We start from the raw sequence: 72,089 nt of genomic DNA, 5'->3' as shown, positions 1-72,089 counted from the left end.
ATATTCCTAACAAAAAATAAGAATTCTCTTCTTCACCGAATCCTAATCTCGTACAAATAATTTGTTTCTCGTAAAATATTCTTGACAATATCTACGAGCATGACAACACGAATCATTTAAACTTCGGGCTCATTGAATTCTAATCTCGCATAGGTTGAGAAGAAAAATTGTTGTCGAATGCATTCCTTAACAAGGAAGATCAACCCGTGTTTCATAAGTTATTCATTGGATTCTCACGAGAATGACCACACAAATTTTTTTGCGAGAAAAAGTAAATTGTCTTTTACAAATATCATTAAAGTTACATTTGACATACCACTTATTATTAGGGTAGTAAACGTATCAAATCGAGTCGAATGTCGTAATTTTGCATTTGTATTTGAATACTAATTAAATCAAATCGAATATTTGTAACCAAATTCGAATAGAATGTTTGTCGAATACGAATATCAAAATTCAAATATCGAATCAAATACGAATTATTTGATTAGCTTACAATCACAATGACGAGACATGATTTGTGGTGGAAGAATGACTCAAATTTGAAATTCTGGTATTACAAATTGTGAAGCCTCCATCCATCCACGAAGATTAGTTTTATAACTAATTTTGTCCATCCACAAAAATTGTATTGTTTCCTTTGAGGAAACAACCCCTTATATTTTAAACTTCATTCATACTTAATCTATATATATAAATAAAAGCACAATCACTTTCAAAAATAGTAAGTTATCTTTTCCCGCCACAAATCACCTTATTATTTTTTAAAATAATTTTTTGTTTCTAATTTTTTTTATTCATTTCGTCTACTCTAGATTATACAGATAATAATAATAATAATAATAATAATAATAATAATAATAATAATAATAATAATAATAATAATAATAATAATAATAATAATAATAAAATTCATACAAAAACATACTAAAAATTTAATAAATCTAAATCATATTTGACATTCTATTTTAAGATATATATATATATATATATATATATATATATGTATATATATAGGGTTGGGTTCTTGTAGTATCCAAGCTTTGGTAGATCCGTAGGACCAATTCTTGACCACATGATTTGGATAAGAGGTGCATTGAGATTGTGACACGTGGGTAAAATCGAAAAATATTTTCATATATAAAATATATATATATATATATATTTTATATTCTCAAAATATTCATATTTTAGATGCATAAAGGTTCAAACTAAGATATATACAGTTTCATATAAAAATGCATAACATTTCACCCCACCCCAATCCCACCCCACAACACCCCACCCCAGAACCGCCTCCCCCCCTACCCACCCTCCAAAAATATTTTTTTTTAATTTTTTCAAAAACTGATTTTCTGACCACTGACCCACCCCCACCCACCCCCTCCCCCCAATTTTTTTTTGAAAACTGATTTTCTGACCACTGACCCACCCACCCAGCCCCCCAATTTTTTTTTCAAAAACTGAATTTCTGAAATGCATATACTTTCACATAAAAATGCATATACTTTCACACAAAAATGCATTACATTTTTTGAAAAAATTTAATTTTTTTTGGCTGAAAATAATTAACTACAAATAATTATTTTTGCAAATACATTTTTTTAAAACCCTAAACACTAAACCCTAAATACTAAAACACTAAACTCTAAACATCATTAAACCCTAAACACTAAAACCGAAACCCTAAAATAAATACTAAACACTAAAACCTATATACACTAAAACACTACACACGAAAACCTAAAACACTAAAATCTAAACATCATTAAACCCTAAATACTAAAACCCAAACCATAAAATAAATACTAAACACTAAAACCTATACACTAAAACACTACACACTAAACCCTAAAAACTAAACCCGAAACACTAAACATCATTAAACCCTAAACACTAAAACCAAAACCCTAAAATAAATACTAAACACTAAAACCTAAAAACTAAACCCTAAACACTAAAACACTAAAATCTAAACATCATTAAACCCTAAATACTAAAACCCAAACCCTAAAATAAATACTAAAAACTAAACCCTAAACACTAAAACCCTAAAAACTAAACCCTAAACACTAAACCCTAAACCCTATACCCTAAAATAAAATATTATAAAACGTGTGTATACAAAAAAGAAAAATGCATAATCAAGAACAATAAAATGCATATACTGTTAAATATAAATGCATAAATCAGTTTTTGAAAAAAAAAATGGCTTGGGGGGGGGGATGGGTGGGGGTGGGTCAGCAGTCAGAAAATCAGCTTTTGAAAAAAAAAATTGGGGGGTGGGGGCGAAAATACCAGATTTATTAAAATGAAATGCATTTTTTGTATAATTTAATTCATTTTTATGTGAAAACTTTATGCATTTTTGTTTGATTTTATATGCATGTGAAACATGCCTATTTTTGGGGGGTGATAATGGGGAGGGTTGGGGGTGGTGTGGGGTGGGCTGGGGGGTGGTATGGGGTGGGGTGGTGAAAATACCAAAACTGTAAAAATCAAATGCATTTTTCTGTTCACGGTTATGCATTTCATGTGAAAACTTTATGCATCTTCGTGTGAGACTTTATGCATCTAAAATATATCTATTTTGAGAAAATCTAAAAAAAAATATATATTTTTTAATTTTTAATTCTGAAAATTATATTCCAATTTTACCTCTCTCCAGATTTTGCATTGAATGCTTGGAAGCTCTTTGCCACGTGTCACCATCTTGATGCACCACATGTCATAAATATGTGGTCAAGAATTGGTCGTCCTACGGTACTACCATAAGCTTGGATACTACATGATCATATTCCTATATATATATATATATATATATATATGTGTGTGTGTGTGTGTGTGTGTGTGTGTGTATGTATAATATTAATTATTTATCTACAAATTTATATTTTAAGCTAAAGAGTTCTAAAAGGAACAAATATAAGGTTTAATCTTTGTAGTTGCATTAAACTGTTATAAAAAAAATATAAATATAGTACATAATTAAAATATAAAAACAAAATAAAATAAACAAATTTTAAAATGTTATGATCCTTGATCATGACAAATTTTAAAATTAAATTATATATTCATTTAATTCATAAAAAATATTTAAAATATCACGATCCTTGATCATCTACTTTAGGATAATTGTTGCTAGGTTGTATTTGTTATTATTTATCAAGATGCAAATTTTAAAATTAAACTATATATTCATTAAATATAGAAAAGTATATATAGATATAATATATTAACACTCACTCACTCACACACACACACACAATTGTTCTACATAAAATTCGTACATTGAAAATTGTTCTTATTTCTTATTTTAAGAGGTATTCTCGCGGTAGCTCTTCCCTATATATATATATATATATATATATATATATATATATGGATGATCCTGTGAGAACTCTATTTTTTGTGAGAACTAATGATATGTTCATTACTCGTGATGATGTTTAACCTGTGATGTAATGATCGTTGGCAGATTTAAGCAACGTAATATTACTATGAAAGATGGTGCTACTATTTATAGAGATATACAAGGGGGTAAAGAAGTCATTCAACATCTTCGTACAATCACTAGGTTGATTAGAAAGAAAGTCTCGCATATGTAGCCATCGGATGTGTCAGTAACCTGTTGGATTCTGTCTGTTGTGTAGCGCTACCATACTCCCGCACAACTGAGACGCGCAGGGCTGCTCACTTACTTAGCAGAGATACAATTAATAGTTCGCAGATACTTTCGCTGGGTGGCAACTCTTCAGAAAATACTAATTGTGGCGATCCTCTTCTGCTCGACTCCAGCTCTGACCCTCGACCCCACCCTTGCTGCGTTCCAGATGTACGCGTACTTTACTCCTCATCAACTAAGAACTAATTTCAGCCATAGATCATTTCCATCCTACGGTCAATATCTATTAAATTACCCAAGCTTTATTTTCGAGTAAGAGGAGAATTTAGTCAATTTATCATTTTACGTAATCGTGCACAGTGCACTTCCTAAATTAATGCAATAACATATCTTTTATTTATGGAAGTTGGGATTTTAATCAAATCTTTCAATCACCCACTAACTCACGATTCAAAGACTAAACAAAACAATTTCATTTATTGATCTCATAATCAATCAATATTCTCCTGCAACCTATAGGATTTATATTTTTTTTATTCTAATACTATTATTTTTTCTTCTTTGTTAGTTTCATTGTTTGGATACTTTTTTTATATTAAAATACATGATACTTTTGTAAGTTCATGTTTAAGTACTTGAACTTTTTTGGCATAAAAGAAATATTCTCATAACAACTTTATAATCTTAAGATTATAAAATAATAGATACTTTAGTCGTCGAATACCAATGTGAATTGTCAAGTACATACCTCTAATTAAAATAAAATATACAACCTTCATGCAAATTTTAGAAAATTCTCATATGAAATTAACGAATTACATGTGAATTTGTATTGTATTGCTTGAGTTATTGAGAATTACAGCTACTCTTTATAGGGTTGGAGAAAGATGTACAAGGAAAGTAATAAAAGGAAACAATAAATTAAGGATCTTGATTGAAAGATTGATCCTTTAATTTTGCTGTTTTAATTCTTTCCTTCCAACATTCCACAACCAAAATAATAATGGTTGTGAATTGCGCGAATTTTTTCAAGGGTAAGTGTTAAATTTTTATATGCAAGGGGTAAAATGGTAAGTGTGGGTATTTCTTTTAAGTTTTTATTTAATGGGTAATTTTTTTTACTAAAAGAAATAAAATCCACTCTTAAATATTTGGGCTAATACATTTTACTCTCTAATTTAATTCTCCCAAATTCTCATGCTCAAAAGAACTGTGTCTTTATTATTGGGACGGAGGGAGTATTTAGTTTGCATGATTCGTCTTGTGATGGATAACTCGTCACACATTTTAATAATCCAATCGATAATTATTTATCACCCTAAATTTGACTTTGTTATTTAGTATCTTCTAATTATATCTATCTTATCTATCTCATCTATCAAACCAATATTCATTTATCTTAAAGTATGATGAGAGGATGATTAAATAATCAACTCAATTTTAAGGTGATAAATAATTATTCAATTAAATGATTAGAATATAAACCAATTTATTGATTTAAATCAAATCATACAAATCAACATATTTAATTAAATTAACTTAAATTATTTTATTAATCATGCATTATCGCTCGACCAAATAAGTCCGTTATATTCTCTCAAGTTTAATGTTGAAAGCTTTGAAAGTTGAAACCCACCATTCGGCGCTATTAGTTCATGTAATTTTATTTATAACTTTATTGTTTTGAGATTCATATATTGTTAATTGGAACTAGCTGGTAAACTATTTATTTTTCGATAATTCTGTCATGAATTCATGATCCATTATTACTTGAACAAGTTGTACAAGTAACACTTGAGTAGAGTGCGTTAGTTAGAAACAAAATCGATATATATGCCTACTATTTTATATTATCGTTTTATAATTTATTGTTATTCATGAATTAATATATTTATATAATAATTAGGTGATGACTGATGAGTGATATGCGAAATAAATTTGTACAAGAATTAAATGAACTAGTGTATTATTATATTATTATTATTATTATTATTATTATTATTATTATTATATTATTATTATTATTATTATTATTATTATTATTATTATTATTATTCTTCTGTTATTATTATTACTATTATAGTATTATTAATATTGCTTATTCTTCTAATATTAATCTATTTTTTATTTGCAAAATAAATAATAATAATTTTATATTAGTAAAGGATTTTTTTTATTTTTTTTATTTTGGTGCATCGCATGTTCATCTGACAGAGAAGGAATGACTAATTTCATGTTTATGAAAATGGGCATTCCATAAAAAATTGATGATTTTCATTATAAAATAATATCAATCATAAAAATTGGAAATTGATACAAAAATATTGTTTTATTTTCATTTTATTACTGCATGCCAGCTGGTGTTAGGATTTTCAAGAAGTGGAATTCTGTGTTTGAAATTTTACTTTAAAATCTAAATTCATGAAGAAAGATATTGGGGCGTGGAGAAAGACCTATAACGGACTTAAAACAGACTTACTAGAAACTCAACATATCTTATAAATCTAGGATTTCTTGATATTAATGGGTTTTACCTGAAAGAAATAGTTTAAAATGTATAGCTATATACAGTAGGATTTTGTTTTCATATGAAATTATGGAAGATGCCTTAGTACTGTTGATTTTTTTTTTTTCCATTATTGTTTAGCACGTTTGCTTCTTTTTTTTTTTTTTTAATAATAATCTATTTAACAAACCCCTAATTTTTATTGTTAGTACGTGATTTAGTCTCTCTTAACAAACCCCTAATTTTCCCCTAAAAAAAACAAACCCCTAATTTGTTTTCCTCAAAACAAATCTATCAGTAGAAAGGATTTAGGGGGGTGTATTCGTTGTGGATTTCCACAGACTTTAAAAAGTCCATAGAATTTAAATTCCCATGGAATTCACATAGATTCCAGACGATTTTCAAAGAATTTGTGGTTTGATTTTACCCCGATTTTCACTGATTTTTGAAAACTTTACGGGATAATTTTGGAATTGAATTCCATGAAACCAGCGCCCGCTAGAAAAGACCCAGCGAGCGCTGAGTTCCAGCGACCGCTGGGTTTCCAGCGAGCGCTCAAACTTTTGCCAGCAGAGACTTCTCAGACAAGTGTTTCCACAGCGGCTTCGACACCGGATGCTCCACAAACTCGTAGGTTCCGAACCCTTCCATCCCAACCCTCCCTGCTCCGATTGTTGCCTTTCGCCAGAAGCCGCGCCGCGAGCGTCGCCGATGCACCTCTCGCCGGAAGCTCCAGACGCGCAGAATCCACTCCATTTCAGAGTCCAGAGGATCCAGTCTCCAGACGCCGCCGCAGCAGCAGCGCCGGCTCCGGCCTCTTCTCCAGTCGTAGCCTACATCTGTTTGCTGCAAAGAAAAGAGAAAGGGACCTGCGTGCGTCAATTTCCAGCCCAACTTCCCAATTATTACAAAATCTGTAGTGCTAATTTCTTTGTTCGGTATGCATTTCTTTCTAATTTTATCCAGTTCTTGGCTTTCTTTGTTGGATTTCCCGCGAGCCCCCAGCCCAAAATCGCGGGCGAGCACATCCAGATCGTCCATCCGAATAAATCAAACAGCGGCAGATCTAATCTGAAAATCGACCCAGCTAGCAACAAAATTTGGCTGGATTCGGAAAAAATCGAGCGAAATCGGATGTGCGAAATGCTTCAATCAGATGGACTCCTCCTTGATTATGAGTGGATGCTCGTCCGAGTGATGATCGCGGTCACAATTAAGCCTTCGACACAGGAAAATCTAAACCTATACGCACAGAAAATGGTGTATGTATAGGCAGAAATGTGGTGATTAGTGGCAATTCACTGTTGTTACTTGGGAAATGGAAAGAGAGGAATTCAATTCTCTCTCTGGATATAGAAAGACCCAGCGAGTGCAGTAGTGATTATTGAAGAACAAGTTCTCTCTCTCTCTCTATATCCTTGTTCTTCGTCGTCTCTCTACTCTCTCTCCATTGCCAAAACTTGGTGAAATGGAATTCAATTGCGAGTGCAGTAGTGATTATGTGCTTTTGTATCTGAAGCACTGTGATTATTTACGTGATAGAAGGGTATTCTGCTTAGAAGAACTTTTCTTAGTTTGAACGATTGCTGAGTTCCAGCGCTCGCTGGCTTTTGGCCACGGGCGCTGGAACTCAGCGCTCGCTTAAAATTTCATGGATTTCAATTCTCGTGGTTCTTGGCCGGATTTCGTCGTGTGTATTTTTTGGATGAAATCCATGAAAGTCATTCCGGATTTTAAGTTAATGGAATAACGAATACACCTAGATTTGTATGGATTTTAAAAAGTCTTGAACGAATACATCCAGATTTATATGGACTTTTAAAAGTCTTGAACGAATACACCCAGATTTCTGCAGACTTTTAAAAGTCTTGAACGAATACACCCAGACTTTTAAATCCATAGAAATCCATCAAATTCCACAACGAATACACCCCCCTTAATTTAGTATATTAATCTAATTAAGAGAATAAATAATAACAAAAAATTGAATCACTAAATTAAATCTATCTTGACTATATGTATTCAAACTAGTACGTCCATCTTTGCGTTGCACGGCGAACATCGAAATTAAATGACATATTTAAATAAATAAGTATAATATTGAATAGAATTAAAATATAAATAAATGCAAAATATATTTTAAAAATTAAACAATCCACATCAATTACTCAATAAAATCCCGAATTTAAAAACGTAATTTTTCAAGTAATGACAAATGTAGTTATTAAATAATTTTAAATCATTTGATAATGAAATTAACGTTACACATTATTATTATAGAGTATTACACGTCATAATAACTTAATAAATATTTTCATACACAAACATAAATAAAAAGTTGTAAATTTTAACGAAGAGAGAGAAAACAAAATATTTTGAAGTTTTCATAACTTATTCGTTTTAAATTTATTTTTGATTATTTTTTATACCATATTAAATATTTTTATCACGAACTTAAATTTAAGATGCATATTAAATATTTCTTCATTAATCAAATTTGACCGATGTTTAAAAAAGAATTAAATTACAAAAAAATAGAAATAAAATAGTGGAAAGAATTGATGGGGGAAAAGTGAAAAAAAATAGAGGAAAAAAAACTCCTCTTATATATAGATTTTGTCTTATGTTCTGAGCTTGAATTGCAAGAAAATTTTGTTCTAAGTTCTAACATATGACTTTTGTTGGTCTAAAAAGCACATGAATTTTGTTTTCCACTATTTTCATTGGTTAGTAATGGTTGACGTGGTTAGCTTAACGTCACTCAATTTGGTTCAAGCGGAACTCAAAAAGTTGATTACCTTTTTTATTGACCTGATCAAGTATTTGCAAAATACTAATACTAATCTAATTAAAAAATCATTATTGTGCGGAATTTGACAATTCTGTTAGACGATGTCACGAATACGAATGGTGCAATTTGAGAATGGTGGAATGAGAACACTAACTACTTGCATTAAATTACGTTCAACTTTATTTGGGACAAACCATATTAAGTATAAATCAACAACCACGAAATCATCAAGTGCGACATTTTATAATGGTTAGTTGGGCCTATAATTATTATCCGATGGATAAATTTAAATTTTAAACGAATCTGCATTAGTAATTTGTCCATTAATAGTGGATGATATTGTTGAGTTGGCACCATATATATATGAAACTTTTCGAGAATCAGAGTCATGCATGTCACAAGACTCACACTTATTATTATTAACTCATAAATTTCTAGAGTTATACACTTCACTTACGCATACTAAGGGGGTGTATTGGTTATAGAATTTGTAGGATTTTTTTGGACTTTAAAAGTTTGGGAATATTCAATTCAAACTTTTAAAAGTTTTTAAAAGTCTAGAGATATTCAATATGGATTTTAAAAAATCTTAAAAAATTCTTAAGTATTCAAAAGTATGTGGATTTTAAAATTCTATGGATTTTGATGAATTCTCCTTCAAAAATACAAAGAGAGAAATATCATCTCATAGCACGAGATTTCTGTGGATTCTTTCCCCTCTCTTCTGGATAATATGTTTTCTTGGTTACAATTTCTCGAATATCATTCGAAAAGTTCAACAAGAATTTTCGCAGTTTTTTTAGAGAAGGTAATATGCTCATGATTCAACCTTTCATTAAATACAGATTGTCGATTTCAGTTGTGGACCAAATGACTTCAGCTGCTTTATGAAGGAAGAACTCGATAAAATAGGGAAAGAGGGCTCCTTCAAAAATTATGATAACATATAGACGAGGGTAGGCATTCTGATGGTTCTCTACTGACTTCACAACTAAACCTATAAGACTTTATTTGTTTATTTACGTTGTGTGCAATATAATGCATAGCTTGTCAAAATGCAACTGAACACAACCTTTTATTCCTGGGAATATAATTGCCCTTTTTCCAAATATCAAATATAATGTTTGTGTAAAAAACTCAGTACATTAATTTACATAGAAGATAATCAGTAAGAACGCCAATTTGAATTGTGGACCAAATTATATGAATTCTACCACTGCTATTCAATCGTATTTATTTAAGAATTTTGCTAACGCGCTGATCAAATTAACAATAGCTCCAATGGCGGAACATGTTATGGTCTGTGCTCATAGCCTCCGCGAGCATTTGGGAGCTACTCTCCGTTGGGCACCGGTCGACGCTGGGTTACTCTGATTCCAGCGGCAGCTAGGCTCCAGCCGGCGCTGGGTTGCTGTTTTCTTAATTTCTATCAAGTCGATAAAAATCTATGAAAATCAATAGAAAAAGTCAGCCAAACTCGGCATAGAGTCTATAGATTTCCTAAATCTACGAATATACATGAACTTTTTAAAATCCAAAAAAATTCAACAGAATCTCAAACCAATACACCCCATAAATTACGCCAATCACTAATATGTTGACATCTTATCAATTAAATTGTATTTTATCTTTCATTAATTCGGAAAATTAAATTATTTTTTTCTAAGCATCTAATTATGGTCCTCCTCCACCCCCACCAACTAGGGGTGTGCAGACCCAACTCGAACCCGCGGAACTCGCCCGGACCGACGGATTCAGTCCGGATCAGACCGACTCAAGGCCTATGTTCGGTCCGATCCGAGTCAATTTTCTTGGACCGAACTTTTGTCTGGTCGGTCCGGGTCGAAACCCGGTCGAACCCGGACCAATCCATGTATTTATAAATTAATTATTTTTATATATATTTAATATTTAAAATAGTATTAATAAAATTTAAAATTCAGATTTCTAACCCTAAAGATTGAGTTGTGGATTGCAAATGGTGGAACTATGATATTGATATGTGTTGGTATCGTATTTATTATGTTATGTATGAAAACTAAGTGCGAAACAGGAAAAAAAGAATTCCGGCCTCGGTGGGTCGGACCCAGACCGAACATGACCTGTTGCTCAGGTTTGGTCCGGATCGGCCCGCACACATTTTTCGGTCTGGAACTATGATATTGATATGTGTTGGTATCGTATTTATTATGTTATGTATGAAAACTAAGTGCGAAACAGGAAAAAAAGAATTTCGGCCTCGGTGGGTCGGACCCAGACCGAACATGACCTGTTGCTCAGGTTTGGTCCGGATCGGCCCGCACACATTTTTCGGTCTGGGTCAGTCCGTCCTCTCAAAATTTTCGGTCCAGCAGACCCGGCGGGTCAGTCCGGGTCCAACCCGCTGCACATCCCTACCACCAACACCATAAAAAAAATTAATAACAAACAAAGCACACATTTATCTACAAATTATAATTTTATAATCTGTAAAAATCACAAAGGAGTTCCTATTTTTTGTTGGTGTTCATCCCTAAGATGAAAACCAACTTCTTGATGGTTCACTTCTTTAGCCAGATTTGAAAGATCGATCATTTTGTCTAGACCACGTGATTCTAAGCCTCCGAGGACCTTGCATTTCCCTCAATTATTTTTCCTCATTTGATAGGACATATCTTCTCTAATTTCTATTGGTAGATCCACCTTTTCGCAATTTAAAGGAGTTCCTATATTGATTCGTCTCAATTTATTGAGATTCCTCTTAATGGAGTCTTGTTAACACTATTATGATAACTTCTTATGGACATAGGACATCCGTTTAGCAACATTGTCCATAAGATCTACAAGCTTGTAATTGTTAATGAATATCTCCCTCCATGGACTTTGAAATTTAAGGAAAAAAAGCTTTATGGCTATTTTTTTCGTCAACGACTCCCATATGTGAATATGAGGTGTAGAGTCGTAGGAATTGGTCGAGCATCTTTGGTTCCAAAATCATCAGTCTCAAACTATATATATAGTGCTTGGTTATATTTCATCTGTTTCTTTTTGTGTGATCCTTCGAAATATATAGCTGCAAGGAAACAGACTTTGAGACCAGTGGCAATGTCTTATATTATTTCATAATAGCATTCCTTTCTATAATTCATTTCTTCTTTCTACATGGATGTTTTCCCAATATTGTTTTACCATCCCTAAAATCCTTGATTTGACGATTTTGATAAATTCATTCTTATCATAATCGATCGTTACTACTTCAACTTTTGAAGCAGTTGTCCATTCATCTTTACTAAATTCCCAATTTTTAAAGTTGATATTGTTTACCTCAATTTTGGGCGTCTTTTGTGGGTTTATTTGGTGCGCATTCGAGCATGCTCCGTGCATATTAGTGTCATTTTATACTTGCTCGAGTGCTATTTGGTGTATTCACCTTGTTTTTGCAGGATGTTGGGGTATTTTAGATATTTCGCGAAGTCTGGAGCGCGTTTCAAAAAAGAAGATGCAGCCACCGCCGCCTCACGGTGCCCGTTGCAACACGTCGCCTGCCGCATTGCATTTGCGAAGGTGGTAGGCGGCGGCCGCCGCCCTTGGGCATTTTTGGCAGTTACGGATTTCTAGTATAAAACCCTTTTTTAGGGTTTCTCTTCCCTATCTCGACTCTACAGCCTCCTTAGGCGATTTTCTTGCATTTTTACCTTAGTTTGAGAGTGAAGAACATGTTCTAAACACTTTGGATTCCTTGGATCGAAGTTTCAATTAGATTGATTGTAAGATCCTTTTTTTATTTCTATTGCTAGTGACGATGTATCTTATCAACACCTAATTCTAAGTTACGAGTTTTACCTAGTGTTTGAGCGTAAAAGTTGAGAGAAATAGCTGAATTGCAGAGAGAATAACTTTGATGTCGTATTAGTGAAGAGCACGTAGTTTACACAAGGGGAATGATGAGGTATTTATAGAGTACAATAGAAGGGTAAAATAGTAATTTCATCTATGAAAACATGCTCCCCGCGTGGTCAGAGGCATAGTAGTAATTTTACCCGCAGACGGGCGATTCCTCTACTCTGGCGCTTCCCGGGCAAAACGGTCACTCATACCGCTGCCTATCTTGCGTGATAGGTCATTCCTCTGTCTTTGGTGATTCCTCTGACTGAGCCCATTCCTCTGGCGGAATCCATTCCTCTGGCGAAGTCCATTCCTCTGTCCGAGTTCATTCCTCTGCTCTCCATATATTACTCCTCATCAGCTACTCACCTCTCTGGTCTGGCTAGTTGCTGATGAAGTAACAAGTCAAAGTGTTCGCCCGCAATGCTGACGTCACCTGCATTAAATGCCCGCCCTTTCGCAGTATACTTTTCCGCATCTCGAGGTTACTTTTTTGGACATTCCGTCTTTTCGTGTTCCCGTAGAAATCCTCAACCATCGATCCTCTCCCTAGTGCCACGTGTCGTTCATCCCGCTATTCTGTTGTTGCCCGCGTAGGTTATACTTCGTACATTCAAACTTTCATTTTTCATCTTCTTCATTTTCACTTCGAGTTATTCCAATTGTTCTCTTGATTTCCGGCGATCTTCTGTCTTTGGTTCCGGCGTATACCTCGTGATTTTCTCTCTCCAGTCCTTTCCGCATACTTAAAGAGAATTTTACCTAGGTAAATCGTGTATCCCCCTCCCCTGGTACTTATATTCGGTGTAGAAATAGTATATTAAATCTGTTGGTGCTCTGATTGAGCGTGTAAACCCTAGATTTTACCGTCCATAGCTTCCTCCTCCGCCACTCCTCGTGGAGGTTTGTAATTATTTCCGCATTCCTTTTTATCAAGTAGCCCCCTCCGCTCTTCGGAGGTTATTTTGTTTCCACATCCTTTGTAGAGCTCACGGTGTCCAAGACACCAAGAAATTGTTCCTCCAAACCCAATCCCTCAGACTGTAGGGCGGCCCTCTGTACAGTTTTGCCGCCCGCAAAACCTATCCCACCACCTTCCTCAATTCCCTCAACTCCCATGACAAGGGTTTCTTGTCCTTTCACTGTTTTGTGGTGACCTCCGAGGGTACTTGGCGCCAATATGGTGCCCAAGAACTGAGGTGGCATGAAACCCGAACCAAATATAAGCCCCATTCCCTAGGAAACCCCAGTGACTTTGATCTGGGGGTAATAGGTTTCCTCAACTCCCTTAACAACGAGGAGCCCTTCCCTTGTAAAGAGCTTACTACCAGCAGCTCGACCCTAGCGGCCAATGATCTGTTTCCTCTGTTCCCACGCATATCTATAGGTAAAATTAAGCGTTAGTAAATGTATAAATTGTTATTACCTTGATCCTGATGATATGATATTGTTTGTTTGCAGGCATGTCGTGGAGACAAAAATGCCAGGCTACGCTTTTGGCCGACCGTCCCTCTGGCGCTGGGGGACAAGGTTCTGGAGATACCAGCTCCAGGACAGACACGACGGAGCAGCCTGCGGGCTCGGGGATGGACACCTCCCGAACGGTGTCTGACGTTTCCGGGGTGACTACCCCTACTCAGCGCTTCCCCCCAGGCAAGGGGAAAGATATGGAAGTTTTGGGTCTGTTCAGTCCGGACAGCCAGAGGGCTGGCAGTTCGGGCTCTAGTTCTGGCAGGGCAGAGGGTGGGTCCGCCCTTTTTGATGGTATCATCCATGTGGTGGACATCTCTGAGAATGGCCCTGTTCCCGAAGAAGTCCAAGACATCCCTACTCCGGCATTCACCAGGAAGAAGAGGAAGGGTGCCCTGCTGGCCCTTGCAGAGAAGAGGAGGAAAGAGAGCCTGCTGAAGGAGAGCAGGCTGGTGGATGAAGAGGGTCCGGCAGGTGAGACGGAGACACCTCCGTGGATGCCGAGGAGGGCAATCCTCTGGCCCTGAGCATGGAGGTATCAGGGGCTTCTGGTTCTAAGCCTGTTTCGTCCATGAAGGGACGAGAGTTTGTCCGAAAGTTGCTTTCCCAGATCCACCCTAAAGATCGGGAGGCAGCCTCCAAGATGAAGAAGGCGAGACTGGCCAGCAGCATCGACCAGTTGTGGACTCAGGTACCCTGCATTCATTTTTATCTGAGCAATTTTTTTGTTATTTACCTTTTGATCTCTCTGCTCTGACATTCTTCTGTTGATTCCCTGCAGCTGGAGTCCCAAATTGGTGAGGCGATCCAGTGCATCGATGACTACGATGTACTGGAAAAAGACCTGAAAAATGAGAGAGATGAGCAAGTGAAGCGTGACCAGGAGGTCACGGTTTTGATGGAGCGCTTCAGCAAAGCCGACACAGACATGGCTGCGCTGCAAGCCAAGTTCGAGCAATCAGAGATAGAGAAGGCCTCTCTGGCCTCCGAGCTGGAGAGGGCCAAAAAGGAGGGGTATGAGAACCTAGTGCGGTTCCGGATGCGATACCAGTCAGAGTACAGGGAGTCTAAGCGCCACTGGAGGGCAGCTTGTGAGGGTGCTCTGAACCGGGGTTACGCGCTAGGTGCCCGGGACCAGCGCCTGGAGTTTTTCATTTCTCCCCGGGGCCAGCAGTTCCTGGACATGATGCTGGAGAATACTCTGGCAGCCTTCCAGAGGACTCTCGATTACCTGGAGGGATTCTCCCAGCTCTTTGCCCACGTAATCAAAGAAACTGCGCTGAAGATGGCAGAGATGTTGGGGGCGTCAGAGGAACAGGCTGCTGCCCTGAACTTGGAGGCCTTGATGGACAACATCAAGGATGAGGACCTCAACAAGCTACTGAGCATACCCGCTGATTCCCCGGAGAAGCCCACGTGGTAGTATCCGGTCCTAGAGAAGGCCCTTCCCCAGTTCACTTTTGGGGTTTGCCCTGACCCGGTGCCTACTGCTCCCAAGTACCAGCCCTCTTTCTGCGACTTTCTGGAAAAATTCGTGGGCCAACTGAGGGGCCAAACTGGTACTAGCTCCTGGGGATTCGAGCAATACAGCATGGAGCCCCCTTTGCCCTCTGGCTTTGCGGCCTCCGCCTTTGAAGATCCAGCCTCCTCCTCTGCAGCTGTGAACCAGCTCTATGCCCTGTACAAGGATGAAAAGAAATATACCAAAGAGGCATTGAAGCTGTTGGACACGGAACAACGTCTGCGCGAGGTGGACGACTCGGACACACTTCCGGTGTTCGAAGAAGGGGGTCCCTCTGCCGAGGCCTCTGACACTGCTGTTGGTCCTATGGTTCCAGTCTCCTCTGCCTCTGCTCCTCCATCCTAGCTGCCTTTACTATCTCCTCCCTCCTTTGCTAAGATTTGTAAAATTTTAATTTGTAAATATTTTGCTACATTTGAGTAAAACCTTTTTATTTGGTGGTAATGTACAACTTCATTCCGTTTGAACTATCCATGAACTCTGCTTGTAATTTCTCTCTCCTTTAAATGTTGGTCTGTCTCTGCATCAATTTCTTTTTCGCATTGTTTTGTTGTTGTTGTTCTGTTTTTGAATTGGTGTGGACTGTATTCTGATGTCCCGAGATGTGACAATTGTTTCCTCTGTAGAGAGTAGGATTCATTTTTTGTTGAAGTGGTCATGATTTCCCTGGTCGGTTTCTCTGACTCTGGCGAGGCTGAGAGCTCCGTTTAAACAGTGTGATTCCTCTGAATGTGCTGTCGGAATTGTTGCGATTTTTCCGCCTTCCGTTGTTTTGGCCTCTTGTTAGCATGCCCTACTTTAGCTTTTTCTTTCGTTGCTCTGACTCTTTCTCCTGTGTATTTCTCTGACACCTTCCTCCTGAGCATTTCTCTGACGCCTCACTTCTAGGCATTCCTCTAACACTTCCCTTCTAGGCATTCCTCTGACGCCTCCCTCGTACTGGCTGGAATACTCTGCGCGGAGCCTAGCTGATCATAGGGACCCAACTAACTTTCGCGACTTACGATTAAATAGTAACTCTCTGCGCGGAGCATGGATGATCCGGGGGATGCATCCAACTTTCGCGGCTTATGATTGAACAGTAACCCTCTGCGCGGAGCATGGATGATCCGGGGGATGCATCCAACTTCTGCGGCTTACGATTGAACAGTAGCCCTCTGCGCGGAGCATGGATGATCCAAGGGATGCATCCAACTTTCGCGGCTTACGATTGAACAATAACCCTCTGCGCGGAGCATGGATGATCCGTGGGATGCATCCAACTTTCGCGGCTTACGATTGAACAGTAACCCTCTGCGCGGAGCATGGAGTATCCGGGGGATGCATCCAACTTTCACGGCTTACGATTAAAGCGATTCCTCTGCGCGGAGCATGAATGATCCGGGGAATGAACCCAACTTTCGCGGCTTACGATTGAACGATCCCTCTGCCTTTCTCTTTTCGTGAATGTTCCTGGATGTTTGTTTTCCCATTGACTTGCTAAGCAGAAATTTGAATTAAAAATTATGAATTATGGGTATATACCCTACTCCCCCCTCTGGTGACATGTGCAATGCTCTGCATGAACATGTTAAGTAAAATATGCAACGTGAAATGAAATAATTGAAATAAACGAGTCAACACCAGGGAATTTCCCTAAAACCACACATCCAATTTTTATTGATAACATGGCCCCGAACCTCGTTAAAACCCATGTGGGGAAAAAGAGTATTCGGTCTACAATTTGGTATTTTATTGAACAAAATTACACATAGAACTTTTTCAAAGTGTTGATATTCTACGGTCTGGGGAGAGCTCTGCCGTCTGAATTCGACAATATGTATGCTCCACCACCTAAAACCTCTGTGATGATGAAAGGACCCTCCCAGTTGGGCTCAGACTTGCCCACTGGTTTCAACGCGTCGGCCCTCTTGAGGACTAGGTCGCCTTTGGATAATTTTCGTGCTCTGACCCTTTTGTCATATCCGGCCTTGATGATGCTCTTGTACTTTGCTGCTCTGACTTGGGCTTCATCCCTCTGCGCTTCCACTAGGTCTAGTTCTGCTCTGCGGAGTTCGGAGTTTTGCTCTGTGTTGTATGTTGTTATTCGGTATGACTCCAATCTGGCCTCTGCTGGTATCACTGCGTTGGATCCATACACCAGAGTAAATGGTGCTTCTCTTGTTGCTGTTTTTGGGCTAGTGCGATAGGCTCAGAGTACAGTGTCTAACTCCTCGACCCACTTCCCTCTGCTCTGGTTTAGTCGCTTCTTGATTCCCTCACAAATTGTCCTATTCGCCAACTCCACCTGGCCATTTGCTTGCGAGTGGGCCACTGGAACAAAGCGTTGTGTTATGTCCATGCGATCACAGAAATCGGCGATCCTCTGCCCCGTGAATTGGGTTCTGTTGTCCGACACAATGATTCTAGGGACTCCATATCGGCAACATATGTTTTGCCAGATGAATCGCTCCACCGTTACTTCGTCGATCTTTGACACGGCTACGGCTTCTACCCATTTGGAGAAGTAATCCACTGCCACGATGAGAAAACATTTGCCCCCTGGTGCTGTGGGCAATTTCCCAACGATATCTATACCCCATTTATCAAATAGGCAAGCAGCATACATTATTCCCATAGTCTCCCCTGGAACGTTGATTTTTCCGGCATGCCTCTGACAAGCTTCGCATTTACGGATGAATTCTCTGGCGTCCTTGGTGATAGTTGGCCAATAGAACCCTGCCCGAATGGTTTTTCGTATGAGATCCCTGAACCCCGTGTGCCCACCACAACAACCTGCATGAATTTCTGTCAAAGCAAAGTTAGCTTCCTCAGGAGATAAACATTTAAGTAAAGGATGGGTGAAGGAGCGCTTGTAGAGTTGATCATTGATCAAACAATAATTCTTGTATCGAGCCCTCTAATTGGATTCTTTGTTCAGTCGTTCCTCTGTCTTAAGAAAGTGTATAATTGGAGCCCGCCAATCATCCCGAATTTCTACCGCAAAATCCTGAGAAGTCCCCATTTCTCTGGTGTCGCAGAGCAGCGTAATCTAATCACTCCACGTTTGCTCCACTGCACTGGCAACTCGTGCCAATAAATCTGCCCGGGCGTTCTCTTCTCGAGAAATCTGTTCAATTTTGAATTCCATGATTTTTTTCTTCATTTCTGTGATCTTGCAATGGTATGCCCTCATCCGATCCTCTTTGATATGATATCATCCCGAAAATTGTTGGGCCACCAACTGCGAATCCATTTTGATGATAACACATTCTGCCCGCAGCTCTGACAAAATGTGCGCTGCTCTGACCACGGCCTCATACTCGGCCTCATTATTGGACATTTTACAAGTGAATTTGATGGAAAATTGATACACCTCTGAACTTGGAGAAACGATATATACCCCGATCCCACATCCTTCTTTTGTGACCGATCCGTCCACATGAGCTACCCAGAATTCTTGCACCAGGCGACGAGTAGTTTCTTGAATGAAATCCGCAAGGGCTTGGGCCTTGATAGCCATTCTCGGCTCATAATCCACGTCATACTCCCCTAATTCCACAGCCCACTTCACCATGCGCCCTGACAAATTTGGCCGTCCTAAGACTTGTCTGAAGGGTAGGGCAGTTCGCACCACCACGCGATGTGATAAAAAGTATGGTCTTAGCTTCCGAGCCATGACCATGACTGCCAGAGCAGCTTTTTCGATCTCTAAATAGTTTAATTCGGGCCCCTGAATCACCCTGCTGACAAAGAAAATTGACTTCTGATGGTTCCCCTCATCTCTTATGAGGACAGAGCTGACCGATTCTTCTCCCACTGGTATGTACAAATACAACACCTCCCCGGGAATTGGTTTGGTCAGAGTTGGGAGATCTGCTAAGTACGCTTTAAGATCTTCGAAGGCTAATTTACAACACCTCGCCGAAAATCATGTGCACTTCCCTTCTGGGCGGGTGGAGAGGTGCCCGACCCTGCACGGCCCCTCTATGTTGATCGCGGTTTTCCTCCGGGCGTTGATCTCGGTCATTCCCTTGAACTTGTCTGTGGTCGTTTCCCTGCGGCGGCTAACCCTGACCCTCATTCCCCCTGGCGATAAACTGGTCCAAGTTGCCCTGCGCACTAGGAACTCCAGTTGATGCTTGAGGTGTCCACAGTATCTAGTGTAGTGCCCGTAGGCGTTGTGGTATTCACATAACTTGTTGTTAGGCCCCTGCTGTGGCTGTTCGTCCCTATAAGTGCTCGGTGCTCGGAAAAACGACTGATTCTTAACCAGATGGAAGATTTTTTCTTGTGGTTTATTCAGGGGGGGTGTATTCGTTGAAACGATTGACTTCATTTACAGTGCACTGTTGGCGGGGTGGCACCTCTGTCTGAGGCGGAAGAACCCTCGGGGGCAACCCTCTGAAGGGTGCCCGGTCCTGATTCCTGTTGTTCTGCTCCGATGCAGCTTCGGCCCTTTTAGCCTTATGCTTATCATTTTCAGCCTTTTGCGCCATCCGGGCGTCCTCCAACTATAAATATCTTGGTAACCTTGCCATGATATCATCAAAATCTCTGGCTGGTCTGATTTGAAATTCATCGAAGAAAAGCCCCGGCTTCAATCCTCTGACATATGCACAATTCTTTATCTGCGACTCCGCCTCTGGCACCTCCAGAGCAGCGAGATTGAACCGGGCGATATATTCCCGTAGTGTTTCATTGTGATCCTGTTTTATGTCCATCAAAGAGATGGCTGACTTTTCTACCCTTCGCGAGCTCGCGAATTGTCTCAGAAAACGTGTCTGCAAGTCCTCGAATGAATGAATGAAGTCCGGGGCTAGTGTTCCGAACCACAACTGGGCGGGTCCAGTCAGAGTGGTGGAGAATATTTGGCACTTGATGCCCTCTGTGTACATGTGCAGTGTTACTAAACCCTCGAACCGACTGAGGTGCACCCCTGGGTCAGTGGTACCGTCGTAATCCAATGATATAGGCTTGTAGCTCCTTGGCAGAGTATCCGCCAAGATGTCAGCGGAGAACGGGCTCCGACTGGTGGTGGTCAGGACCCTTGATGTTCTGGCACGCTTGTCATCCATGTACCTTCCGTGCTCCCTCCTGTGTTTTGGTGAGTCATGAGCATGATGGCGCTTGTAGCCTCTGTGTCCCTGTCTGCCGGAGGTGTACTCCTGCTCCCGTCCCTCTGTCCACTCAGTCTAGCATGAATTCTCTGACCGATGCGATTTCTCTGACCGGTATGATTTCGCTGCTCGGTGAGATCTCTCTGGCCTCTGTACCTTCTCAACCCTCTGAGACTTCTCTCTCAGAGTATCCTCCAGATCCTTGAGTTGGTTCTTCAGTTGTGACACTTGATTTTTTAGTTTCGCGTTTTCCCTTGGTCTTTTCTCCTCAAACATGGGAGTAATGGACCGACTGTCAGACTCGTCTACCCCTTCTCCCCTGACGATGCTACTCAACATGACGCGGCTCCCCTCTGGCCTCCTTTCTGGTTCCTTCTCAGCAGGGAACCTCTGTGTTTCCTTTGGCAGTGTGGATTGCTTGTTGGCAATTTGTTCATTCACCTCCAGGGCAGCAGGAAGCGGGATTTCAGCGCTCAGCTGGTTGAGCAATCCCAGCAGAGGAGTCTTGGTGGGGACAGTTGATAAAACGGCATTCCTAACGCTTGCCGTACAGCAGCGTAGTTGAGCAGAACCATCATTTGCTCTGCTAGCACAAAATTTAGCGGATCGCCACCAGATGTGGGGACCAAACCTTGCAACTCAGATCCAGTGGCCACCAGAGCAGATCTCTAGGGAGTGATGTTCTGGCCCGTCAGCGGGGTGACAAGAGTGTTGAAGAAACCTGGCGATGTAGAGAAAACAGTGCTGACTGGCAGACTACTAAGCAGAGAGGTGGGCGCCTGATGCGTCTTCGACTTTTGGGCCATTTGGCCCTATTTTTCTCTTTTGTTTGTGTCAGTTCAGGTCTGTCCATGGGAAAACAAAGTTGTTGGGGAAGGAAGGCCCAGTAGAGCGGAAACGGAAGAAATGTGGTTGGAATGGGCATTACCAAGCCCAGATTGCAATGTTATGTTTACCAGCATGGAGCCTAGGCGCAGTACCTCTCAAGTCTAACTTGGGGTATGGGAACCCGAAGCAACCCACCTGGTATAAGTCAAACCGAAAGAAGCAATCCATCTGACCACTACAAGGAGAAGCAGATAGCCGAAGCTGAGAAAGGAAAGTGAATCCCGAAGATTTGGTGGAAGAATGCAGAAGAACGGAGAAGGAACTGGAAGCATCTGAAAAAGGGGAAGGTTGACTACAACATGCAGCTGGAAGATATCTCCAATCGGATCAATCAAGGATTGAGCTAAAGAAGGAAAGAAGATCTCGATAAAGATATGAAGCTGGCGCAGCTAGGGTTAGCCCTCCACCGTTTGGCAGTATAAAAGGTTGAAGATGTGCGGCGTGAAGAAGCTCTTGGCCCTTTTGAATTTTTGTCTTATTTCAGTTTATTACTCTAAATCCTGCCGAGTGTGGCATTCAAAACAATTTACATTTCCAGTACTTTATCGTTTTTCGTTTGTTTTCAATCCAAACAAGATTAAGGTTCGTGGCCTTAGGTACTATTTCTCTTATTCAAGTATTTCCCTTTTTGTTATATGATGTGTTTAATTCACTTTGCATTTATGAATTCTGCTATGTGTGAGTAGTTCACTCGGTGAGGTTTTAGGGGTGGAAGTAATTGTTGTCAACATGTAAACATTCGTGAGGTATTTGTTCTTTCGGTTAAGTCCCGTGGTTCTGGAAGGATCTGTTCGAAACTATGGACAGTAGGGGCCCAACGGGTGATCTCCGTTCGGTAAAATACTGTCCGTGTCAAGCAAAGGCCAGGGTATACCAAGGTGTGACAACCGGTATACCCAAGATCGAGTAGCTGAGCAGCGTCAACAAAAGGCATTGTAGATCCGGAAGGTGGGGAAAAGATTGATGGGATACACTTTTTTTCCTCAGTCTTGGGCTTCTCTAGAGACTATCCATCAACTGTGATGAGGCATCAAGCCATGGTTATCAAACGAGGAAGGTAACTTCTGCACCGTAGCATGTCTATGACTGGTCGGTTAACAAGCCAGAAATGGTTGTGTACAGGAGGTATGTGTCACTCAAAGTGCAGAGTTGGGGACCTCGGGAGAGAAGGTTGGTGAAGGTCATACTTGGTGAGTAACGGGTATGACTACCATCTAAGGAGAAGTGAAGCACTGCCTTGTGACCGGGGATTGTGTGACCTTCGGACCAAGTGACTACAATGGACTCAACCATCCTAAGTGTGAAGTATAACCTTTTGAAACACCCCAATGTCTTTGGGCTACGCCTTGAGTTTATATGGATCATGGACGGATCATCAGTATGCCTATGACCGAAACAAATGTTGACAATAGTTATGGCCTAACCGAATAACCTCACCCCTTTGTTATTATTGATCTTTGTTTAGTTTCTTGTGCAGAGTATACAGATTGAGACCTGTGACACCTCAGTTTGTCGTCGGAGAACAAAGTGGTTCCTCACTCCCTGTGGGATTCGACCCTACATTTACCAATAAGACTTGTTTCTTGTTGTGAGACGTAGGAGCGTGTATTGTCTGTCTTGGGCATACACAAGTATTTTGCTCGCACCGCACGACGGGTGCGTGTCAGCGCCTCAGTGCGGGCAGCGGAGTTGAGCCCAGTGTTGTCGAAATCCTTCTCGAGAGTGCGACGAGCCTCAGAGGAATCCATAGTACCTACGTGTAAAAAATGTGAGAAAAAACCCCGATAAAGACAATTCGAATTACCCTCTGTCAACGGAATCCGCGATACAAGATATCCCGAACACTGGCGCGAAGGCCATTATGAAACCCCATCCGAAATACCCCCGTGTGCTGGAAAATAAACCCAGGACACGGATCCAAACATAGAGAGAGAACAACGGAGATTTCCTCACGGATTCGGGTTTGAATTCGGCAGAAGGAACATATTACTAGAGAAATCAACCATGAAAACCCAAAAACAAGTGAAAACAGAGCACCAATCAAGAGATCGTTAGTAAAATGTGTTAGATACGTCAAATAACAGAGATCATGCGAAAAAACATGACAGTCGCACACAATTATCATGACAACATGGAAAATAACTATAAATCAGCACCCAACTTTCGATCTCACCCATTTTCCCAACATGCGCATGTGAGAAAAACAACCAAACCCACGAATCTTATGAGTTTTCAGGCAGATCGGAGCGAAAAGTTGATCTATCACCCCGAATCCACCTGGGTAGTCAAAACAATGAACCAATCGAGGCCTGCGCACGTAAATCCGCCTGCGATTGCAGATCTGCATGCACATGTTGGACCTCACGCCTTAACTCATATTTCCCACAGACGGCGCCAGTTGATGATGTATCTTATCAACACCTAATTCTAAGTTACGAGTTTTACCTAGTGTTTGAGCTTAAAAGTTTAGAGAAATAGCTGAATTGCTGAGAGAATAAGTTTGCTGTCGTATTAGTGAAGAGCACGTAGTTTACACAAGGGGAATGCATGGGGTATTTATAGAGTACAATAGAAGGGTAAAATAGTAATTTCATCTCTGAAAACATGCTCCCCGCGTGGTCAGGGGCATAGTAGTAATTTTGCCCGCAGACGGGCGATTCCTCTGCTCTGGCGCTTCCTGGGCGAAACAGTCGCTCATACCGCTGCCTATCTTGCGTGATAAGTCATTCATCTGTCTTTGGTGATTCCTCTGATTGAGCCCATTCCTTTGGCGGAATCCATTCCTCTGGCGAAGTCCATTCCTCTGATCCTAGTGATTCATCTGCTCTGCATATATTACTCCTCATCAGCTAGTTTTTTGTGATTTCTTGATTGCTCTTGTTTGGATGATTGCATTGATAGTTAATGTTTATTGTTACAATTCATGTTCTTGTTGTTAATGATTATTGTGATTTGTTCCTCGACTTTTCATTCCGCGATTTGGTTAGATTAATATCATGTTGTGATCGATTGTTCTTGCCCTAGTTTGCATTTCCATTGATCAATTGGTTTTCTTGATTTTGCTTGTTGGTTTGATTATGGTGAATGATGCTTAGTGATTCATTTGCAAGTGTTGAATGAGTCTTAATATTTCTTGGTGAAATAGTTAATCTTAGGGCGCATCGAGTACGTTATAGCTTTCGTTGTCATAACTCTTGTCTTTAGGATATATTACTTAGTTTACATTGTTGTGGTATCGGTTGGTGATTTGCACTGTTCTTACTACTTGAATTTGTCTTCATTTATTATAGTTGTTTCATGTTGGTTATTTCCTGCCTAGATAGAGAGAGAGTACGTCAGACCTAAACCTTTGATTAGAGTGTTTAAGATTTACTATTTTACTGTGGGTAGCATAATTAGTCGCCCTGCTTAGCCTTCCTTGTAAGACGACTTGGGTTAGCTTACTACACTAGAATGACCTCGTGCGATTGCTGAGTCAATTCGTAGGGTGTCTTCAAGATTGAAAATTAATCTGTATGGATGAATTGACTCCAATGTGACTTTTCCAATAGGGGTATTCTGCATCTATAGTAGTTGCCCAATCATTGCCTTATTCTTCTTACTATTTCGTATGCATCAACATGACCTCGTAGATAGTTAGCATTTGTTTGGTATTCTCCAGATCCATCTGGCATGATGACGGGTGGATTCTCTTGTGGTGGAATCTGGTGCTCAAGTTTGGGCTTCAGATCTCCTTGATTTATTTTAAGATCTACCATATTGAGATTAGTAAATGAGTCAGTTGACTCATGTAGATCTTCTAAGTCGATTATTTCAAGGTTATCCTTGGTCTTTTCCCTTCAAGAATCAGATTAGTTCGCGATGTCTTATTTGCTGCTTCTTCTGATAGAAGATAAGGCACCTCCTTAGACCGTGTATTTTTTCAATTTTTTCAAGAACATGGTTATCGCCTTTCTAACTCGTATACTTTTCTTTTGATATCATGCAAGAGGTTGAGATTTCTTTGCTTCTTTGATATCTTATTCATCTCCTAGGGTAGATCATATAGTTTATTGCCATAATATTACATCGTTCTTTAGATTTTTCATCAGTCTATTATATTGGAAGAGTTCAGTTTGATTGTTTGGAATGCTGGAAAGACAGCTCATGTTTTGTTCTTTTGCTCCATCAAGTATGTTCCTAATGGTGGCATCTTTAGATGATGATTGCCGCTTTCTTAAGTTGGACATTCACCATGACAAAATTTTGATATTTTTTATCATATTATTGTAGCATCTTCAAATACTTTCTTTGGGTTCTTCATTGTTTCTAACTATGCAGTCGAAATCGTTTTCACAAAGTATCAAGAAGCTTCTAATGTTTCTCATTTTTTTCTCCATATTTTAGAAATAAAACTTGTATGAATTGCATACAGGGCCCGGTCCTGATGGTGGGCGAATCCGCGACGGCCTAGGGCCAAAAAATATTTGGTTTATTGATTTTGAACCCAATAAAATTTATTGTCAAATACTATTAAATCATTAACTATCCAAGCAGATGAGATCTCCTCTCCTTCAACATATTTCTTGAAAAATAACTCTTCATCTTCTCCAAACTATTGGCCAGTTTCCCAAAAATAAGAATGAAGAAGGTAGTCTCTTCAATTTACTTTTATTACTGTTGAATAATTATCATTGTTATATAAAAATAAGGAGCCACAATTATTCTCTTATATCAATTTATTGCTTGATTATCGTCCTAATTGTCTGAACAAAGAAAAATCACATTGCAATTTACAAATTCTGAAGGTAGGAATTCATTTTTGAACTCTTGAAAAAAAATTCACAAAAAATTTAAATTGTTGAAAACATATATGAGATTGTCAATGTCCCAAAAGAGATTGAGTGGTTTTACAATATTATGTATTGAAAAAGAGATTTTAGATAAAATTGATTTAAACTATGTTAAAAATGATTTTGTAAATAAAAATGCTAGATGAAGTCATTTTTTTATAAGTAATGGACGTCTTTTCCTTTTCATGTGTATGATAATATATCAAGGACCCATTTTTATATTTTTATCAATAACCTCAGTTTTATCAGGACCGGCCTTTATTGCATCTTGGAAATAAAACTTCCGGATCGAAATACTTTATTGGGAGTCTCCTCTCCATTAGGATTAACTTTTAGTTAGTTGAATACAAGTATAATTCATCAATAAAAAACTTAGGCTCTTATACCAATTTAATGCAAGATCAAATAAAATGTGTCATAATAAAAAGGGTAAATTTCTTATTTATAAAGGTGGCTATAATTCCAAAATGTTTTAAAAGTTGGCTACTTTATTCTATAAATGTTTGACAAGGTCAATACCGCATCCATACCGCGCGTCACACCAAAGTTATTGCCTTATGCTAAAAGAATTTGACTATTTTTATTGACTCTTTAATTAGAAAAAAATATCAAGTTGAAGAATAGTAATGAATAATTTTTTACCAATTACGTCAATGAACACAAGAGTGGTCTACCACTGAAAAGATTATTGTAAAACGACAATCCTTGACTTTTATTTAGAGAAGAAGTCGATAATTGAATATAGTGTGATAATTGAATCTCAAGTACAATAGTTACATCACAAATACTCCTGTGCAACCGGTTGCACAGTGCAACTAGTTGTCAGAATGATACTCCCTCCGTTCCACGAAGTATGACCCACTTTCTTTTTTGGTTTGTCCCACGAAACTTGACCTGTTTCTAAAAATGGCAAAAAATATACTCTTTATTCACCTTTTCACTTTTTCACCTACCACACTTAACACATAAAATACCAATTTCTCAAATCCTGTGCCAAAAATAAATGGGTCATGTTTCATGGGACGGAGGGAGTACTACTTTATTCGGAAAATGACACTTTTCCGAATGACACTATTTCAACATACAAATGACACTTGAAGATCTTCAAGTGTCATTTGTATGTTTAAATAGTGTCATTCGGAAACCAGTTGTACGGTGCAACCGATTACACAGAAGAGTGCCTCTAGTTACATTTGGTTTAGCTTCTATGTGACCATTGTGATTCTTCGATTTTTTTTATTATTTTATTTTTCTAGGGAAAAACATGTCATGGAACAGTAATGGCGCCAGCAGAGGCGTAGAGGAGGAGGCAATTAATGGCGGCATAATCTAGAAATTCAGAGGAAGTTGAGCTTTGTGAAGAAGATGATTTGTGCTTAAGTTTATAGTAACATTTAAAAAAATTTGTGTAGGTGATAACAATTTTACAAAAACCATTAAAATTGAGATTAAAAAACACATTATTTCAAATAGACGTCCAATATTATTAAATACTCACTCCGTCTTATAAGAGCATGTACTTTTTGTCATTTTTATACTTCCTATAAGAATGTGTATTTTTCATTTTTGGACAATACGACACCACAAATTTCTTATTTTTTTTTATCCTCAGTTTATCAATCTATTCACAATTTTGTCACACATAGCCTACTACAAATCCCTTAAATTTTTTTTCATCTCACCATCGTATATAATAAAAATGAAGTGATTTTTCCATTCATAATACATTCATCTGATAATTATTAAAATTTGTGTCATGCATACTGTAATGGGGGGAAAGAATATTCAAATAATTGGAACATTTACATTGAAGACAAATAAAATGAATTTTTTTGAAACCAATCAATTTTCTATGTAATTTTAACCTGTGACACGTACTTATTAAGAGATAGAGAGAGTAATGCACGGGACTAGTGTATTCCAATCAATAACTATATACTCCTTTCGTCCCACTTCAATTGGGACACTTGTTTTTTTTGTTTGTCCCACTTCAATTGGCACTTTCCAAAAATAGCATGTGATCTCTACCTTCTCTATACACATTAAACAAATGATCCTCATCCACTTTACACACTCAATCCTTTATTCTTAATCTTCGTGCCCAAAGTAAAAGTGTCAATTGAACTGGGACGGAGGGAGTAGTATATTTTTTATGTTAATGTGGTTGAAATTTCCAACGGAGCAAAAGTTCGAGTTAACGTTAGAATAGATAAATTCAACATAGCGTTGTCACCATTTTTGCTTTCCTCTTTCCTCGCTATCTCCGTCTCAAGTTGGGACAAGTAATATGGTAACACAGACAAATTCAGGAATTTACATTGGAGTTAAATTTAATTTAAAAACACAAGAAATTTGTAAGTATTCTAAATGGCGTTTTGAATACTAGTATTATTATCTCTTAAATTTTGATAGATTTTTTTTAACGAAACTATACTCGCAATAAAAATTATATACAAGAGTATACTAGTTATAGAATAGACGGTTGCCTAAAATAAGTTATAGAATAGACGGAATTCATGTACGAAGAAAAAGTTAACTTTTGGCTTTCGAATTATTAAGATTCTATTTTATGGAGCCATCGAATTTTAATTTGCAGTTTCATAAGGATACTCGAACAAGTTTTGCATATAATTCATACAATAAAATAGTTGAAAATAAAATAAAAAACATTATTTATTAAGTATAAAAGATAATAAATTATATGGGAATTAAAGATAGTTAAGTTGCCCGATATGCAATGTAGTAAAAGTTCGTTTGTTTTGATTTTCCTTTTACCTTCTACACGACCTAAATTAAGCATTTGTAGATTAAGATTTAGAGTCACTTGAACTAACTTAATTGTTCTGCATATACAAAATCAAATTTTGATGGAAAAGAACTTCAATTAAAAAGAGAACCACTAAATCGGCAGGCAAAAATATGGGATGTTGAGACATGCAATGAGAAGCTATTTATTTCTGTTACAAACAAAACCACCAACAAAAATTGTTGTGGGAATCTTACAAGATTTAGATTTTTACTTACATAAATAAAAGATACTCCAAAACATCTAGGGCCAAGTTAAGTCGAGGCAGATCCTAGGCAGATCTTGGTTATAGGTTTTGAAGCAAGTGGGCACACCTTGTTGGGATTCTCCGGCAGCTCTTTTGGTGGAGGAAGACGGCGGAGAAATGGTGGAGGAAGGCGGCGGCGGGGACACGAGGGTGTCGAGGTTTTGGTGGCGAAGAGCCTCGGATAAGAGAAGAAGTAGAGAAGCCATGATGAATGGTGATATTTTGTTGTTTGGTGGAAATGAATAAACGAGTTAGATTTATAAGCATGAAGTAGGTATGGGGGGTTGGGACTTTGAAACTAGAATTTAGTGCGATAAAACCATGGGGCAACAAGGCACTCTCAACTTGATTGTTTCGTTTTTTTTGTTTGCTTGTTTCAGTGCCGCATATTTCAATAGGCCAACTTCCATTATTTTATCAGCACCGACTTCTCTCTCTCGCAGGGTTTCCAGCTCCCCTCTTCAAAAGAAAGAGCGAATGGGATGAGATTTCATGTTACATTATCATAACATGATATTGTGATGAGAGAAATAATCAAGAAATAGAATAGGAGGTGAAATCGTGACGTGATATTGCACCATTTCCTCAAAGGTTCAAGATTATATGGTAAAATGGAAGACTTGGGGCAAAATGACACACCACTAAAACAGCTATTTTTCATGCTCGCAAACATCATTTCAGTGTAGTAAAACAGAAGATGAGCGTCGTTGCAACAAAGTAATGAAAATAATAGTGTATGAAAGCATCATTCTGTGACATTGGGACACGCCCAAGCACCATGTACAAAATGAAAACAGACGCACATATAAAATCCCATGCATTGAAATAGAGAAACATTCTTCTACTACAGGTTTCGAGTAATCAAATAACAGCTCTAGCAAAGGGAAGGAACAAAAATCCCAGAGTTCGGTCTTTCGCTCCACAGCGTGCTTTTTCTCATCTTCCGTAAAGCGCAAGGCTGAGTGATATATAGCATTTGTTGTTGGTGCACCGATGCAACAACGGAGAGCCTGGAAAACAAGCGAACAAGTGTAAACTATGGAAGATCGAGGAAACGTGACAACTAAACTTTACTCAGCTGCATATTGGTTGAGGCACAATACTCTGATTCAAAAAGGTTTCAAACTATGCAAAACCAGCAAGGAACAAAACCCAAATCCAGGCTCCAAAGAATAAGCAAACTAAAATTTCAAAGAACAAGGCTCCAGGAAAGCAGAATAAATCACCTATACAGATGCACAAGACCCCAACTGCAATCTAATTAAAGTTTAATTCGGAGAACTACACTACAGGATAGCTGAGAGATAACACCTAACAAACTTATGGATCAAAGAAAAAACAGTAATAAATATAATATATTCATGTTGTTTTAATTGTTTAATAGAACAACAAGATAATAATCCTGAACCAGGAATAATGTGCTTGGTGTATATGAAGTAATTCAATAGAAAATTTCTGACAGAACTGAGATTTCATAAATGGTATAAAGTCGTGGCTAAAGCTTCTAATGTTAAATCTGCAGTAGAATAAAAAAAACTAAGAGGAAAAAAGTATAGGAAAAGACAAATAGTATAGACATATGCATCAAGTAATAAAAATTAGTCAATAATTATTCTGTATTATTTGGACACAGGGGCAGCACAGCATTAGGCAAGAAAACTTTCATTTATATTGAAATTATTATCATTTTAATTCTTCTTGATATAAGTCCAGTCTGTTACTAAGAAAAAATGAAACCAAAGCCAAATCCAAATTGATTATATTCTTGTACAGTCACTTCATTTTATACTATCCAAGTGTAATAACCTCATTTTGTACTATCCAAGTGTAATAACCTTATTTTGTACTATCCAAGTGTAATCACCTCATTTTATGCTATCCTAGTGCAATCACCTCAATATATACTATCCTAGTGCATTCACCTCAGTGCTTATAAGGGCTTCTCAAGAGACTTCTCAAAATCTAGTATTTTGGACCCAATTTTTCTGACTACTAGTAACAGCAACAGCAACAACTACAAAATCAAAAAATCTGACTAATTGGAAACAAAAAGGTATGTCATTGTTACCGTTAAGCAGCAGCAGCATCTTTAGAAACCTCCTTATCTTCGGCAGCACCATCAATGGTGGCATTTGCATCAACACCATCTGCATCCTCAACTGGAGGCTGCACCTGCTCATCCTCCGGCAATGGCTCCTCCACGTAGTCGTTATCAAAAGCATCCTGCGGCACATCATAAATCCGCACCTGCGGCTTTGATGGATCCTTAACAAGCACATATTTGCCCTCCTTCAACTTCATACACAAGTCCACTATACTCTTAACAATCCCCCACATGTTAGAAGTATTCAAATTAATCTGCGTAGCAAAATCCCTTGGCTTGTATCCCACAACCGCCAATATCACATGGTTGAAATGATCCCTCGGGTGAACCCGAGAGACGTACCCCAACTTCATCATATCAGCACCAGCCAGCAAAGCCTGAGTAGTCCATTTCGCCAACTTATTGGCGTTATTCTTCAACTCAGTTGCCAACACTGCACCCCTCTGCGTCTCCAGCTTCTGCCTCCAGTCGACACCTGAGTACTTGGGATCAAACTCATTCAATGCATTCAGTGTCAAGAACGACCTCTGATTGTTTATATCTACCACGCTCTGCACCTCACATCTTGACACCAGGTACATTTCATCGTCCATCTTCCACCTCCTATACCTATAAGCAACCGGAGCCACTTCCTCCCCTTCATTAGCAAAGGGGTTGGGCTCCTCGAAAGCAACCTTGTTTCCATCCCTTATCAAAACCTGCTGCGAAAAGTTTTGATTGATGTAAGCAGCTTCCACGCTCAAAGAGTGCATAGAGTTGATATCATCCTTGAGATCAGGCAACGGCTCCTGCGAGGTCTCGTGCACAGCAAGCAAATCCAACTGCGATCCATCCCTCTTATCAAGGAATAGCTTGTTTCCAACGCGCTGAACCACAATATCCCACGAGTAAACCGACCTAGGAGCGCACATTAGTGTCGACAAAATTGAATCAGTGGCAAAAACCGTCGCTTTATCCTCATTTGCCAATCGCCTAATAACCGGATCATCAGTGGTTGTGACCTTGAAGAAATTGCGGCTCTTGAAACGTTCCAATGGCCGGCAATTCTTCGGAGTAATCCGATCATAAGACCTATCGTAGAACTCTAGCCCGCCGCAAATCAACAAATCTTCGGGCTCCGGCACCGAATATGACAGCTTCGAGAAGGTCGAGAACGGAATTTGATCCAGCATATTCCATTCGGGCTGGATATCGACCGAAGACTTGAACACCGACGACTCACGACGCTGTGGCATCTGCGAGCGGTTCGCGTTGTACAGCCGATCGCGGCGCGCGCGCTCCTTCTCGGCTTCTCGCTTCTTGGCTTCCTGCTCCTCGTCGCGGCGCTGCGGGAGCTGCGAGCGGGCGTGGTGGGGGTTGAACCGCCACCTAGGGTTGAATTTGGGGCGGTTAGGGTTGTGGTGGTGCGACTTGGCAGATGTGTCGACGAGGCGGAAGGAGGAGTCCTCGTCGGCGGCGAGGGTGGCGAAGGAGTCATCGCCGGAGAAATCGAAGGCGGAATCGGCGGCGTGGTAGCCGCCCTGCTTGGATCCGGGGCGGCCCGAATTATTCATGTTTCTGGTCCAATCAGCGATTCGCCCCAATTTCTCGGAGCGGGAGAAGGGAGCGAAGGGGACATTGGATGGGTGGTTGGGGACGGAGAGGCCGGCAGCAGCGGAATCAGGTGGACCCCAGCCGTCGGGATTAAAAGGCACGGCACCGATTTCGAATCCTACCATTGCTGCTGCTGTGTGATGTGCGTGAAACTGAGCTGAGAAGTAGGGTTTTTTTGTATATAAAAACCCTAGGCGTTGTTTGGGCTGTTGTTAGAATATTTATTTAGAGAAGAGAAAGAGAGTTTTTGTATAGTATTTAATGGGCTATCTGTTTCTATGGGCGCATAGATTTGGGCTACAATTGTAAGTGATCATCAGCCCAGTATATATAATTATGAATTTCAAGTTTTAACCTGTAGGGTGTGTTCACTTTCATGGATAAATTTATCATGGAAAAATGAGTGATAACAAAAATTTATGTTTTTAAATATCTTCTTTCTTTTTTCATATTTTATACAAAAGAGAAGTTCACTATTTTTTCTTTCTTATGAAAAATGGTGAACTTCTCATTTGTGTAAAATATGAAAAAAGAAATGAGACATTTAAATACATAAATTTGTATTGTCTTTTATTTTTCCATAATAAATTTATCAGTAAACTCACAGTATCTGCTTGAAAGTTTATCTATGGAGCTTTATTGTGTTTATATTTGCTATTGGGCTTATGGTCGACCTAATACACATTGTGTTTTTGTATATTATCTGTCCACTCAAAATAATATACTACTCCCTCCGTCCTACTTGAAATGTCTTATTTCTTTTCGGCACGGTTATTTAGAAATATGTTAATTAGATTATTAAATAGTGTGGTGTAAAGTTAAAAAGGTGATTGTGGCCTCCAAAATTCCTACTTTTTGAGAATAACTTTTTCCATAAAAGGAAACAAGACATTTCAAGTGGGATAACCCAAAAAGGAAAACAAGACATTTTAAGTGGGACGGAGGGAGTATTACTCTATATTTAATAGTATCAGATTTGTGATCGACCCAATAGTATATTGCTTATACTTATTATTGGATTGTGGACCTCAACACTACACAATAGTGGGAAAATATCATCATACGCAGGCGAGCCGCACGAAGGCGAGAACGCCCTATATGTGAGACCAACAAACAATAATACATCACCTTAAAATGGAAAAATATCACCGTCAAGCAGGATCAAACCTAAGACCTTTTACAAATGAGAGACTTTGGGTGCCTCAGCTTTATCACTAGAGCAAGGCCTCATCGGCCCAATGTCAACTTTTTAAGAACACACATATAGTGTATTTATGACTTAACATTTGTTGGCACTTTTCTACCGAGCGGGTAGAATTTTTTTTTTTTTTTTTTTTCAAAATGGTAATATCTCTTCTGTAAATAAATGTTTCAACAAGCTAATGCAGATAAGAAAACGAAACAACTTCAACAAGTGTCCAATCCTTATATGCTTTGAGGTTCAAGAATTAAAATTAAACCACTTGAATGTGTAGGGACACAGTAAAGTTTACAAGAATTCAAATTAAACCACTTGAATGTGTTGTGTAGGGACTCGGTAGGTCCATAGCTAATGAAATGGTAATGTCAAGACCTCAGTTCAAGCCTTTTATCGTGCAATTTTTAAATTTATTTATTTATGTAATTTATCAAAAAAAATTGAGAGATAGCGTACGATATTATTACTATTTTTTTAGGCGTTCACTTTTCGCAATTCATGAAATATATTATTGAATATTTTTTATTTTATTAATAGAACTTTTCACATTTCAATATGATATGAATTGAATGACACAAATTATAAAAAATATTCGGATATTTTGAAATTTAAATCTATTTTAATAAATAATATATATACTAGTCTATACTATTTTTACCTATTAGGCTTATAAAAAAAACTATAAATATATCTAAAAAGATTCTAGACATGCACTCGAAAAGTATTTAACCTATTGTAGAATTCTTGGACCCAAATATCATATTTTAACTTTTCAATATCAACACAATAAAAAATTTGAATTAACATTTTAATCATAATTAATTAAGCACAAACTCATTGAGAAATATGTCATTATAGATTTTTTGGATCCAAAGATCATATTAAAGCTTTCCAATTTCTCGATATAATAACAAAAATTTAATTAACATCATAACTAATTGCAACACAAACTAATTGAGAAATATGAGGGAAATGAATTTTGTTGAAAAAAAATGAATTTGATGAAAAAAAATTGGAAGAGTATTAAGTTCGTGGAAAAGTTAGAAAATATTGAAAATTTGTGTATTTACACGCAAATACCCCAAGTTAAAAATTGGCACGTGTACGCTATGTGGACAATAATAGGCCATGTAAAAGCCAAGTCAGTTATAATTCGATTGAAAATTGCTCGTTGCGGAAAAAATCGGACGAGCACAAAGTTCGTGTATTTAGATTTTAAAAATAAAGCTTGTGGGAAAAACTAAAAAATGGTGAAAGCTCATGTATTTACACACAAATAACCTTTTCCCAAAATCATGTAATAGTCGAAAAAATCGTGTAACAATGTATTCTACATTGTTTCACACTATTTTCGCAAAAGTATGTAATTGTAGAAAAATGAGTAACAATGTAAAATACATTGTTACACGATTTTCGCGACGATTACACGGTTTTGCAAAATTGTGTAAATCAAAAAAGTGTGTAACAATGTATTAATGGTATTAGTATATTTTACATTGTTATACGATGCAAAGGTATTTTGATCACAACAGCTGCTATTTTCACAATTTTATCCATATAAAAGATTTCCTTTTATTATATAATTTTGAGTAGAATATGGTGTTGTCTCTTATGTTTATTATACAAATTGTTCTGAAATTAAGGAATTCCCCACACAGAACATTCAACATTTCAAGGTTCTCAACTCTCTCTAACTTGTTACTGTAAACACTATATGCTTTCGTGCTAATACGTATGTGTATAAGATATTGTAACAAGCATGATTCATAAGAAAAGAAAATGAGCATACTGCATTTCTTCTTTAATTCAGAACAATTGGTCATGAGTATCGAAACCCATGGCTCATATACGCATATATTTTTGTATAAGCATATATACTAATGTTTTTACAAAACCGTTTACTACCTTTGCAAATTTTATTTGAAAATTTTTATATTTTCGAGATATTAAAAATATAAATCTATGAGTCGAGTTTGTGGAGAATTATCTAGTCGCGCCCCTAGCTAGATGTATGACTCTAAATTCTAGGTTATACCTATAGAAATAAAGTTTTATATTCCAAAAATATTTTTATATAAATTTGGGCCTAAATAAATTTATTTACTTAAATATATTTATCATGGACATTATATTAATTTTGGATTAAGAATAAAATATTTTCATAAATTTTGTTAGTGTTGGGCTTATTGTTATTAATGTGCCAAATTCTTTTGCAATGATCCTAAAACAATTATTCAAGTTTCAACATTTATAGTTTATTAATGATTTCAAGGATTTGGATACCTTATTTTCGTATCTGCAAATTAACAATTTCTACTCTATTTATTTACATTTGTTTAAAGAAGTCTCCAAGCCAGCCATTCCTATTTTTATTCTTATCAGATATCTAACCGCCCTAATTAGATAAATGACTTTGAACTATAGATTATATTTATAAAAAGATACAAATTTATATTATCAAATATTTTTAATAAATATGTTGGGACATAGTTTTTATTCTTTTTCTATGATAATTGGGTTAAAATTTTCCATTTATCATCTTTAAAGCCCAATTATTATTATAAGTCCATATGTCTTTCTTTAATTAAAATGAGATGTTACGTGGTTCAGTTTTTCCTTAGCCACATATTCGGATTTAATCACCTTCAGTCACCTAATTTTATTCAGCCACGTATCACTCACTGCTATCACATTTAAATTCACCCAAATAACCTGCTAGGTTTCATTTCATCAAAATTTAGGTTTCATTTCATCAAAATTTTCCAGAGCACAAATTTCATTCACGTTAACAGACTTCTCATTTCTGATATTTCCTTCACAAAACTTCAATTGGCAATTTTATTGTTTCTGTGAGATTTCATGTTTTAATTCATCACAGCAAATTACTACGTTTTTCTTTCATTCTCATTTATTTTGTGAAACAAAACAAGCCCATTAAACCAAACCCCTCTGTACATATGCACATAACCAAAATTCCTTAAAAAGAAAATCTTTTATAAGAAATCATTTTGGATAAATTCCTTTACGTAAGTATTTGACAAACACTACAGTAGCAAACTTTGAGCAGCAAACTTTGATTCCAGCAAACTTTGATCAGCAAACTTTGATTTTATCTTCAGCTATATTTTATTCTGGAACTTAGAAAGCAAGTGTAAATTTCCTCAGCCACCATCTGTTATCATCGGCAGCAAATGTTGATTTTTGATTCCTCCACAGCATCAAACTTTGAATTCTACAGCAGGAAATTTGATTTCTTTCACATTCAAAACTTTGAATTCTACAGCATCGAACAAGTATTTACTTCTCATTTTTTTTTTTTTTTTTTTTTTGATCGGGCAAAGTCATGTTAGATGTTAGTAATTAGTTCCCCATCCACTCCAAGAACCACCTTATCTCTCCATTCACCAAATCCACCTTATATCTCCAATCTCCAATTCGCTCCCAAGAGGGATCGAACCCGGGTCACTTCACTTAAGTGAGGACTCGGTGGCCAGTGAGCTAAGCCCCCTGGTTATTTACTTCTCATTGCTGCCGACGTAACTTCTCCTATTTATACCTCAATCCATCATCCTCAATTCATCATCCCCAATTCGTTTTCCTCATTTGTTTTCTTACACCAACTTCTCGTCTGTTCATTTTCGCTCAAGTGGTAATTTTGATTTCTTTTGTGCAGATACTATGAAATTTTATTTCAGCATCTAAATTGTTTCTTCATTCTCTGCTCAAAACCAAGATTTCCAAATTCATACATGCATACATCATCAAATCTATCATTTATATTTAATATGAAATCAAATAGAATTCATATCCATAGTTTACAGAGAAAGAAATTTTGAAAATCTAGACTGATAAAAGAAAGTTGGACTGAACTTTGGGGAAGGAGTTGGTGCAGAGGCGGTGGCGGGGAGAAGTAGGGGCGGCGTACGGCGAGAGGAAACAGGGGCAGCGGCACCGTGGTCTCTGCCGCTGCTGTGTATTACCGGTCAGGGCGGAGGGAGAAGCGTTTGGGCTATGCTGCTGTCCGTCGCGGTGGCGGTGGCGGCGCGGTCTCGGCTCTGCTGTGCTGTTCCGGTCGAAGGATGAGGTGGCTGGGATGGCGAGGACAGGGGCAGGGGAGGATGAAGGGAGATAGGAAAATAGGGAAGGAGAGTGAGGAGGTAGGAGCCGCCGGCCTCCGGCGGTGGCGGCCGTCCGGTGGCGCGGTGGTAGGAGGCCGAGAGGGAGATAGAGGGGTGGAGAGAAGAGAGAGAGCGGCTGAGAGGGAAGAGGCGTGAGTTGTGAATTTTAGTGAATCTGCTATGTGTTTGTGTCGTGGGAGTGTTGGGGTGTGTGTAAGTTTAATTAGGGATTGTTAGATGGGCTTAGGAATGAGCTTTATTTTGGGTCTTAATTTTATTAATTGAATTGGGCTTCTAATTTAGTTAATTCTTTTAAGTAGTGAGCATAATTTATTTAAGCCCATAGTTACTCTTTTAATTATTATTCCCATTTCAGATTTTCTAAAAAAAAACTTATATAAATAATTTTCTCAAGTTTAATTATATTTAAAATATTTTAATTAAGTCCTTATGTTTTATTATTTGAATTTATCTGACTAGGTGCGGCGCGACTAGGACATAACTGTTGATCTGAAATTATTCAAGTTATCTATCAAATCCATATTTTCAGGTGTGGGATTTATTTCAGTACATGCACGTGGTTAATATTTGTCCATTTTAATATTATGTGTTTACCGTATGTGTTGTAAAAATATTTATCGCTAGGGGCCAGCATAATTGGTCCAGGACTTCACCGTCCTTGGTATGCCACAAAGCGATTTCATGTTACAGGGTTGCAACCATTATATTGTCGCCAGGGGCCCACATATAGGGTCCGGGACATTAAAGTCCTTGGATTGCCACAGTGCGTATGGAAGTTATGTTACGTTATGACAATATGTGTTACCATTTTATTAACATGGACAATTATTGCATGTTCCCACACTGAGTGTACCCTGTATGCTCATCCCATATTCAACAGTTTCAGGTGATTGATATCGGAGGCGCGTGGAGAGTCGAATGGGCGCGTCGAATCTATTTAAAGATAAATGTTTCCTAAAACATATTATGTTATTTCATGTGATATCTCTTGATTATGTAAACTCTGAAATTCTATACTATTTGAGATTTGTGTGTGATTTGTTTAAATAAATGTTATTATATTATTTTAATGTCATGACTTGTTTAATTTATATTTAAATTCATTTCAAATATTTATTTAAGAATTTATATCTTTACGAAAATATATACATGGATACATACATAATTTTTAATCATATAAAGATTTTATTTTGTTATATTTTCCGCTGCTAAAAAGATATTATTTTATACTTAGAGTTTTTCCTTAGTAAAAGTTTTATTAATTAGTTAATTATTTTTCTGACATCTTCATGTCGTGCTTTGAAAATAAAGTTGTTTAAATTTATGAATTCAAAATCAAGTTTTATATTTGAATACATTATTGAAAATTTTGATATCTTATAAATCGTTTTAAAAGTGCTTTAAAAACCAATTTTATTTAAATGATTTCTTTTTCTTAAAATTATTTTCGAAAATATTTATTTTAAAAGTGAGTTTTAAATTATTTTAAGACTTCCGCATTAAATATTTATTTAAATTTTATATTTAACTTCTTAATTAGATTAGGGTGTTACAGAGTACAAAAGCACTCAGTGATCTTATGCCGAAAACATCTCATGCTTATAAAGCTATATATATTGTCATTGCCATTTCATATGCATAATACAATAAATTTGTAGAAAGACCCTGTGTTAGCTAAACTCATTTTCATTTCCTCAAAGTTGTTTGCGCAGACTTTCTCATCAAGTAAGTATCATATCTGTTATAACATCAAGTACTGAGAGGGAGGCCTCCCTCTGCAACACTGTGACCGGCCAACCTGAAAGATGACTCACGACCACCTCAGTGTACACAAATCCTTACTAGTATCTACACTAGCATAGGACCGAATTCTTCATCTCAAGCAGATAGATAACATACCAAAACATCAAATATTTGGCAATGCAATAACTTCAAAATATATTTTCAGTTCAAGCTTTGAAAGGAAAATAAAACATCAATGCATTTAATATCCATTTTAACGTAGAAAAGCCCACCTTGTTGTGTCTCTATATCAATGCGTAATGTCACTCTCTCCTTCAAGTCGTTAATTCCCAAAAGGACCTTCATCGTTATGAAGAATCGGTGAGAAGAAGGGTCACATTATAAAAGAAAACTCAATTTTTAATCTAAGCTCTTTTATGAAACATTAGTATCTTTAATGCTCACTCTCTAGGTTGTTAATCAATATAACCATTATTCTCTCTTGTCATTACTCATTAATTATAACATCCTTATGTTATAATTAGCAACTCTTCAATTAAAAGAAATATTTAACTAATCGAAAAGTCCACTTTCGTAGCTGATCTATTCGCTCTCATTTCGTCTAATTGACCAATTAGAAAGTTAAACTTTCTATCCACATCCGGGCATCAAACCATTCGGTCCTCATGCTTCTCGTTTCTAATATTTCTCGAAAATTCTCAAATTAATCTAGCATGCTCATGTGATATCGTAGAACACATATATGCAATAATATTCATCATGCAACGTCCCAAACTTCACGGATTTAAATAAACATGCTCTAAAAACTCATATAAATTTCGTGCTTGGAAAAATACGAATATAATATATAACGATCCTAGCATACCCCTAAGCACAAATATCAAGTCAAAACGATCAAACAAAAATTGAAAGACGAGCCAACGGACGAAATGACGGGCTGCCCATAGCTACGGTTCATTCCGTTCTTACTCCCTTCACTAAAGATGCTCAATTATATGCTAGGAACAACATATTAAAAATTCACGACGATCCGACATCGTTTCAAAATAAAGTCGAGAAATCGACGTTTTTCGACGTCGACTAAACTTGAAAATCTAACCATCTAAACGTAAGTAGAGATATCATCTACCTAGATACGTGTTCCAAAAGATGTTCGGAGCTCGTCTCGGCATGCAAATCAGAGCTTGAAAGCTCCGTCCAAGCTTTAATGGAAAAAGGCGTGCGTAGTGTGTGTTTTAGTGTGTGAGTGCGTGTGTTTGTGTGATTAGGGAGTTAGTGCAGTGTGTTGGGCTGCCTTCAGCCGAAAGTAAGTGAGGGGAAAGGTGTTGCGCGGTTGGGTGGGGTGGTTAAGGGTAGGGTAGGTAGATATTTTAGGATATTAACCCATTAATCGTTAAATATTTCATTTCGTCTCGATTTAACAACTAACTACCCATACTCTTCGTTACTCGTCCTCTCAACTCCTACTCACTTTCATTACACTCTTAATTTTATATAAATATAAAAAACGCAAGCTCATTCTCGAAATTATGATAAATGAGCTCTATTCGTTTATCGATAAATCTCAATTTACTATTCACTCGTCGTCTAAAAATAAAAACTTTTATTTTTGGACTCGTATCGAAAAACTAAGAATATTTATCGACGACGCGCACGTAAAATTTTGAAAGTCGACAAAAAGACGAAATAGAGATTATTACTATTCATCGTCAAATTGTTAAAATTTCAAAAGCATCTCAACGGACTCAGATCTCATTTCCGACTTCATCATTCTCATTCAAATAATTATATCAAATATTCATATTCAAATAGGGATATAAAATCCCACATCATCCGGATATAAAAATACTGACTTCTCAAAAACTATAAATCAAAATAGTTCTAAACGAATTCTCATGTCTCTATAAAATTAAAGAAGGGGGCTAAAACCTTAATTACTCAAACTTAAGCAATTAACAAGTCATTAAAAGCCCGGGTATTACATCTATTTCAATTGACATATCTGATCGAACTTAAATTCTTAACTCTTAGTTTTATGCTAACGAATGTTGGTTATCAGAAGCATGAAACAAAACTTGTGATCCAAAGGGGCCTAGCCCAACTCATTATCTTATTATTCGGGTTTAAACAAGGTTTGTTCTTGTTTATTTCTATGAATTAGTTGCACCTCGATTATAATTATTTCTTCAAGAATTGGGGTGTGACAATCAGAGCATCCACACCACAACTCGCACGAGCCACGTACCAATGTTGGAGGGCGCGAGGCAAGGCGCAGAAGTCCACGCTTGGTGTTGGAGGAGAGTGAGAGAAGATGTGTGGTGGCACCGCACCAATCAAAAATTAAAAAACAAAAATAAATTCTTGCAATTTTCAACTGAAATGACTATATTGAGGTTTTGAATTTTTTAAATTAATGTGAAACAGCCGTTTGGCTCATAACGACACTTTGTTTTTCTTTATTTCTTAATTTCTTCTATAAATACTCATTTTTCCTTTCATAATTTACACCTCATTTCATTCATTTCTATCTTCATCTATTTCTCTTTTCTCCAAAAAAATTGTCTTATTCTTTCAATTCTTCTTCAAATTCTTTCTCTGGAAACGAGGTTTCGGCCCTTTCAGATCCGAATGTTGATCTCGACATTTTTTTCATGTACCTTGCAAAATCTACCTAGATTAGCCAGTCTTCGTCAAGAGTCTTCAATTAACTACAAACGAGAAGAAGATGAGGTTCAAATTGATGCAAGAAGTGGCAAAGAAGGACATATAATGAGCTTTTGGTGTTCTTTAAGTTTGTTGGACTATTATCAGAGATCTGACTCGTCTGTTGAAGAAGGAGCAAATAAGCGATGTCATGTTTGCATGCATTATTTTGCACAACATGATAATCGAGGATGAAGGAGAACATGCAACAGATTGGGAGCTCGAGGAGAACGACTGACTCATCCAAAAACACCTAGCAGATGGACTCGAATTTATACGAGGTCGTCCTAGGGCGGTAAGGTGACTCAAGTCGTCTCACACGGAAGGCTTAGCAGGGCTTTAATTGTATCACTCACAAGAAACGAAAAGTAAACCTAAACATTCTAATCGGGTAGTTGGGTCTGGCACTATCTCACTCTCTAATCACCAAGACATAAACGAAAAGAAGCAATAAACATTAACTATGCAGTAGATATGTAACAACTGAGAGTGTAGAGATTAAACATTAAACATTAAACCTATCAAACTAGGGTTGTATCTAGTACGTCAAATCGAACAATCATAAACCCGTAAACAACGAATAATCACTACCTAGGCATGAAGACAAGATCAAACATGAAATTCAAACTCAAACCAAACTCTAATTGTTCCTTAGAAAGATTCCTCAACTAACAATCAAGAGCATTCATCAACGATCAACAAAGAACAAACCGAATACTTAAATCATAAACAATCATCCACATCATAGAAGGTATTCTAGGACTATCAATCATCAAGAGCATAAACAAATACTGAGGCAAACCAAAGGATTCAAATAAACTAAAGAGAATCAAGTGAGTTCTTACAAAAGCATATGATCCAAGTGAACTTAATCCAACGGAATGTAAATTGCAATCACAATAATCCAATGAATCCGAGAGCGAATGTAGATGTTTTGAATCTCTAAAAACCAAAGGAAAATGGTGGAAATCGCCCTAGAGGCTGCTGTGTTCGAGTATGGGGTGAAAAACCCTAAAAATCAACTTTTAAATGGAAAAAACGCGCCCAGGGACGGCGGCGCCGTGTATGCCTTTCGCAGACTACAATGCGCAGCGTTTTTGTTTTGGTCCGTTCTCCCTCGTTTCAAGTCGGATTTTGGATCCGTTTTCTCCTACGAACTCGTATCGAGACGAACTTCGATTCTTCTTCAGACCAATCAACTAAATTCTGACTTTAGTTTTGTCCACATATCAATCAATTTGAGCATAAAATCCTGAGACAACAAAATTAGCACAAAAGCTCAAATCAATCAACTCTTGAGTGAAAGAGACCAAAATAAAAGTCAATATAAGACGTAAACACCCACAAATTCATCACAAAATAGGGCTAAACAACCCCCCCACACTTGATCCTTTGCTTGTCCTCAAGCAAAGTCACGACACCAAAAGATAGTTCACAAGAAAACTTCCTCACCATTCACATCTCCAACCAATCTAAGTCTCTTAGCCATTCACATTCCTCACGAGATGTTCATTGTTAAGATTTTAAGAAGCAACAACCACATGATACAATTCAATCCGATCAGACCCAATTCTCCGCTAGAGGTGAATTCCCTAATGTGATTGCCTTTATAATCAAATCCCATTTTCCTTGAAGATGATAAACAATCAAACCAAATCTAATTTTATACATCTTTCTTTTCAAGGTGATGTTATTCCATTCTCAATAGATGGGCCAACTTTCGTGAGATCAACACTTTTGGAGGTAATCCAAAATGTTCTCACGTGGTTTTCCATGCTCATAACACTACCGTCAGAGGAGCAGAGACCCAGAGCTATAGAAAACTTCACAACAAACCAACATTCAAACTCAAGGGATAAGATCGTAGGCTATCACAATGAAAACACTCCCTCTAGCATCTACCGGACAAATCACGTCAAGAATAGCTCATAAGGGTGTTGCATCCAAAACATTAAACAACTTACATCAAGAGAGGAATATGCATAGCCTGAGAGATAAAGATAGCAACCAAGCCAACACAAAGCATGAAATTTACTTGTGAACAAATCATCAAAGTGTGCATTATTACTTGAAGCCAAACAACAATCAAGATAAAGGAGACCATTTGCCCCGCACAAGAAAGCCCAAAATCACAACAAAAAGGCACCCACAGGATCAACAAACACCCCCCCCCACACTTAAAATCTAGCACTGTCCTCAGTGCTCGCAAAAAGATGGGTGAAAGAGAAAAACTTCCCTGAATATCGATCCAAGTGGCGAGCCCGTAGTTTCCCACGGTGTCTGCCTATCTCTCATCCATAGAACAAACAATCTCCAACGCACCAACCTGCACCCAACAACAGAAAAAACAGAAACACAAACCCAAACAAAAAAAAAATGAAAGCAAGAAAAACATGGGTTGCCTCCCATGCAGCGCTAGTTTTTAAGTCGCCAGCCCGACTAAGAGGATCCCTTAACCAAAATCCGATTGAAACGTCAGCTGCTTAAGTGCATGTGTAAACACATCTTCTTGAATTGCAGCTGTGGGTCCTCCTAATGAGCGCTCCATGCTCATATCATGAGATGGCCTTCTATCCATACATCTAGCGAGATCGAGTGACACAACCTCATCAAGCTTCTCTTCCAGTAGCAAGGCACACAGAAAGCCTTGCTCTATATCATCTTCCTCTTGCAGCTTATCCAGAAATTCCTGCTCAATGTCAGCCTCATCCTGCAAGTTAGCAAGGAATTCCTCCACAATCTCGTCCTCCTCCTGTAACTTATAAAGAAAATCCTGCACAATACAATCCTCATCCAAAACATCAAAAGTCTCAACATAAGAGCAGTTTTGCAATAAGGGAGTACGAGTAGGAGATTTCTTATCAAAAATAGAGAAAGTTACAGACCTCCCTGCCCCCGCCATACTCAAATTTCCAGTACTCACGTTAATACGAGTATGGGTGGTGGCCATAAAAGGTCGGCCAAGCAAAAGAAGATGCCCATTATCTCCTCTAATCCCTTTTCCCACATCAAGGACAACAAAATCACCTATCATTTCCGCGAAGATCGACATTATGCACCGTTGGAAAGTCCCCGGTGCATTGCACAAACCGAACGGCATCCTCTTCCACGCAAAGGTGCCGAAGGGAGTGGTGAATGCCGTCTTGTCTTGGTCCTCTGGTGCAATGGCTATTTGGTAATACCCTGAAAGTCCATCAAGAAAATAATAAAAATTATGACCAGCTAAATGATCAAGCATTTGATCAATAAAGGGGAGGGGAAAATGGTCCTTTTTGGTGGCTGCATTCAATTTCCTGTAGTCGATGCACATGCGCCATCCCGTCACGGGGCGGGTTGGCACCAACTCTTGATCATCATTAAGGATGACAGTGATCCCTCCTTTCTTCGGCACCACGTGCACCGGACTAACCCACTCACTATCGGCGATCGGGTAGATGATCCCTTCCGCCAATAGCTTGAGGATTTCCTTGCGAACCACCTCCATGAGGACTGGATTCAATCTCCTTTGGCCATCTCTCTTGGGCCTCGCCCCTTCCTCAAGGTGGATCCTGTGCATGCAAGTGGCAGGGCTAATGCCTTTAATATCGGCAAGGCCCCATCCGAAAGCTGCCTTATTTTTCCGCAAAACCTCCATCAATGCCAACTCTTGCTCGTGCGTAAGCTCGGAAGATATGATTACAAGCTTTTCCGCCTCTCCTTCCAAGTATACATACTTGAGGTTCTTGGGGAGCTCCTTGAGCTCCAAGGTTGGCTTAATCTTTGTGGCATAGTCAATCACCACGGCCTCATCAATGGGGAGCTTAGCTTTGCGGGCCCGCTCTCTTTCTTCGGCTTCACGGGCAAACTCCTCCATGTCCGCGGACCCTGCAAAAACCTCAACAACTTCTTGCTCCTGCACAAAGAATATCTCGGCCAAGCCATCAATTGCATCAATATAAGAACATTCATTAGTGAGTGAGGATGATGGCATGGCTCGATTATGATGCACAGAGAAAGACACTGGCTCTCCTAACACAGTCATCTTGATGGTGCCATTTTTAACATCTATCAATGTGTTAGTAGTTGCCATAAATGGTCTTCCTAGCAAAAGGGTATGTTCTTTGCCATTTTCGTGTACCTCTCCTATTTCAAGCACAACAAAATCAACAGGTACAATCAACCCACCCACTCTAACAAGGATATCCTCAACTACCCCGTGAGGATACCGCACCGACCTATCAGCTAATTGCAAGCACATACGAGTGGGTTTCAGATTTCCTAACTCTAATTGCTTGAAAATAGAGTAAGGCATTAAATTGATTCCAGCCCCCAAATCTAACATCCCCGAGGCCTCCTTACCATTTCCCAAAGCAATATTAATGACAAAGCTACCTGGGTCTCGTTGCTTGGTCGGTAAGGGCTGTTGCATTATGGAGTTTGCAACCTCGGACACCAAAATCTTCTCGTTGTCCTCGAACCTCCTCTTCTTGGAGGCCAACTCTTTAAAGAACTTCAGGTAGGCTGGGACATTTCTGATCACGTCTAGCAACGGCAGGTTCACGTTCACCTTTGCCAACATGTTGTAGAAATCGGTGAACTGTTGGTCCAGCTTTTCATTCTTCAATCGGCTTGGATAGGGGACCGGTGGCTTATATGGCTTGGTAGCCTTGTGGAGCTTCACTCCGGGCTCCTTCTCTTTCTCCTTCTCCTCCTCTCTTGGCTGCAGCGGCTCCTTTACTTGCTCTTCCATGCGGGCTTCCTTGGGTGGTTCTTCCACAGGGGCTTCCACTTTGTTGTTCACCACCTTTCCACTGCGTAAAACAGTGACAGGACTCGGTGGGCGGCATCTATAACAGGATCGACGACATCTATGGTCATCTGGACCAGCTTGGTGGCCAAGTGACGCCCATGCAGCAACAGTTGGGCGACATCTATGGCCGTGTCAATACCATCGGCGAGGACGTCACGCGTTTGCGTGACCAAGTGTCGGCATATGATGCTCGGTTTGCCCAATACAACCAGGGCCTCACCGACGCCAACCAGGGCCTCACCGACACCAACTACTACATCGCCGACCTCGAGAGGCAGTGGGCCGCCTTCTCCTTGCAGAACCAGGACCAGTTCCGGCACCCTCCCCCGGGCCCCCCTCGGGGCCCCAACTGAGCGTCCCTTTTACCCACTTTTGTACATATTTTCTTTGCTTTCTTTTCTTTATTATTTTTTGCTGTTTTCTTTTGTGGGTTTTTGTGGTTGCTCGTTTTACATGTTGTGGTCGCCGCCCTCTCTACCGCCGTCGTCGTGTTGGCTGCACTCCTATTCAGGGATGTTCTTAAACTTTCTCTTTTTGTGCCCTGAGGACAGTGCAAGTCTTTCTCTGTGGGGGAGGGGCGTTATTTATGCGTTGTGGGGGTCTTATGGTTTTGTCTTGTTGGTGTTGTTGATTGTGCTGCATGCGGAGTTTTTGATGCTTTATCATTACGTTGCATGCTTGGTTGTGGTGCCCTGTTTGCTTGTCTTGGGGTGAATGGTCCCCTCCTATTGTTTTCTTGCCTGTTTTTAAGTACATCACATGATTGATGGTGATTCACTGGCGTTTCTGGATTGTGTCTGTTTGGTTTGTTGTCCTTGTTTTCCTGATTGATTTGTTCCCAATGAAGTGTAAGTAGTTTAAGGTTTTGGTGCAACACCCTGATGAGCAACTCTTGACGTGATTTGTCCGGTAGATGCTAAGGGGAGTGTTTTCAGTGCAATTTCCTAATATCTGTCTCTGTTTTGAATTGTTTGGTTGGTTGTTGAGTTTCTGATAGTCTGGGTCTCTGCTCCTCTAATGATTTCATTATGAGCATGGGAAACCACGCGAGAATATTTTGGATCACCTCCAAAAGCGCAATCTCGTGAATTATGGCCCATCTATTAAGAGCGAAAATAACTTGACCCCAAAAAACAAAAAGAGAGAAGTATAATGTGAAAAGTGAAAGAATATGAAAAAGGAATGAGACATGATTGTAAAGGAAATTGCATTAGGAAATTCACCCTTAGCGGAGAATTGGGTCTGATCGGATTGAGTTGTATCACCTTGTTGTTGCACTTTTAAATCTTAGCTTTGAACACTTGATTGGGGGACATTGATTTCTTGAAGGACTTGGATTGGTTGTGTTTGCTTGGTGAGAAGAATCGCTTGTGGATTTTCTTTCGATTGTGTGATTGTTGCTTGAGGACAAGCAAGGATTTGAGTGTGGGGGGGTTGTTTACCTCGTATTTGGGCAGTTTTTGCGTATGTTTCTACTGTGCATTCGAGCGTGTTTCATGACTTTTTGCCCTATATTTCACGGGCTCGATGATCTTTTTGGGTGTGCTATTATCGTATGCAGGATTCGCGAGTTGTCAAGCATTTTCAGCATCGTTTGGAGCAAATTTCGAAGGCTATGCTCACGGCGGCCGCGGCCCCACGGCGCGGGCCGTGCCCCCTTTTTTGGAGGAATCTGCGAAGCACCCTCACGGCGGCGCCGTCCCACGGCGGCCGCCGTCCACGGCGCCGCCGTCCCTGGCCAGATCCGGCAGTTACGGATTTTCGTATAAAAACCCATTTTTAGGGTTTTTCTTGACTTCTCCGGACACAGCAGCCTCTAGGGTGATTTTCCAGACTTTTCCTAAGGTTTTTAGAGTTTCAAAACATTTACTTTCGCTTGTGGATTCATTGGATCACTTGGTTGTCAATTTACATTTCATCGGATTGGTTTCCGTGGATTGCTACGTTTTGTAAGAACTCATTTTGATTCTCTTAGTTATATGAATCCTTTGATTATTTGAATCCCTTGTTTTATGCCTTTGATGAATGTGATGAATTGAGATCATTTGTGTTGAATCTTGATAATTTACGTGACTCGTAATTCGTTGTTGATGCTTACGTTTTCCCTCTTGTTGGTGAATGTTTAGAGAATTCTTTTATGGTGATTAAGGTCTTTATTGAACTTGAATCAGATGCTTGATTTAGTTTTCATGCTTTGGTTTCAAATTGATTGTTGTTTATGAATATGATCGCGTATTTAGAGTTCTAGATTAAAACCCTAGTTGTTAGGTTTAATGTTCCATCGTTATGTTCTTCGTTATTATATGTTTACTGCATTAGTTAACGTTATTGCTTACTTCTGTTTATGTCTTGGTGATTAGAGTGCGAGTTAGTGTCAGACCCAATTACCCAATTAGAGTGTTTAGATTTCCTTTCAGTTTCTTGTGAGTAACACGATTAGAGCCCTGCTAAGTCCTTCCTTGTGAGACGACTTGAGTCACCTTACCACCCTAGGACGACCTCGTATAAATTCGAGTCCATCCACTAGGTGTTTTTGGATGAGTCCAAAATTTGACTCATCCAAAAACACCTAGCGGATGGACTCGAATTTATACGAGGTCGTCCTAGGGCGGTAAGGTGACTCAAGTCGTCTCACACGGAAGGCTTAGCAGGGCTTTAATTGTATCACTCACAAGAAACGAAAAGTAAACCTAAACATTCTAATCGGGTAGTTGGGTCTGGCACTATCTCACTCTCTAATCACCAAGACATAAACGAAAAGAAGCAATAAACATTAACTATGCAGTAGATATGTAACAAATGAGAGTGTAGAGATTAAACATTAAACCTATCAAACTTTATGCCTTTCGCAGACTGCAATGCGCAGCGTTTTTGTTTTGGTCCGTTCTCCCTCGTTTCAAGTCGGATTTTGGATCCGTTTTCGCCTATGAACTCGTATCGAGACGAACTTCGATTCTTCTTCAGACCAATCAACTAAATTCTGACTTTAGTTTTGTCCACATATCAATCAATTTGAGCATAAAATCCTGAGACAACAAAATTAGCACAAAAGCTCAAATCAATCAACTCTTGAGTGAAAGAGACCAAAATAAAAGTAAATATAAGACGTAAACACCCACAAATTCATCGCAAAATAGGGCTAAACAACGACGAGGCATCAAGTAGCAATTCTCAACCTGGGACTAATACCGGAGCTCCGCTTAGAATTTCGTGCGTATTTAACTTAGGACCCCAGCCTTCGCGATAAACGACCTCACCCCCGCCTCTAAGACGAATTAATTGAACACATTTGGGCACGATTTGACCCTATCCCGAGTTCAACGAATGTAATTTTTTAAAATTATCGTAATGTTTTCTTATTTAATGCATTTTTAAAGTTGAATTTTAATTGTAATAAAATTTTTATTGTTAAATTTTATATTTAATTTAATTTTATAAAATGTAAAATAAAAATAAAATAGAACATAAAACTAGACCACTGAAAATAAAGAAATGCAATATGAAAAATTGACTCTTAAATAGTGGGGACCATCCAAGAGTCCTTCAAGAGGCCATTGGTTGTGGATAGGGATGTAAATCCAGCCCGAAATCTGTGGGCTGGCCTGATTCGCCCGCCAATTCGAGAGGGTTATGATTGAAAATTTTCAACCCAATAAAAATTTCAGCCTTAATGGCCCGACACCCGATAGGATCAGCCTGAAAATAACCTGAAACCCTATAGGGTCCCGAAAATAATGTGCTCGTTTGATTATATGTAAATTTTCTTGTTATTTGATTTTCAACTTCATTACTTTGCTTATGAAAATTAGTATAATAAGATATACTCAATGAGTTTGTGAAATGTATTTTGATTTAATATTAAAAAGTTATACTCATCATTTCACTTCTTTGTATTTGTAATCCAATACTTAACATAAAATATTTATATATAAAAATTAAAAAATGATAATTATTTAACAAAAATAGGCACTTTTGCCTATTAACACTTTAATTATTATGATAGTCGACGTTGAAATGTTACTTATTTATGCGTTTATTTATATTATAAATATAATATTATGAAAAGAAATATATTAGTTAATTTTTTTAAAATAAAATTTTAAGTCCGATTAATTCGGTAGGCTAATCTGAAATCCGGATATTTAGAATTAAGATTAAAAATTTTAATTCGAAATTTTTCTTAATTCAATTAACCTGTATTTGAATAACTCGATAGTTTGACAGGACTAAGAGGGTGTTTGGCTAAGCTTATTTGAAAGAGCTTAGAGCACTCCCAGCAGAAATCTCAAAATTATGCTCCTATATTTCTTCCTAAAGCTTCCCTATTTAATTTTAGGATCTCGATTTTATAAATGCATACACTAGATCTCCTATTTTCTACATAAAAACAATAATTATGTGTGGGCCCTACTAATTATAAGCTTAAAATAAATTTAGGGTAGGTGTAAATTTAAGATTGAATTTAGGTAGGTGTAAAATATTTTGTGGGCTCCATCCAATTTAGGGGATCTGCTGGATACATTTTTTTATCTCATTTTCAATTGTTTTAGCCTAAATTTAGAGTTAGTGATGAACTTAGGTGATCTGCTGGGAGTGCTCTTATAAGCTCTTGGAGCTTATAAGATGTTTCAAGATCTTATAAGATGTAATTTTTAAGAGTTTATAAGTTGTCAAAGTGTTTGAATAATTGAGCTTATAAGCTAGAGAGAGAATTTTTTTGCTAGAGAGAAAATCGAAAAAAAATGAACTTAAATGATATATGATGAAAATAATAAATTATAATTGAAAAATATTTGTAAAATGATTATTACATATGAAATTATAAAAAATAAATTGAGGTAGAGAAATTCATTTTTTAAGAAGCTTATAAGCTGTTTATAAGCTTATTTTGTCAAACTCTTTAAAAAAACTTATAAATTCCTAATCAACTTATAAGGTGTTTTGCTCTGCCAAACACTTTAAGTCAATACTCGAAGGGTTGAGCATTCCACCGTCCATCAACAAACACGCCCAAACTCCGATCCGAATGTGGGAGCCACCGTCCATCACATCAAACACACAACGCGGACTTCTATTATTGACTCACACTTATCACCGTCCATCAACAACCAATCAATATTCAACACACAATGCAATACCAACCATTATTCTTGCTGCTTCTGCTTCTTTCATTGTCTGTAAACACGACCCCAACATCTTCAAACTACACAATCAATTGACTGTTTTTTTTTTTGAGGAATTCCCATTGACTGATTATATATGATCGCTTGCATCTCCAAATTTAGAAACATGGAAATTATCAGTTATTGTTTGCACTACACCAAATCCAAACACTGAATAAGAAAACCCAAGATTTATTTTATTTAGATCTCTTCGTAATTAAACTTAAAAATCGATAACTGGGACTAATATTCATCAGCCACGAACTTCCTGAGTCTCTCAGATATTCTTGCACCTTCATTTTCCAATCCACTGCCTCCAATCTGCATTGTGATGACATGATAAAGTTAATGAAAAAATAGAAACATATATGCATCCCAAATAATACTAATATTAATTGAAGAAATAGGTAGGTAGAGACCTGGGAATACACAGTGTGAATGACGGTTCGATCCAGCACAGAGAAAGCGGCGCTAACAACATCCGCACCTTCTTCCATGAGAATCCTAAGAGTTTCCTTCAACATGCACATACACATGCACTGCTCTTGGATTCCACTCATCAAAACCACCTTCAGAGTGGAGCCGTTGCCATCAACTTGGACCACCGGCCCTTCACTCCCACCATCGGATTCATTCGACTTCAAATTCTCAGATTTTCTAACCTTCAAAAAATCCCTCTTCCGCTTCATCGCCTCCAACCTCTCTTGCAGCTTCTTTATGTAGCTTGCAGCTTCCCCTAATTCATCTGACATATTGCCTATTTCCTACATACATACATAAATAAGAAATCAGAATAACTGTTTTTGTGTGTGTGAGGAAATGGAGAAAGTGATGATTAATACCTTTGACGATTGACGAGGAAGGAGAGAGCAGAGTTTGCAGTAGAGGGCTTTCAACTGATTTCTTCTGTTTTTTTCAATACTTTTTCTATCAAATTTGGAGGGGGAAATGCGGTTTTGATTCATTTTTTTTTTTTTTTACTTATTGCATCTAGGTTTCAAGTGATTTTCTTGAATCTTTTTTGAGAGTGGGAAGTGAAGAAACGCTACATATATATACAGTACTTTTAACCTTGCTACTTTAGTTAATGTAATATAAAAAATATATATAGTCATGTGTTCCTACACGAGGTCTCGTAAAGGACGAGTTTTTAATTACTCGAATTAATTGAAAGTGAGTCTTTGAATTGTGAAGTAAAAATAATTACTCATATTGGGAAGTGAAAGTCTTCCAATTGTGTACTACTTTCTATCGTATATTCTCCGATTTCATACTCATTTGAAAATAGAGATGACAATTATACCCGCGGGTTCGGGTACCCGACCCTAATGGGGCGGGGATGGGGCCAATACTTTTGGGGTCGGGGCGGGGACGGGTATGAAAAATAAAACCCGAGTCGGGTTCGGGGCGAGGGCGAGTATATAGATCCCCACCCCGAACCCGCCCCGAATAATATATATTTAGTATATTTTAAATTATTTTTTATTATTACGAAATATATTAGTATTAATATTATATTAAAATTCAAATTTATGATATATAACATTTTTCTCATTCTTTATATAACACAATTCACCCACCTTTTTCATTCATTTTTCAATGCGGGACATTGTTTCTCTTCAGCTCTCCCACATTTCTCATCTCTTTTTGTCCCACATTGAAAATATAAAGAATAGATGAGGAAAGTTGGCTTTATAAATAAGATTTCCTACACAAGACTTAACTTCATTAACTTTGCTATATTCTTTCTTTATTCTATAAGGAAAAAAAGCAAATTTTAATGAAAGTTTAAATAAATTTGAAATAAAAATTAAGTTAAAATTATTGCAAACTTTAACTTTAATTTAAATTAAAATTTTGTGGATACCCGACGGGTATTCTTCTCCCATTGGATAATACCCTGCCCCGACCTTGTCCCGATTTAAACGGGTATGGAGGCGGGGCTGGGGATGAATTTCTTAGGCGGGTATGGGGATGGGAAAGCAATACCCGGCCCCGCCCTGCCCCGTAGCCATCCCTATTTGAAAATGATGCGAGTTTTAATAAATTAATTGAGTGTTGTGAATAGCATAAAGATTTCACATTTATGATATTAAATTGATTAAATTAAAATTAAAATTTTAATTGTTATGAAATTATGTGAAATAATTTACTCAAAATAGAAAAAAGTATAAAATCAAGGGAATTACAAATTTATTATTCGGCATATGCGTAGTTTTTTTTAATAATGCCGACATGCACAAACTATTCATGAAAGACAACTTTAAAATAGCTGACCAGTTAGGGGTGTATATGATTTAGTTTAAAACATAAGTCAAATCGTATTTAGTGGGCAGTTTGATTTTATTTGAATACACTTATTTGGGGCCGGGGAGTATATGATCACTTTTGTCACAGCCCAAAACCATTTATTTTTTTTACAAATTTTATTTGAAAATTAGTGAACTTTTAAGTTATAAAATGCTTGAAAAATATTTTATTTATTGAATTAATGTTAGTCTAATCGTGCTCCTAATTAGAAAATAATTTTATAAAAATAAAATAAAAAAATTTACATATATAAACAATTTTTTTTATATAGTGATAAATGTTTATCTATATAATTATTTATAATAAGAAACCTACATACTTAAATGTATATATTTAAATTTAGTACTGCACATGAGTTTAAAACTAATAAGTGAATAATATATTTGATTAATGTATATCCACACGAATTAAATAATATATATACATGTACATGGTTATTCAAAAAGTTATATATATAAATATTGCATGCATGCTACGTGGATTATTTCTAAGCTAATGATACTACTCCTACATTACAATACAAAACCGACATTAATGTTTTGTTATTTAATTGTGTTTTTAAGGTAGTTTTCGGAAGAATGATAGTACATTATTATATCTCTAAACAAATAAATTTTAAAAGTTTATTTTGTTCTCAAGGGTTGTTTGTACATCTTTTCTCTTTTTTCTTTTCCTCTCTGGATAAAATCGTATTTTAATAATATCTTTAAACAAATTCAGCAAATATAATATTAACAATATTAATATAATTGAAATAATGTTAAATGTATAATTAAATGTTTTTCATTTTTTTATATTTATTTTTCTGAAGATTCGACGTGTTTAAACTAATCTGTTAACCTTTTGTTTTCCTTATTTTGTCTTCTTATGATATTTTGACTATTATATTATGCATTAATATTTATTTAATGTATAAAATTTATTAATAGAAAAAATAACATTATTATCAAGAGATATCAAATCATATATTTATAGTTTATGTTACGAAAGGAATTAGAAAACAACCACATTATAAAGGATGTTGTAAACATTTATGTTGTCTATTAGTATTATTGTAGTATATTAACGAAGTAAGTATATTATATGTCATATTTTTTATGAACGAAGTAAGTATATTATATGTGTAGTTCACAATCACCCACACATCGTGCGGGAGATACACTAGTATGTATAAACTGCAAATCAAATCATATTAATATGGTTTAATTTGATTTGATTTTGATACCAATACAATTTCGGTTCGTTTACTAAGATAAACGGACCATATTTTGCAATTTGATTTAATTTTAATGCTATCCCTAAAAACAACTAGTATTATTCATTTTTTTATGATTACATCTTATTTATAATCACCAAACGGACATGTTAGCCGTTAGGATTCGTGGATATATAGCTCCTCATTGCAGTTTATTATTATTATTATTATTATTATTATTATTATTATTATTATTATTATTATTATTATTATTATTATTATTATTATTATTATTATTATTATTATTATTATTATTATTATTATTATTATTATTAATACTGATTGCATAAATTATCGTGTCCCTACTAATTTTGAGATCATAAAAATATGTGAGAGATCCTCTTACTATATATGTGATCAAACAAGACGAGATCCTATTTAAACTCATATCCATATGTTAATAGCATATATATTTGTAATTCTAATGGTATTTATTTCATTATTTGTATTAATATTATAATTTCGGCTTCTCTAATAAATTTTGACTCTTATACACAATATCGACATCACAATAGATTATCCCATTCAGAGTCTACTTTGACTATTGAGGATTTTGGTGATCGGAGACTTTTTATTTGTATGATGAACTTTTCATTCCAAGTTTATACTCCGTCCCAATAAAAGTGGCCACATTTCATTTTTGGGTGTCCCATTAAAAGTGGCTACTTTCTAAAAATGGCAAAAGTTTATTTTAATTAAGTCAACAATTACTCACTAATTTGGTCAACAATTGTAGGCCATTTTCTAAAAATTACTCACTAATTTTGATGGGTCACACTCAATTAAAACATAACAATCTCTTTCTTAATTTCCGTGCCCAAAAAAAGTGACCACTTTTATTGGGACGGAGGGAGATTAATTATATGTAAGCAATCCTCCAAGGTTGTAGGGTTCATTCCAAATTTCGAGCATGTGGGAACTGAAAAGGAGTTTGATAAACAATGTGAATATTTGGACTACCATAATTTAAACGTGCGACTATAGCGACCAACTTTTTATGGAACATGTCAGAATAATAGTGCACGTGACGTGGAGATGAACACAACACAACTACAACCAAAAAGCCAAAATATGTCTACTTCTTCTGGATATTTCAAATTAAATTTTGAAAATTATTGACCACAACTTTTTCTGCCTTGATTAATTTTGTGAAGGTGTTAATTTCCCGTTGTTCAATTCACATTATACTGATGCGTCGCCATTGGCCTTGCCGACATAAATCACACTATAATGATGGACACAATTTTAATGGGATTAAACATTAAACATGAGCTATAACCAATTTTCGATTTTATACGCAATTTAATATTCATTCCCAAATACTTATTATTATTATTATTGCCCATAAAATACTGAACTTTCGTCCAATTCTAATTTGGCACACAAACTTTGAACTGTAGCGTGGAAATTACTAAACTTTATAGTTTATCTGATTTTGCTACTAATCCAAATTCCGGTCAAATATCAGACTACTAATATGGCGTGCCAATATTTGATGTGACGTATTTATTGTTAATTTATTATTAATAAAAAAATAACACAAAGCAAATAACCCAATTTGTCAATAACTTAATATATCAAATCAAATAATAGTATTTTTTAATTCTCAAGTTTAAATCAATTTTTTTCTAGTTCACTATTACACAACTGATTACTCCAATATATAAAATAGAAGTCATTCAAATAGTATAAATACATATAGTTTATAAAAAGATTAATCTTTAGATAATGAAAATTTAATAAACTTTATTACTTAGCTAAATATTATATATATATATATATATATATATATATATATATATGTGTGTGTGTGTGTTAAGTTATTAATAATTAAAATGTTCTTTGGCTGACACACCTAAATTCGAAGAATCCCTTTACGATTATTGAATTTATTCAATTAATTACGTCAACTAAAAAAGTACTATTATTTGATTTGATATAGTAAATTACTGACAATTTGAGTTATTTGCTTTGTGTTCTTTTTTTATTGATAAGAAATTAAATAAAAAATATTATTTGCCAACTAATTGTCACGCAAGAATAAATACATCACGTCTAAATTGGCCCACCATATTATATATTAGCTTGGTATTTGGCCGAAATTTGGATTAGTAGCAAAATCAGATAAAATCAAAAGTTTAGTAATTATCACGCCACAATTCAAAGTTTGTGTGCAAAACCAGAATTAGATGAAGGTTCAGTATTTTATGGACAATTAACCCTCATTATTATTATTAAATCGCAACTCAAGTGGCGAATTCAATAATACATTATTTTGTTTGGGGTAATGGCATGTAGATTCTCAAATTTTATCCACTTTCTCATTTTGTATTCATACTTCAAATTCTATTCATAAGTATCTGAACTTTGTTAGTAATCTGATTTTACATTTAACTAATTAGAATTACTGCTAAACTACATTTGACGTGGCAATATAGTTTTAATTTGCCATGGCACACACGTGTCCTGAAATAATTAAACTGTTAGAGTATGGATACTCTATGTTGTATTGTCATTATGTAGACTGTATCAGAGACAGTATCAGGGACAATATCAGATCTGTCAGATTTTATAGGATAAACAAAATATTCTATTTGAAGTATAATTGTTGTATGGATATACCTCTTATCAATTAGATGCCCCACGAATTTATTCATCACCATATGATTAGACTCTTATGTCTTGAAGAATAATTATCAGATTAATAGATCAAGATCATCCAAGCAGAGTTCTCCATCAAGCTAGAACTCCTGTTTCCATTTACGATCATAAAAAGATTGTTGGAAATTAAAAGAAATATCCATCCTAGTTTTAATGATACAAAAACGCTTAGCTTTAATATCTTGACTGAAGATTGCAGGAGAAAGAAGCGACTGAAGAAACTACAACTGAAGCTTTCAAAGATCAAAACTCAACTGCAGAACTGAACAACTGAAGAAAGATACTGAGATTATGCTGGTCGACTGAACTAAAGTCAACGACTGATCAAACAAAGGATGGAAGCACACTCACTTACATTAAATGTTTATGCAACAACATTTAATATACCATCTTTAGAAGAATGTCCTTTTCAGTACCTGAGCAAGAATAAAGACGTTATCTCCAACGGTAGGATTTGAAGAAGAAGATCTCTGCCAACGGATCTATTCCTCAGAGATGCCTATAAATAGCTCAGAAAATCTTTAAAGAAAGTGAGAGATGAAAGAGGTGAAGAAAAGAAAAGAGAAGGTTCCGATTCAATCCTCAATGTCAAAGCTACAACAGAAAATCAAATAGAGCTCAATATTCCTTAAGCATTGAATCGATGAAGAGAGTGTCTCACTGTTGTAAAATCAGTTCTACTGATTACCTAAACTCTCTTAGTATAACTAGGAAATTCACATAGATAGATCATTAGCCTAGTTACTGATTACTTGAGATTCTGTACTAAGTAATCCTAGTTGGTATATTACAATACCCCTTTTCAAAAGAGCGAGAAAAGTGTTTGTAATCGAGCTTGAGACTTAGACCGAGCTCAGTGGTTGTTTAGTACCAGTAAACTAAACAGTTAGGTTGCTTAGCACCCGCAAGCTAAGTATGAAAATCCAACTCAGTGAGTTGGTTGCTGTAAGGTGTTTTCCTTATCAGTACAGGTCGCTTTGCACCCGTAAGCATTGCAGTTAGGTTTGCGTTGCACCCGTAAGCATCGTAGCTATGTTTGCTATGCACCCGTAAGCATATGCACATAATATTCGTCAGATTGATCATCTGGCCGTGGATGTAGGAACGTTGTTTTTCGAACCACGTAAAAATCTCTTGTGTTCTTACTTGCTTTTATTTTCAGTATCTGCGCATATCTCTGTTTCTATAATACTGACTAACTGAAAATAGTAACTAAAGGATTCTCATTGAAGAAAATATTTCAAGGCTATTTCACTAAGTTTAATATTCCGCTGCTAGAGTTATAGGATTAACTGATCAATCTTTCGATAGTCAGTTAGATAAATAACTCTACTCTATTTTACTTACGATTGAAGCCTTACTTGGACTAAAGCTAATTGACCAGTTCGATTAACTAAAGTCACCCACTGAACCTCTGTTTCAGTATCAGTCGCCCACCTCTTGTTAAACTGAAGCACACATTTTCAAAGCAGTAAAACTGTCTTTCAGTAAAAAGGTGTTGATTTTAAGTAACCTCCGAAAAATAGCTTACAGGTGTATTCCCCTCTCCCCTATGCACCTGTCCTTTCAACCCTCAGGGGACCTAACAAGGATTAACTTGGGCTACAAGATAAGATTGGAGGCTTGAAGTTTATAAAAAGAGGCCATATTTCGTGGAAGAAGGCTGGGGATTTTCGTTCTTAATTGCTCTCGCCATGTAGTCGAGAATTCTTGTTCCTGCTAGATATCCCCCAGACTGGTACCGTCAGTAGTACGTTTCCTGATACTGTACTTTTCTTTATACTAGCAGAAGAGTGTGTGAGTTATACACTTGTGCGTACATTGTAAAAGAGTCATATACTCTTATTTATTGTTGGTTCTTGTTTCTTGAGGGATTACGTGGTGTTCGCCGGTGTTCACGCCTAGAAAATTAGTCGTTGTCTAGTTTTCAATATTTCACCGTTGTTGAAGGTTTGGGAAGTTATATAGGCGTAGATTGGTCGAGTCTTTCTGTAAGTCATGCTGTAACTTATCTTCTCATAGTGGAACGTTTTCCCTGGGCGAAACCCCCTAGACGTAGGTGTTCTATCACCGAATTGGGTTATCATTCTTGGTGTCCATGTTTGTTACTGTTTCTGTTACTTTCTAAGTTGCAGTACCTTACTCGGTACTAACTCTGGTATTTGCAAGAACACATCTCACCACATATTTTATGGATTAGTCATTTTTTTACAATGTCGCAGAAACGAGGTGGTCCATGAATCTTCATCTGTCCGTCAACAAAGCATTAGAATATTGACAAATGAGGATGGAAATCCAGAGATATTTGAGAATGGTGAAATGGGCGGTAAAATTAAAGTTATCCAATTATCGATAAAAAAATTGTTAAAGTTGTCCAATTGTTGATAAAAAAATACTCTCTCGTTCTAAAACAAGTGATCTTAGATATAGAAAATGCATATCAATAAAGTTGACAAATATACTTCTTTTACTTTTATTTATTATGAAAATTATAAAGAGTCTATAAAATTATAATGGTATTAAATACTGAACAAAGGTAAATTTGATTGTTTGGCATTACTTTTGTACAACGTTTTAATTATGTACTCTTTTCGTACGCCAAAAAATAGTTTTAAAAAGAGATGATATTAATTTTAATAAAAATAGTTAGTGTATTGTGAATGGAGAAATGATCCAAATTTACAAGTAATGTTAATAATGATAATTAATTATATTGTATGTGGAGAAAATGGCCCATCATGTAATAAAAATTTTCTAAAAATAAAAAGAAATTAATTTTTGTGAACATCTCATAATGATAAAAATAAATTATTTTTTATGGCCGGTGAAGTAATACTTATCCAGGAAGAAATTATTTACAAATTATGACAATTATTGAAATATACGAAGAGAATAAGACATTACACCGACACTTTTAAGCCAATAAAATACTTTTAAGTAAAAGCCCACTTTACAACCAAGCACTAAGCAATCACTCGTTACTGTTAGCATATTCAAAACACAGGTTTAATTGCAGTATTCCGATCATTGATTTGCACCATTCTATACAATTGGAAAATTGTATTTGTGGATATATATAAGTTTCAAAAATAATCTGCAAGATATAAAATAACCTATAGTTTGTGTGTATAACGACAATTGACGCTTTTAAACAGTATATCGATCTTCATTTTTATTTATCAAAAAAAGGAAAAAGAAAACAGTATATTGATATCCTACTAATATTTGTAATATTTTCTTTAGGGAAATTCTAATTTGAATTCAGGAGTTGTTATGAATCTCATGATATGAAACTTAGGGATATTTGAGTAATGAAAAAAAAGTGAAAACTTAGCCCTCACGAAATCTAATTACACAGATAAAATAATCACAAATATTTATGTGCAATCGGTTGCACCATACAACTGGTTTTCAGAATGATACTACTTCATTCGGGAAATGACACTTGAACATTTCTGAATGACACTATTTAAATATACAAATGACACTTGAAGTCAAGTATTATTTGTATATTAAAGTAGTGTCATTCAGAAACCAGTTGTACGGTACAACCGATTGCAGGGGAGAGTGCCTCTAAAATAATTATCATACGTTTAAATTAGCTACCAAGCTATATCCTCTGCAATTATGAATTTTGAATCCAATAAACTTTCACAAAAAAATAAAAATAAAATAAGTAGGGTGAATTACATTTGTAGGCACCGCAATTCCCAATGTTCCAAGCAAACGAATTTCACGTGATGTCAGAATTAATGTTAAATCATATTGTTAGGATTTTGTAGGTATGTATACATTAATGAGTTTTGGTCAGAATTAATATTACATGATATTTTAGGATTTTGTCCGTACGTATACATTAATGGATCTAGCCCCATTTATACACCGAACACATTTCATTGATTTCAACATGATTTGCGTTGACAATTAAATTTGTTAGCAAATTATATTGCCGCGTATAAATTAAATATTTAATTATATTTTTTATTTTTTAATAAAATTTTATTCTAATATTAAATATATATAAATATAATATATTAAATTTTATTGACCGAATGAGAGAATGACAAGTGTCAATGATACTTTAAAGAAGAAGAGCCGCTCAAATTGCTCCACCTAACCATGACTAATTGCCACCTAAATCCTAAAGCCTATGATATGATAGCCCAAAGTCCATAAGCCACTTTCCTACATTTATAAATAAGAAGTGTTGCGATGAGCATAAGATATAAGTGGGGTGGTAAAAAGAATTGAGGAGATTAAGGAGTTGGAGGAATTTTTTGCCAGATTTTCTATAAGATTCAAGACGTTCTTCAATCATTCAAGGCATTTTTAGTAAAGATCATCGCGTTCTTTATTGAACTCGTCATCAAATCTTATCAAAGATGATATTCAATTAATAGTTGTTCACATTCCATTAATTCAACAAGTACATTGAAAGTATATAAAGGCATACTTCTATGCGTTTTTTTTTTAATATTTCATCTTAAAAAAAAAAATTAGTACTCCATCGGTCCCACTCCAATATGCTTGTTTTTCTTTTTGGGACGTCCCACTCCAATAGGCCCAGTCTAAAATTAGAAATAATTAGGGACTTCTTAATTCTTAATTAAGAAAAGATATACACCCTTTAATTTGAAACCCTAATTTTCATTTCTCATTTTGATTTCATTCCTCACCATTCTCTCTCTCTCTCTCTCTAGCTTTCCCTTCGGCGAAACAGTCCCCAGCCGCCGTGACCGCCGCCCACAAGCCGTTGTCACCACCACCGCGTTCTCCGTCTTCACTATGTTCTACCGTCTCCACCCTCCACCGCGTCCTCCGTCTCAACCCTCCACTCTTGTCACCTCCACTGCCTCTACCTTCCACCGTCTCAACCGCTTCTTCGGTCTCCACCACCTCCATCCGCCTCGTACACCGGGATCCCTAGATCTAGTGTGGGAGACAATGTGGTGGCCGAAACCGTTGATTTTGGGTGGGTTGCAGATCTGAAATTTTCTTTCTCAGAGTTTGATTTTTAAGTTCTTTATTTGTTGATTTGTTGCTGTCAAATGAGTAGAAGGACGAGAAACAAAGTAATGGGTAGAATTTAGGGTTCTTGATTTGTTGTTGTAAATGAGTTCTTAGCAATTTTCATGAAATGGGTAATTATCAATTGATTTTTCGTTGATTTTTGTGAAATGAGCTCTTGTTGCTTGATTAGTTGGAGCAATTTTTCTTGATTTCGTGAAATGGCAAATTTACTTGATTTGCTGGAGCAATTTTTGTATTTGAGATTTTGTTGCTGAAAGTTTCGTTCTTGATTTTTGGAATTTTCTCTCTCATAATTTGTTGAAATGTTGAAGCTTGAAGAAGAATGAATTTTGGCAGTATATGGTGAATAAAGTAAGAAAAGCTTTCTGCATTTAAATGAGCAAAGTAATTAAATGAGATTAAGAAAAAAAAAATAAGAGAACACTTAATTGCTTAATTTTTGGTGGACCACATCATTTACCTACCAAAAAATAAGTTTCTTAATATACGTGCCGAAAACAACTGAGCCTATTAGCTTGGAACGGATGGAGTAATTTTTATTATTAATAGTTTATCACTTTATTTTAATTTGAGAATTGACTCAAATTCTACATTGAAAATTAATTAAGAAAGGGAAATAGAACAAAAATGACACAAATTTAACAAACTAATCTAACAAATCATTGTAAAATGTTAAACAATTAACGTGGATACTACAATTATTAAAACAATGTATTAATGTATTATATTCTCTCTTGTATTTATTATATATATATATATATATATATATATATATATATAGGGGAAAGTTCTATAGAAACACAAAGATAGATGGAGAAAGGAGACATGATCTCGTTCGTTGGATTTAGGGAATCCGACGGATGTGATTAAATATGAATATATGCGGATTATATATGCAAAAGGATAAATTGGTATTTTCCTTAACATTGTAACCGTAGGTTTCCGTAATTAATCATAAGTAAATCTTCTGTTATTATGGAAGATTTATTTCATAGATACGTTAGATTGTTCACCGACGTCGATTCGCCGGAGGATTTTGCGGTTGTTGGTTCGGGAAATATAGAGAGTGTTTGAACTTTTCGATTATTGGCGGTGGTAGCCTGAAGATGGGCGAACGACTACGGGTTGCCGGTTCGCGGCCTAGTGGCCGGTCGGCGACGAAATAAATCGGCGAAGAGGGCCCACTCAAGCTCCTGCTCAAATTTCAAGTGAGAGGACATGGGCTTTTCCGGCGTCTCCCTTGCTGTTCCACGGCCTCCTTGGCTAGTTTTGTGAGGGTGGCGGCGTAGGAGGGTAGTAGCGGTGGCAGCGGTGGCCGGCGGAGCTTAATCAGCGAGCTCGGAGAGGCGACGCGGCTGAGGCAGTTCCGCCGCTGTGCTGCTGCTATGGTTGACCGAAGAGAGATCAGAGTTGTGAAAGTGGAGGATGGTGGTTATTGGTGTCTCATGGAGATGACGATGGTCGGCGATGCGGCGGTGCGATGGGGGCGGTGAGGCCGAGCTTGCGCGCTGCTGCTGCTCTCGCTTGCTGTTGCCGGCTCCTTAACTGAATGAACGCGAACATCAGATATATCAAACCTTAATTATGGATCAAATGAACAGGTTAAAAAGGTTATAGTATACATAACTATTTAAATGGGTTTAAGAACATAATTACTAGTTTCAATGAACATGAACATGTTTTAAAACTTTACATTCTCAACCAAATCAGGAGAACCATGGAATTCAACCAACGAAAGCTCCTATAACATAAACATAATATATTTTTGTATCAATATTTCTGCCATCTACATAGCAAATGTGTGAAAATGAAATTACAAAATAACAAACACTACTATTTATAATAGTGAACTTGTACATATACGCATGCAAACATGATAACAGAGTGTAACTTATTAATTACATAATCAAGTTTATAATAGTGAACTTGTACTCATTCATGTCCACAATGTCATCCTGCGATTATAATAGTTACTAAGGAATGTTATATAATTTATGCGTATATCAAAAAAATTCTTTTGAACATCTGTTTATAAACTTACGAATTATAACGAATAAATATGAACATGCAAATATTATTTGATGAACAAACGAGAAAACTGTACCTTATCAAACAAAACAGGGGATCTAGGGAGTTCAACCAACGACAATTCCTACAATATAAACACAATATGCTTTGATCAATCTGAAATAATTTGTTTAAAATCTTACGATACAGGAGTAAAATCTGTATTTGATAACTATATAACAAATGTGAGAAAATAAAATTACAGACAGACGAACAATACTGGTACAATATATATCTATGTTCATTCAACTATTCATTCTCATAAAAAATATATACATAAATATGTTCACACAACTAGAACGAACATGTACAATATGTATAATGAACATCGTTAATAAAGCAAAATGGAACACAAAAAATAAATGGAACGAACATGAACATATTGAGATTCCGACCAAAATGATTATATATTTGATAATGCACCTGAAATACTTATCAATGAACATGTATTGTAGAATTATTATGTTCAAGTTAATTAAACACTTTGATCTATGTCAAAAAAAAAAGAACTTTATGCCAACCATTCACACAATTTGGATTAGTTTTTTGTTATATGCATCATATAAAAATAAATATTGTTTCCTATCTTTCAAAACAGACGAACATAAGAGCAATAGATAATGAACATATTATATCGTTCATAATTACTGTATGTTAGGAATATTTTGACCACAATTCCAGATACGTGTTTTTTTATATTACAAATAACAAATTTGTTAGCTTATATTCAATGAATTTAACTATCTATTCACGTGAAAAAATAATATATTTAAATTCAACCTCAACGAACAATAATAAGTGGGATACCGTAATGTTGTTCGAATACTGTATGAATAGGAGTTTTCAAATAGTTTACCTATTCATTTTGATAAAAAAAGAAAAAAAATATGTGTTCACTCAAATATAACGAAGATGCAAACCATATATAACGAACATCATCACCAATGCAGACATAAATTTTTTATGGAACGAACATGAGTGGATTACTTAACGATCAATAGATTCCGAGCAAAACTACTATACATATGATAAGGCACATGAAACACATATCAACGAACATTTATTGTCTTATTATTGTGTTCAAGTTAATTAAACACTTTGAACTATGTTATAAAAGAAAAAAAAGGTCATTATGGGAACCACTCACACAATTATTAGAAAGATATATATATGTATGTCCATTCAACTATAGCATTGTGTTCATTAAACTATTCACTCAACTAGAACTAAATGGAACTATACACCATGTATAACGAACATCATTTATAATTCAGACATAAAAAATAAATGGAACGAACATGAGTAGAATATTTTAACGATCATGAGATTTCGAGCAAAACGATTATATATATGATAATGCACCTGAAATACTTATCAATGTTAAATAACAAGTGAGCTATCATAATCATTTATGAATATTGTAGGAATAAGAAATTTCAAATAGTTTAACTATTCATTTTGATAAAAAAATATTTACATACATGCACATCATGTATTACGAACATCAGCACCACTTCAGACATAAATTTTCAATTGAAAATACATATCAACGAACATGTATTGTCTATTAATTGGGTTCAAGTTAATTAATTACTTTGATGAATATTATAAAAGAAAAAATGGTCATCATGGCAACCACTCACACAGTTTTATATATTTTACTATCATTCAAAACAAACAAACATAAGAACAATACATAAAGAACATATTATATTGTCCATAATTATATGACCTTCATATTCGTGGAAGCTCAATTAGGCTTATTTTTTTATGTTAGTTATATATGCATGTATATATTCTTGATTTAAAAGGTCAGTATGGCAACCATTTATACAGTTTGTATTACGGTGATTTGTTAAATATTTTTAAAATATTCCAGTTAGTAACAAATATTGTTTGATTTCAATATTCATCGAAGCTCAATCATAAATTACAACATACAAGATATATTTTGACTAAAGTGAACTTGATGAAGCTTATTCAATTTATTGTTAAAAGCTATGACCAAAGCATAGCTTCATTCTGTAACTCATTATCAGTTCGATATATGAAACGTGTATATAGACTAATAATCATTACATTTGAAAAATTATAATATATCAACATTCGACACATGTCGACAGTAATAAGTTGTTACACTGCACAAGCAATTTGTAATTAAATTAGAATGAACATAACATTCAAATTTATTGTTAAATTGTAACCGTCTGCACATTATCCCACATCTCGAACGTAGACATATGGTATTATTAAATTTTAGTAATACACAACATGTTAAATAAAATAAATTCCAAACGCACAACTAATACCGTATATAAGGAATTACCGATTTATTAAAAGTAACCAATATAAATGAAAATAAGAACGAACATCAATGTAAAAGATGATTCAATTTTAATGTTTAATAGAAGAGCTGAATCCAAAAAACCAACTTCCATTAAATAGTTTAATCAAGCCTCACCCTACCAGCATAGAGTTAACATTCATTGAAGATCTACTGGATAAATCTTTTGAAATTCTCTGCACACCCATTCACAACGTAATCAGCTAACTCATTTCCTTCCCAGCCCAACAATGTTGAACAATATCGTACGCGCATCAAACGTAGTTGCTTACCACGTGAAACTGACGACATGCAACTCCACCCAGCAGAAACATCACCTATGAATGTTTCAAAGTGCCTCATCAAGTAAATTTCAGTGTCTTCTATGTTCACTGTATCTGCACACTTCATCTTCACAACTTGCATCTTGGATCTATCCACTAACCGGGACTTCTGATAATGATTCATAAGATTCAAGTAACTTGATAGCAAACGACCCTGGAAAGTTTTAGATATATATGATATTATAATTTGTCATTCAGTCAGTGCATTAAATAAGTTATACTTTAAAATACATGTTTTGTCACTTACAAGGCTTTTGCAAACAATCTCATATTTGGAGATGCCACTTGGATCTGCACCATTAGACATACTATCAAGTATGAAAATCCTTGCTTTCTTCGTATCCACAACAACACCATAATATAATTGGCTAGTATACACTGGGAAGAAGAACTAGATACAACAAAATTCAAAAGAATGCGTTAAAGAAAAAAATTATTAGAACAACATATAAAAATATAGTTAATATGTAACATACCAAGGTCTATTGAATTCAGATCAGCATGAGGGAACTTCTTCAACTCAGTAGAAATAGCAATGTTGAAAGCATTGCTTTGTTCGCTGTAGTCAATGTCGGTTCGACAAATGCAATGATTCTATAAAAAAAACAACAATTATTTTCAATATTTCGCAACATATAAAAATATCAATTTTGTTAGCATTAAATCAACAACGTATTATTTATAAATCAGACATCACAGACTTGGAAATAGTTTACCTTCTGCTATTTGTAAACGTTGAGGATAAATCAATTTGGTACGTTTTTTATCCGGAGAAATGGATGAATCACTGGGTGTGTCTGTCACACAAAAGAAAAAAATCCAATAGGTAATATGAAGTTTATTAATCAATAACCAAATGCCCTTCAAAAATAATAAAGATATACATGTTCTTTAGAATTAACCTAGAACAAGCAACTACTTTTTGTTGAAAAAGGATCCATGTCTGCCAGACAAAAAAAAAAGGAAATACGTTTAGTGTCATCGGAAGCTGCAACAGAACAAAGAATATTAAGCTTTGCAATCTGTACAAACATGTCAAATAATTTTACATAAAATACATGATGCACAAGTGAATCCGTTCAAACGTATGAAGGTCATGAACATTTAGTACAACACTCTTCGTTCAAAATAATTTCAATACTAAACCATTCAAACGTGTCTACATCATAAGAATTGCATCTATACAACAACACTCTTCGTTCAAAGTATTTTCAATAATAATACGGTAGAACAGCACAACTGCTATGTTGTTTTAAAATACAATTAAATTAAAGCCAACACCCAAGCATATAAAAATAGAGAGGAATAACGAAAATTTGATGCATTTTGTGTGTGTTCATCAAGCAGAGTAATCAATAACCTCAATTTGTCGCTGATTAAACTTCAATGGTTACGAATTCCAAGTACGATTCATATGAACGCACCGACGACAAAGGATTAAAAATCTGTCCTTCTATACTCTTCGTTCCGCGGAAATTGCAGCAAAATTCGTCGACGGCGAAACCAACAAAACTAATGACAAACCTACCATTAATAATGAAGATATGGAAAACAAAATGATACATAAAATCGTATCCCATGATTCTACCGAAAGAAGTTTTGCAGCAGATATGGAAAGAGAGAATTTTTAGGGATCTTGGAAAGTTTACCAATTTCAACTCATATAAATTTACTGTATTAACCTTTACGAACGCAATATATGTAAACTTAAGGACAACTAATTTTTTTTTCGAAAATATCTGCTATAAATCTCGTCCATTGATCTTGTGATATCCAACGAACCATATTATGTCTCTTATCTCTATACAAGGGGTTGTTTTTGTTGAATTGGACCCTATATATATATATATATATATATATATATATATATATATATATATATATATATAGTCTGTTTCTATAAAGATGCACCCCCTTGTAGATAGAATAAAGAACAAATATTAACCATTGATTGCTTCCTAACAAACGGATAAGATGCATCCTTAAAAATGAATTTAAATAAGGTGATCATTATTGCCTTATTACTCACTTAATTTTCGAAATTACTCACTTTCCCGAAATTTACTCACTTTCCATTGCTTTCTGTTTTGGAATTATTTTTTCATAAGTTCATCTAATTATACATATGTGTTCGGTACATAAATCATACATGTTCATCATGGTAGATTGTTATGTTCACCGTAAGAAAATGCGTTCATTAAACTTTTTATACCGTTCAACAAACATAATACATTAGTTCAATAAAATTTCATTATACATTTGAAACATACCTCTCATACGTTCAAAACATACCTGTTAGTTCAATAAAATTTCATTATTACGTGAAAGGAGAAACATATCTCCAAAACAAATCTTCTAAAATAAAATTGATTTGATTATAGTTAATTGAACCAATGAGGAATCTTCTAAAAAAAATGCATCCTTCACAGATGAATTGAACACCGTTCGATCAACCAAAATGAACGAATGTGATTCAGTCTCCATTTTTTGAATATATATGATTCTCCATATAACCTTTGCCTATATATATATATGGAAGAGTTCAATGGAGACCACTAAATATTCAAATAACAGAGACCAAATCTCAGCCGCTGATCTTATCTAATCTAACAGTCACAATTTATTCACGCCATGTTCAACGGATTTTTTTTGAACATATACAGGGTCGAATCCCACAACCCTAAAAAAATCAGCATTTATTCATGCCATGTTCAACGGATTTGATGAACGCTCATCAACTCCGTTGAACATATTAGTAATTCTGTTGAACGTTCATCAAATTCGTTGAACATGGCGTGAATAAATGGTGACCGTTAGATTAGATAAGATCAACGACTGAGATTTGATCTCTGATCTTTGAATATTTAGTGGTCTCCATTGAATGCGACCATATATATATATATAAGGTTAGGCTAAAATAAGAACTAGATTTAAGATATAAATTAAGAATCAATACTAACCAATGGATCAATATCAACAAATGGTTAGATTTGATCCCAAGAAATAGGCTGAAAATC

The 72,089-nt window shown here is 36.4% G+C and overlaps 3 protein-coding genes and 1 long non-coding RNA gene across 5 annotated transcripts; 1 reads left to right on the top strand and 3 right to left on the bottom strand.

Annotated features, from left to right (window-relative positions):
* Positions 1-30,357: 30,357 nt before the first annotated feature.
* On the bottom strand, positions 30,358-33,642 carry LOC131013442 (eukaryotic translation initiation factor 3 subunit D-like). Its single transcript, XM_057941524.1, has 2 exons — positions 31,719-33,642; positions 30,358-30,660 (listed from the first exon to the last, which is right to left on the bottom strand). The coding sequence occupies exon 1, from the start codon at positions 33,470-33,472 to the stop codon at positions 31,721-31,723; it is 1,752 nt and encodes a 583-aa protein (XP_057797507.1). The 5' UTR covers positions 33,473-33,642; the 3' UTR covers positions 30,358-30,660; positions 31,719-31,720.
* Positions 33,643-38,059: 4,417 nt separating this feature from the next.
* Positions 38,060-40,678, top strand: LOC131013441 (uncharacterized). 2 transcript variants are annotated; one of them, XR_009097701.1, is made up of 3 exons: positions 38,060-38,194; positions 39,144-39,213; positions 39,565-40,678. It is a non-coding gene; the product is annotated as an uncharacterized LOC131013441 (long non-coding RNA). The 2 variants fall into 2 exon arrangements; XR_009097700.1 differs by having other exon boundaries at positions 38,082-38,194; positions 39,144-40,678.
* Positions 40,679-45,414: 4,736 nt separating this feature from the next.
* Positions 45,415-47,859, bottom strand: LOC131008460 (uncharacterized). Its single transcript, XM_057935336.1, has 2 exons — positions 46,054-47,859; positions 45,415-45,456 (listed from the first exon to the last, which is right to left on the bottom strand). Exons 1-2 carry the CDS (start codon positions 47,857-47,859, stop codon positions 45,415-45,417), a joined length of 1,848 nt encoding a protein of 615 aa, XP_057791319.1.
* Positions 47,860-52,677: 4,818 nt separating this feature from the next.
* LOC131013440 (transcription factor bHLH162-like) lies at positions 52,678-54,153 on the bottom strand. The gene is made up of 3 exons (XM_057941523.1): positions 53,924-54,153; positions 53,501-53,845; positions 52,678-53,402 (listed from the first exon to the last, which is right to left on the bottom strand). Exons 1-3 carry the CDS (start codon positions 54,044-54,046, stop codon positions 53,325-53,327), a joined length of 546 nt encoding a protein of 181 aa, XP_057797506.1. The 5' UTR covers positions 54,047-54,153; the 3' UTR covers positions 52,678-53,324.
* Positions 54,154-72,089: the final 17,936 nt, after the last annotated feature.

This window comes from Salvia miltiorrhiza, chromosome 2 (assembly GCF_028751815.1).
Source record: "Salvia miltiorrhiza cultivar Shanhuang (shh) chromosome 2, IMPLAD_Smil_shh, whole genome shotgun sequence".
In the NCBI taxonomy this organism is placed as follows: Eukaryota; Viridiplantae; Streptophyta; class Magnoliopsida; order Lamiales; family Lamiaceae; genus Salvia; species Salvia miltiorrhiza.
This window is presented reverse-complemented; position numbering and strand designations above follow the sequence as displayed.

Bases quoted from the DNA above. Each gene is read 5' to 3' on its own strand.
- LOC131013442 (XM_057941524.1), bottom strand. From the start codon at position 33,472: ATGGTAGGATTCGAAATCGGTGCCGTGCCTTTTAATCCCGACGGCTGG.
- LOC131008460 (XM_057935336.1), bottom strand. From the start codon at position 47,859: ATGGAAGAGCAAGTAAAGGAGCCGCTGCAGCCAAGAGAGGAGGAGAAG. The intron at 45,457-46,053 runs GTGAGTACTGGA...TGTTGGGTGCAG, and splicing joins CCACCCATACTCGTATTAAC to GTTGGTGCGTTGGAGATTGT.
- LOC131013440 (XM_057941523.1), bottom strand. From the start codon at position 54,046: ATGAATCAAAACCGCATTTCCCCCTCCAAATTTGATAGAAAAAGTATT. The intron at 53,846-53,923 runs GTATTAATCATC...GTATGTATGTAG, and splicing joins TTCCTCGTCAATCGTCAAAG to GAAATAGGCAATATGTCAGA. The intron at 53,403-53,500 runs GTCTCTACCTAC...ATCACAATGCAG, and splicing joins TTCACACTGTGTATTCCCAG to ATTGGAGGCAGTGGATTGGA.